Consider the following 72089-nt stretch of genomic DNA (forward strand, 5'->3'; position numbering starts at 1 on the left):
TCACACACTCTTTTACTATTTCTCCATCAGAGAACAGCTTCTTATGTTTGGCAAACACGAACGACACGCTGAGTTGACACTCCATTACAATTTGTTGTTGTTTCATAGATTTAACAATGACCCTGCTTGACTCTCAAACAACTGCTTCAACCTGTTAATTTCTTGCCTTCTCAATTCTGATATTGGAGGAAACTTATCTTCAAAAGAGCTCTTGAACATAGTGGCGTTTCAGATTTTCACTTTTTATCAGAGCAACTGTCTTGTCCCCTCTACCTATCCCGATAGCAGGTGACTGCGCCAGATCCGGCGTCAGCTCACCTGATCCACATAGCAATCACACCCACTGAATGTCAGTGCGCCAGATTCGACGAGGATCATCAATCTGACAGTCCAAACCAGAAATCAGGTGATTGTGCGCTGGATCCAGCCATAGCTCGCCAGGTTCACATAGCAAAGACGTCTGCAGAACGTCTCGGTGCGACATATCCGGCCAATATCATCAATCTGACAGTCCAAATGCTAAGTTACGCACTCGTCCGGGCCAGACCGTGCAGACCGGACGCGCTAAAAACCTGAAATTTTACGCGTGTGGCATTGTCTTTTTACGATTTGCGGGTATTCTTGTCGAATTCCTTTAGTTTACCTCCGGTCAATGACAGCAATGGCAACAAAGGTGGAACGTTTGTATTTGCAGCTACAGCTAATCAATATTGAACAAAAAAAATGTTGTTAATACAAATGTTGAAGCGTAGGAGACACAGAAAAAGTTTGCGAATGTTTGAAAACCGCGGTATTGTTGTGCTGGACTAGACTCCAAAAGCAAAAGATCCTGTTCACCACGAAGAATGGGCAAAACCAGTCCGACAACCGAGGGACCATTGGACCGACGAGGAAGTGAGTAAGCTAGGTGCTTTATATTATGTCAAATACTGGGATCATGGCATACTTGTCAATAAGGAGGTGGCTTGCATTTTGTGGGTGACAATGCTCCCTGTCCACCGAGAAAAAAGGAGTGCCCGCGGTCGCCGGCCGATGTAGGCGGTAGCGCCCGTGCTTGGGCAGCCGCGCGCTCTCATCCCAGGTTTTCGATTGTGTCGAGACTTCCACCCTCCTCGGCCCTCTTCACGTGCTAGCCTAGAGAGCCTAGAGGGCTTGGGCTCGGGCAGCCACGCACTTCGACGTCGGCCGGTTTGTCCACCAAGAATGCACCATTTTTGGCTTTCATTTCCCTGCTGCGTCCCCAGCAACAAGCACTGCCTGCCTGCCGGGGCCGCGGCAGGGGAACGACGAGCCGAAACTTGGTCGCCACCGGGGGCCGGCCGATCGGTGAAGGGAATCAACCCTGACGCAACATGAGTCGGGGTAGTTTTATGTGATTTTTCGTGTTCGAAGGCGAGGAAGAAACTTGAAGGACCTGCTCGGTTAGGGTTAGCATGTAGCCGAGGTCTTAGTCTCCGAGTCCCCGCAGGGAAATGAAAAGAGCCGGACTAACTGTGGTGACATAAAATACCATGCGGGAGGTTTAAGAAGTCGGCAGTTTTGACCGTTATGTAATTTAGCCCTGTCGTACTGAATAAATGCATTTTTAATATTTCATATTCCATTTAGCACAAGACTGATTTTGTCATGACCATGCAATTTATCTAGCAATTGGGGAAACATAATTGGATACAAAGAATATCCTGGAAAAATATTGGAGTAGAGAGACGAAAACAATGATGGCACTTTCACCTTTTTCTCGTTCTGAATCTTCCTCCTTCTCCAAATACGACTCAAACATATATGGCTGTATGTCACATACTTGCTCTGGATTGACAATATCGTTCGAAAAATCCACACTTTAACCAGAATTGCTGAAAAACGCTTCCTCCTCCATTGGGCTCAGTGCTAAATCCACTGAAATTGTTCATTCTCTGACGTCATCACCCAGATGGAGGCGCCAGAGAGCTATAAAAACAGGAGGAGCAAAACGGCAAGATTTAAAGACTCATTTCTCGCCATCTGCGCTTTGCCAAATTGTAGTATATCATCGAATTATCTCATAATATGATTTTAATTCCAATAATAATGCTATTTAAGATTTTTTTTTTTTAAATGTGTACGTAGACGTATCATGGTAATTTTATTTTTCATTTGTTATTATCATTTTTTGTTTTTAAAATACAAACATAGACTTAACGAATTTAGTCATTTTTAGATGCACTCTATAAATGCAGCATGAGAACGTTTGAGCATTAGAAAGATATGCAAACTTTTTCATGCCACTGAGCAACAATTTTGACATCTAATGTTTTAAAAATAATATCCTGTAAAAAAATAAAATAAAATAAATAAAAAATAAAGCTTTAGCTATACACTGTAAAAAAGCCGCAGCATAGAGTTTCATCTGTTATGTTGAGTAGCCTTTGAGCAAATGTGACATAAGAAAGTCCTGCTCCTTGCTGCACCTTGGCTCAGAGTGAGAGGAAATTCCCTACGGTGCGTAACGTAAACTTGGCTCCAATAAAAGCATCCGCTGGCACCTCATCGGACAACAGGAAATCTTTGTTTATTGAAAAACATCCCGTCGCTGGCCTCGGGGGTGTACGACCCATGTTGTTATGCAGAGGGAGAGCGTCATAAAGTAGTCACATGCAATCCCATATTTCAAGATCTTGGAATACTGAACCAAACTGCCATATCCTTAAGATAAACAACAAAGGCCCATACCTATGTGTGTGTGTGCATGTGTGTTTATGTAGTGGCGGCGTTGCTCCTGCGTCAGAACCCAGTCTGTTTGGTATGTATTGTTTAAAATAGCCACAGAATCACACACCCATGTTCAGCGAGCACAACACCTAAAGTTAGAAGCAGGCGACAGGGAATAGGACAATTGTTCCATAACAAAGTCTAAAATTGAACTTTGGTGAGCCAATGAAGAGCAGGATGATTTTCTTTAAAAGTGCGATGAAATGCTACAACAAGTGACTTTACAATGATAGCTAACCATATTTTGGACACCAATTTATCTAAGAAACTGTTAGCTTAAAAATGAAATTACATCCTAATTAGTATTCCTTTCTCAGCTGCGTTGGCCCCGCCCACCCAAAAAAAAATCTCCAAACAGATGATGATGTCACACCCAGAATGAGCAGCAGTCAGAAAAAAAGAAAGCAGCCAGAGAGGCTACGGCGGAGAGTCATAAATCGGGTCTTCCTTGACGGCGCAGGTCTGACGCGGAAGCATAACTCGGCCTGAAGACAGAAAAATGCATGCTTACACAAACACATAGATGGGATGCCAGTATGTTCGAGCATAGGCTAAGATACTATCCGAGCATATATCTTGTAAGTTAATTTTATTGCTGACAATGCATTTCGGGGTCATCAACATGTTTTGCCCCCCCTGCTACAGAAGCAAAACCCCGCCTATGAGGAGTAATTTTAGTAGTAGTAGTAGTAGTAGGGGATGGGGTTGCATTATGCATCCACTACATAGAACTGCGCTAAAGGGAATTTCATGCCATAATCAACCAATATTGATCCATATACAGTGAGGAAAATAAGTATTTGAAAGCATTTTGCAAGTTCTCCAACTTAGAAATGATGGGCAGGCTTGAAATTTTCATGGTAGGTGCTTGTTCACTGTGAGACACAATCTAAAAAAAAAAATCCTTTTTGAGGCGGTTAGCTCAACTATTGATATTATCCTAAATATAATACATACCTCATTAGTTACTGTCCACGTACCTCAGTCCTTTAAATATGCAGTTATTAAACCGCTCTTGAAAAAACCTACTCTTGATCCTGACATCTTGGCCAATTACAGATCTATCTCTAATCTACCCTTTCTCTCCAAAGTCCTTGAAAGAGTGGTACTTAAACAACTCTGTCAGCACCTGCAGGACAATAGTTTATTTGAACATTTCCAGTCTGGCTTTCGAGCTCATCATAGCACTGAAACTGCATTAGTCAAAGTAACTAACGACTTGTTACTAGCCGCTGACGATGGACTAGTCTCGATCCTGGTTCTGTTGGACCTGAGTGCAGCCTTTGACACAATCGACCATAATATCTTATTGCAGAGACGAGAATGGGACATAGGCATTAGAGGAGCAACCCTCTGCTGGTTTAAATCATATTTATCTAATAGGTACCAGTTTGTCAATGTAAACCAGCAATCATCACCGTACTCTAGAGTCAGTTATGGTGTGCCGCAAGGGTCGGTCCTTGGGCCCTACTTGTTTACGCTGTATATGCTTCCTTTCGGCAATATCATCAGAAAACATAGCATTAACTTTCATTGTTACGCTGACGGCACACAACTGTATTTATCAATTAAACCTGAGCAGATCAGGCAAGTGGATAAACTAAGCACCTGCGTCTGAGATATAAATACCTGGATGAGCACTAATTATCTTCTACTTAACCCTGAAAAGACAGAAGTCTTTATAATAGACCCAAAAAGTGTGAGAGACTCTTTAAATGCCCAGATAGACACTCTGGAGAGTATAAGTGTAGCCTCCAGCACCACAGTTAAAAACTTAGGAGTTCTATTTGACCCAGACTCATTATTTAAAGCTTATAATAAACAAACCTGCAGAACAGCCTTTTTTCACCTGCGCAACATAGCCAAACTTTGGAATATTTTATCTAAAAACGATGCAGAAAAATTAATTCACACGTTCGTTACATCTAGATTGGATTACTGTAACTCCCTACTTGCAGCTTTTCCTAAAAGTTCTCTAAAAGGTCTTCAGCTAGTCCAGAACGCAGCAGCAAGACTTTTAACAGGAACTAATAGAAGAGAGCACATCACCCCTGTGCTCCAGGCCCTTCACTGGCTTCCAGTCGAGTTTAGAATTAAATTTAAAATCCTCTTTCTTACATTTAAGACCATTAATGGGTTGGGGCCATCTTATCTCACCGATGCTCTGGTTCCATACCGCCCCAACAGAACACTCCGTTCTCAGAATGCAGGTCTACTGGTAGTTCCCAGGGTTTCTAAAAGTACAGTATGAGCTAGAGCCTTTAGCCACCAAGCTCCTGTTTTATGGAATCAGCTACCAGCTAGTATTAAAGAAGCCGAGACAGTCTGTACATTTAAGATTAGACTAGAAATGTTCCTATTCGACAAAGCTTATGGTCAGGCTAGTTGAAATCGGACTAGACTCACAGTTCAGTCTAAGCTGCACTAGTAGCTATAATGCTGGGGGAAGTACAGCCACTGAGTCCTTTCTCCTTTTTCTCACTCTACCTACCACTTGTCTTACTTTATTTCTATTTTCTAATTTTAATATCTAGTTGATTAGTCTCTTCATCACTAGTCACCCGGTGCATGGCCCCTCTGGGGAGGGACCATTTTTCAGCTGCAGCCTCCTGACTATCTGGACCCCTGGCTGGATGGAGTACCATCCCAAGAACACCATCCATACTGTGAAGCATGGGTGTGGTAGCATCATGCTTTGGGGGTGTTTTTCTGCACATGGGCCTGCACGACTGCACTGTATTAAGAAGAGGATGACCAGGGCCATGCATTGTAAAATTTCGGGAATAACCTCCTTCCCCCAGTTAGAGCATTGAAAATGGGTCGTGATAGGGTCTTCCATCATGACAATGGTCCGAAGCAGACAGCCAGAATAACCAATGAATGGCTTCGTAAAAAGCATATCAAGGTTCTGGAGGGCCCTAGCCAGTCTCCAGAACACAAACCCAGTAGAAAATCATTGGAGGAAGCTGTTTCTCAGTGACAGTCCAGAAACCTGATTGATCTGGAGAAGATCTGTGTGGAGCAGTGGTGCAAAATCCCTGCTGCAGTCTGTGCAAACCTGGTGAAAACTTACAGAAAATGTTTGACCTCTGTAATTCTAAGCAAAGGGTACTGTAACAAATATTGACATTGATTTTCTCAGGGGCTCGAATACTTATTTGTAGCAGTATAATACAAATAAATTGTTTAAAAGAAATCATAAACTGTAATTTCTGGATTATTTTTAGATTCTCTCACAGTGGACATGAAATTACCATTACAATTTTTAAAGCCTCCCATCATTTCTAACTCGGAGAACTTCTCAAATCACAGGGTGTTCAAATACTTATTCGTAGCAGTATAATACACATAAATTGTTAAAAAAAATCATTAACTGTAATTTCTGGATTTTTTTTAGATTCTCTCACAATGGACATGCACTTACCATGAAAATTTTAAACCCTCCCATCATTTCTAACTTAAGAACTTCGCAAATTGCAGGGTGTTCAAATACTTATTTTCCTTACTGTATAAAGCGCATTGGACTATAAGGCGCACTGTCGGCTTTTGAGAAAATTGAAGGCTTTTCAGTGCGCCTTATACAGCGGAAAGTAAGGTAACGAATTCAGTTTTGAGTAATATTATTATAAATGTATAATTAAAAACATCACTTTTCACATACAAAAAAAATTATGATTAAAGGGTGACTGTTATCGGGTCGGCCAGCTCTACCAATGAGGTGTCCCTTATTTTTTTTCAGGGAGTTGGCAACCCTAATGATGTCACACTCAGAATGAGCAGCAGATTTTTGCAGTGTGCTAGCATGCTATCCATAGGCTTTCTATTCTTTTGTTCCCATGACTGTTTGTCATTCTGTCAATATGTACTAGCTAGCGGAGCGCTACAAAGCAAGACATGATCATCAATTCTGGTTGGCTGAAAAAAAGTGGCAGTTCCCTGATGCACTGTTATGGATGGAATAACTATGAAATGGTAAACAAATCCAAGAATAAGATTACAATACGCGCAGTCGTTTTCATTTTTTGACATGGTCACACATGGACACACAAATTTTCTCAAACTACCCAATCAATGGGTCTTTATTAGGTTTCCAGCAATGGATCCTTACCATTCAGTGAGAGCTCAACACGTCACTATATATAATATATATCAAATCAAACAAAACTCGATACAGTATATATGGCCAGCTAAATAATGATAAACAAAGCGTCATCTTGAAATGGCATTTGCTAAAATGGAATGATCATTTCATACGGCTAAAGGTGGAAGATGTATTACTTCTGATGTGTCCAATAACTAGAGGTGGGTAGAGTAGCCAAGCATTTTACTCGAGTAATTTCAAAATAATATTACAAAAGTAAAAGTAGTCATCACACCCAAAAAAATACTCTAGTACAAATAAAAAAGTACAGTGCTACCTCTACTTACAAACGTATATATATACGGAATTTTCAGGTTACAGCACGCTTAACGTGAAAATGTTGCCTATTGTTACAAAACAAATTTCAGGATACAAAAGGCAAAAATACAGTAGGCTATGGGCTGCTACTCGCAGGTCCCAGAGATTACTGAATTTAACATCCTTATAGTTGCTCTAACTTTGGCGATTGTCTTGCACCTTCCTGGCATCCAGTTGGCTAAGAGTGACCTCTATTCTATGTGTATACAGTATGTGTATCACAGCATCCTCTTCAATCACCTTTACATGAGTTCAGCTTTACATGAGTGTTTAAACTTCTATGTTTTTGTTTTTTGCATTTTGCACAACTCTCATTTTATGTTTATTGTGCAATAATCTAATTGTAACATGTCTTTTTACATGTTTCGATACATTTTTATGCTTCATAAAAGATCTGTGTCTGAATTTTGAGGGGCTTTGAACGGGTTAGGGCATTTACATGGGAAAACGCACCGCTACTTACGGAATGTTCATGTTACGAAACTACTTTCAAACCAATTACCGCATTGGCCCGAATATAAGACGTTTTTTTCTGCATTGAAATAAGACTGAAAAAGTGGGGGTCGTCTTATATTTGCGGTCCAGACATTATACCCATTCACGACGCTAGATGGCGCCAGATATCATTGAAGGGAATGCTGAACCTAATGTTCTGTCATTACAGATCTCAGCTACTCTCAGGTTTAACCAGTTTGCATTATTTTATTTAGATTTGTTTCAAGTCTACAGTTACAGTTAGACCTCACTTTGATGGTTAATCTAGTTATTGCAATTTTGTTGTTTTATCATAATAGATTAGTTTTATTTACATTTCAAAAACCAGAAGCCATTCATTTACGAATGCGATTGCACTTTAGTTTACATATTTAAAAGTTCAGATATTAGATTTGAATGAGGCAAAATAACATGCTTTTTCTCTCAAATATATTGTTATAATCATTTGTGTCAGATGTGCTGTAATTATTTTCTCTATAATAATTACATTGGTGTTCAAAAAGTCTTTTTTCAAACTTGAGTCTTGAAAAAGAGTGGGTCGTCTTATAATCAGGGCCGAGGTATATTCGGGCCAATACGGTAATTTTGTAAGTAGAGGCACCACTGTATTTTCTGAAAAGAATACTCAAATAATGAGTAACTGCTTATAGTGTATGATTTTTTTTTTAAACAATGGTATACTTTGTTTCTCAAAACAACATCTTCTATATGAACTGGTGTTATTATACTATAACTTATTACATGACCATATTAGGCCATTAAAATACATAAAAACAATTGAATTCCGACTAGAAAAATCTACAAAAATGAAACATCACATGTCCAAAGAGTAGTGGAGGAAACATTTTTCCTGCCATGGAATTCAAACGATAATATATCCGGTTTTCCGTAGTCTATTAGTATGAAAAAAAGGGGGAAAAAACGGGAAGACATTGAAATCCATGCTTTTTACTGTAATTTAAAGATGCTGCGTGATTAAACAGGCCGGCGTGATCATATGACTTCCGACTGCAAGCTCGTGTGTGGTCATGTAACGTATGATTGGTATCATGGCTAATGTGATTATTGTTGCGATGTTTCATTGGTGAAACTGGTAGAGTCACTGTGCTGGCTAAAATAAAGTCAAATCTAATATGTAGAATAAAGAGGAAAAATGTGAAGATACTAGTGAAGCCCAGAGTAGCGAAGAAAAACTAATGTGTCTTCTTCACAACTCTACTCAAATAAAAACTATGGCATGATAAAACTACTCTTAGAAGTACATTTTTCGCAAAAAGTTACTCAAGTAAATGTAACAGAGTAAATGTAACTCATTACTACCCACCTCTGCCAATAACCGTCTAGATCAGAAAAAAATAACTAAAGGTCATGGTTGTTTCAGAGCAGTACCTCATGTCAAGTTTCTTTGCATGGCTGGTTTCTAAAAGCTGGCACTGTCAAACGTTTTTATCAAGGTGCATATACAGTACATCTCATCACAGTATGACTGCAACTGCTCTTCTTACTTTCACACCAAAAGCTATTCTTCCCTGTTATATTTATTCGTCTCTTCAATGTTCGGACTCTCAGCGGATTGAACTCTTGTGTTTCTGACGCTTTTCCTACGGGCTTGCCTCGGTCGGTGCTCAGAGAACCAGTTGGTGACGGCCATGGCAAGACGCTGGAATCCCAGGCTTATGCAGTGCACCTCCGAGGTCATGGGAATATCAGAAAAGACGACGTGATCCCGGCAGATTACAGCAGAGCTGCATTGAAAGTCTTTAACTATGTTGAGGATCTCTTGACGTTCCGTCTGACGCATCATGCCTCGTATGTTCAATAGGGTGGAGATGTGTTTCTGCCTGTTGAGTAGAACGACATGGACGTGATTAGTGGAAGGCATCAGCTTGAAAAGAGTACAGGACAAACCCCTAATGACATCACGCACAGTGTTAGCCAGCCTCCAAAATTAAAAAAAAAATACAATCATAGACTTCATAATGTTTTGACGGGTAAGATCCGTCGTGCAATGCGCCTCGCATTCAAGTAGGGGGCCGCCTTGATCAAGAGGAGCTACTCACAAACACACGCACACAGTGATCTAACGCCGGATTTCTGTTGAAAAAGTACGAAAGCTGTAGGCTACCGCATACAAACAGAAAGGGTTGTCTCAGGAGTGATTTGTTCGAGGATTCAAGGTAATTACTATATTTTTCGTACCATGCATGCATTTTGAAACGTTGTGAAAAAAAAAATGTTGGGGGAAATTAGCCGCTACTGCATTGGCATCATAGTTCGCATTATTTTCGTAAAATAAATGCTAACTGCACGCTTTTGTTGCTTTTAACCAAGAATTGAAACTGTTTTATGTCCATATCTTTACAATTAGAGAATAGAATTCGGGGATTTAAGCATTTATTCACAAGAATTTTCACCAGAAAAGCTCTGTTCCCATCAGGCGGCCGCTAGCTACATTTACTAACAGACTAGCACTGTAGTTCGACATACTGTATTTATGTAAAATACAGGGTGTTCCAAGATGTTTGACCCCATTTCGTAGGCCAGTAATTTAGACAATTTCCATTGGAATGACCTCAAATTTTCACAACTTGTGTAGAAATGTTTCAAGTTTTTGTGTGTAACGTTTGGCATGTCTATCTTTTCAGGTTAAGAAATGCCGTTCACTTCAAAAGTAAAGGCATTTTGATAAGTCATTTTGCAGGCGGCGCTCACATTGAACATTTATGAAAATCTGTCATAGAACCAACAAATATTTGTACTTTTCTTCGTATATTTAATATAAAACTTATGACCTTCAACACAAAGTGTTTTTAGTTTCATTAAGATCCATCAAGTAGTTTCCGAGATATGGGCATTTAGAATGGGGTCAGCCATTTTGGAACACTCAGTAAATGCCAGCTGCACATTTTAATTGCTTTTAACCAAGAATCGGGACTGTTTTACGTCCGTATCTATAAAGAATTTGGGGATTTAAGCATTTATTCACAAGAACTTTCACCGGAAAAGCTCTGTTTACATCAGGCGGCCGCTAGCTACATTCACGAACAGACTAGCATTGTACTTCGACATATTTACATAAAATAAATGTTAACTACACGTTTTAATTGCTTTTAACCAAGAATCGAGGCTGTTTTACATCCATATCTATAAAGAATTTGGAGATTTGAGCATTTGTTCACAAGAATTTTCACTGGAAAAGCTCTGTTTACATCAGGCGGCCTCTAGCTACATTCACGAACAGACTAGCATTGTACTTCTTATTTACGTAAAATAAATGCTAACTTATGCAAATATTTCTTCATTTATAAAAACTTGTTTTATAAATGGTTCCTTTACTGTTATTGTGATCAACAACCAGTGGTGGAATGTAACGAAGTAAAAGTACTTCGTGACTGTACTTAAAGCAACACAAGGTAACTTTTTTAGTTTTGGTCGATTTGAGTGACGCCGGTGGACAAAAGTGATAGTGTTTTGCCTTAAGGAACACAGCGTTTCCCATGAGGACCAGCACACACCCGCACAGTGTTGTACAATTATGATCTCCCGGTCGCCTGCAGATGGATTAAACGACTGTTTCCAGCGGCTGTGTGAAGGATTACTACTGTAGTAAGCTAAACAATAGCATATGACGGTTAGCAATGTCACATCAGTGAGTGAAAGCCAGGCCAATGTTTATTCCTGAGTATCTTTTTATCTAGGTAGCCCCTTTTTTCCCCTCCTCGGACAAAACCTTTTGTCTCCTTTGTTGCTCTGCCATCTTTGCAGAATTTAGGCAAAAGCGTTTCAGTCGACTTCCGTCTTTATAATGAATGGGAAAAGACGTATGTCGTAAAGCAGTCAGCACATTTGTAGTTTTTTTTTTACTGTCCCTGCCACCCTCCTCAAGGTGAATACGGTTAGTGTCAGTGAAAGCGATATAGACCCCCTCAAGATACAAAATAGGTGGCATTCAAGGAGTTGAAAGTCGACGTATCAACACAAATGTTATGAAAATATTTTATAAAGATTGTGATATGTGCTTTATGTACATTTCGTACTTTACTAGAGTACAAATATAAAGTGGTACTTTTTACTTTTACTTCACTACATTCTACAACACCTACCATATCTGTACTTTTTACTCCACTAGTTTCCAAATTGTTGCCTGCGTTAAACCTTCCTTTTTTTGTTTTTCTTTCTATCACTGTGAATTGATAGTTTTGTTTTTATCGATAGCAATCAATGCTCCCTGGGAAACTATGCGGTTGTTGAGCATGCGAGGGAGCAACACGAGTGCAAGCAAGATTAGGCAGGTGAACCAGATATTGGCCAGTAAAAAAAAAACAGTGAGAGCAGCGCGCCTTCAAATGGGTGCTGCACACTCTTAGGTGGGGGTATGCACCTGATAGTTGCTTGCCATCCACCATGAAGTTAGGTTTTTTGAGCTTCTTAGGCTTCTGTTTACACTGCAATCAATTTTATTACTTTTTCCCATTCTACATGGTTATATAATATATTTATATTTAAAATATAAAGTACATATATATCACATTTTTGCATCGGGAGAAAATACCGGAAAAAAAAACACCCCTGTATAATTGTCATGAACCATCAAGGTCTCTACAAGGCTTTAAACTGTTTGTTTTTTTTATGTTGAAATTGGGCAGATTAGAATGAAGATGTATTGCTCAATTTTGAATCAGCATCAAGTGGCACTCTTCAGTACTGCAGGTTTTTCCAAAACCCGACCGGGACCTCATTTTGTAAAACAGGAGGTGTGGTTGTAGTGGTAGGTGATGACTATCAATGGACATTAGGTCACTTGCATGTCACTAAAAGCTAATGACTTTGAATCACATCCGTTTGAGTCATCTCGTTCTGGGAAGGAGTAATGATATTTCAAGCACATTGTGTCTATGAAGGGTTTATAAATAGATGTACTGTGGACAAATGCTATTTATTCCTACTATTAGTTACTCATAAGGTGGTTGGAAATGTTAAAATGACTCACTATCACACGAAAAAAGTGACGTGCTTGCTATCGTTTGACCTCAAATTTTAAAATAATTTGGAATATTCTAGTTTACTTCTTGAAGTGGAAGAATTAAGACATAATGATTAACTTTGTGTCTGTCTGGTGATCTGCTGTTTATCTGATAGCAGCAACAACACATGAACAGGATAAACACATAAACCCATATGTTTGCATTGTAAAAATAGACGCTTTAAATCTCACTGTGACATGAAATCAAATGTAATTTCCTGTTTTACATTAATAAGGATTACATAATTTATTTTTATTTGCTAAATACCAGTGTTTACACTTCCAAAAAGAACTGACTCTTAACTGCTGAAGTCTAACTTTTCTCGTAGGCACCGTCTAATTCTGACACACCCATTATAAAATATATAGCAGCATAGTTTAAGGAAAACAAGCAGAATATAGGCCATGAAAGATAAATGACGCCTTCTTATCACGGAAGCCCAACGTGTGCGTCATGAGCAAGATTGACTCTCACAATCAGTTCTCATGGCGGGACGCTCTGTCCCAACACTAGGAGCACCGGAGAACGCCCAATATCCAACTGATAACACGACTGACAAGACTCCAAGAGCCCTTTTGACGTTGAGGTGGCAAAATCCACAACCCTCGTTGCCCGGATAACAGCAACTCCTGAATCCTCCTGTCCAATCCACAAACAGACAATAATCCCAAACACACCTTCGCGAGAGCTTTCAAAAGACTGAATGTTTAACTAAGCGGCGTCATTTTTTCTCGGGAACCTTTTGCTGACTTCTGATATGGTGACCTTGGAACACGTTTGCCTCCTCGCTTGAGTCTGTGCCTGTTTTGCTTTTCTGTTTGATCACTCTCGAGCCGAATAAATTGTCGACTTGTTCTCGGTGAGTCGTTTTTAAACCTTTCAAAATGGAGTCAGTACAAAGGGTTAGGTGAACTAAGGTGAACGCGTGGAGTTTGGCCTTCTGGCCGGATTGCCGGACACCCGCCGGCCCAGCTTGTTGGATCTGCACCTGCGCGGGTCCGGCGGTTCGGCTGGCGTGATTCCGGCGGTCTGGCTGGAAAGTCTGTTTCCTCCATTACGCTACCACTGTGTTCAGACTGTAGGCATATCTTATTCCAATCCGATTCCTCCTCAAATCTGATTTTTAGGGCTGACTATTCACACTATTTCTACCAACTGTCCAAATCGGATCTTGGCTTCTTCAAACTGGCCCGTCTAACAGGTTGTTGTCATGGACAGTCAAAACCCATCTGAGCTGTTTACACTAAGAAGACTCTTGTCCATAGCAGATATGAAAATACCTGCCATATGTAGTTTCAATCCGTCACACAACAATTGGATTTCTGTGCCTTGTGACTGTTCAGACCACAAAAGAGCCAAGGGCATAGGTTTGGTCAGGGTGTTATTGGTAGGGACGATATAACAGCGTAACCTGCATGTACACTTGTTGCTGGGGATGGGGCATTACAGGGCTACATTTCTCACCAATATGAACCTAATTAATTGATAGGCTGAATGATCAATGCAAAATAAATCTGTATGGACTTACTACGACTACTAACTTTCACATTGCAAATTTATAACGTCTTAATCTGATCATTTTTCTTAATGTAGTCAAATAATTTTCTCCATATTGTTTTGAGTGTTAAACACTAGTTAGCATATTAATGGATCAGATTATTCCATTTACTTTAAGTAAATATTACTATTATACACCGGTTTTGAAATCGGCTTCCAGTGAGTCAAAGGATAGACTATAAAATACTATTGCTCGTCTACAAAACACCTAATGGCCTTGGACCAAAATACATGCTTGATTTGTTAGATCCCTATGAAACATCTAGACCTCTATGGTTGTCTGGAACCAGTCTCCTGTATGTTCCAAGAACAAGAGCCAAGCAGGGCGAGACACCATTTAGTTAATATGCTCCTCACCTCTGGAACAAATTACCTGAATATCAATCTATTTGCTTTTCTATTCCTCTTGTGCTTTATCTCCATTGCTGATTTCAATTATTATTATTATTGTTATTATTAGTATTTTTTAATTTTCATTATTATTTATTTATTTATTTATTTTTATTCGTGATTAAATGCAATTTTTATGTATAATTTTATTTCCTGTTTCGAGCTTTGTTTTTACGTTCTATTGATTTAATGTGATTTTTATGATCTTAATGTGATAATTGTGCTATATAAATAAAATGCTGCCTTTGCCTTTATTAAGCCCATATGCCCATACATCAAGTTGGTAATTTCTTAACTAAATCAAGAAAAAAATGCTTTCAAATAATGTTCTGAACAATATCTATTCTTGAATTATGAACATTTCAGATTTTTTTTAGATTAAATATACATTAAAACATTTTGCTTAAAATAAGTCTGTTGAGATTATTTTCAGATAGCTATTTTTATCATTTCAAGAAATCTGAGTAAAATTTACTTGAAACACTGCCAGGTAATTTCACTTATTCCTAGTAGATTTACACTGAAAACAAGGGAATTTAAGTAGTTGTACGGAGGTGTGTTTTTGCAGTGCATATGTATTGGTTCAGGTGATACACCATTGGTTTCAAACCTTTGTTTTAAAAAACTACCGTGCTAAAGAAACATTTTGGAAACTTCCAGAATAAATGTCTGGATTTTATTAGCAAATTTAAATAGCAATATTTGAACATGAATTATTTTAACATACACAAGAGATACAAACCATGTTAATCATCTCTTAACATGTGCAGGAATGCAAAAAATTAACATTTGTCTCAAGACCACTCAAAATTGTCTGTCTAAATAAATTAGATAAAACAAAAAACTGGGTCAGGGAATAACAAAATCAAAATGAGCCTGCTTCAGGTAAAACTGTACTGCTTTAGTATAGCCGAACTAAACAAAAAATGAAAGCTCCTTTAAATCTCAAAGCAGCTTCCTATTCGAGTTCGAGTTTCACACAAATTAATGTTACGCAAACTCTGATGCAGGACGGGTTTTCAGTAGCAAAATTAGTGGTGTGCTCCCCACTACACAACGTTGAGAAAGTCTTTTTACATTATTTACTGTGGCTGTTGCTGGCGAAAAAAACCTTATAATATCCCTCGTCGTCAAAGGGGGCAGAGGAAGCGGCATATTGTATTTGGGTGGGTGGGTGAGGGGTCAAGTCATGTGCCAATCAAACGTGCGTGTAGGAGCCTAAAGTAACGTTTGATTAATTATGCATGTTAGTTGGGAATAATTTGTTTCGGTTCTATAGGACAGGCTTGTGATTCGTTCGGTTTTGTGGGACGGGCTTGTGACATCACGTCGTACGATATAAATGTGAAGCCAGAGCCTTGTGGGAGCAGTTGGCGCTAGGGCAGAAGTAGGAAGCATAGAGCCCAAACAGTTTTTGGCCTCTCTCTACCTCTCTCTCCATTTCTTTATATTTGTGGATTTAACTTTCAAGTGAATTATTTTTCGTTTCCTCATACTCTCATTTGCTGTTTTGTCTGCATTTGGATTATCTTGGTTGGATTAAACGAACGAACGCATAACGAGCGGCGTGAGAGTTTTTTTTGCCGCTGTCCAGCGGTGCTCGAGGAAGACGGAAGATGAGAGCGTCGGGCTGAGGGCTGGCACATTCAGCAAGTGATGAGGGGTCATTGTAAATCTGAATATATTGAAAATAATTCACTTAATAATGGTTGGGTCTATTCTATCCCCACAACATATGGGAAGACAATCTAAATGACCTACAGTGGAGAGAACAAGTATTTGATACAATGCCAATGGGAATCAAATACTTGTTCTCCCCACTGTATATACCGTATTTTTCGGACTAAAAGTCACACCTGAGTATAAGTCGCGGTAGGCATAAAATGCCCAGCGAAGTGGAAAAAAACCTATATAAGTCGCACCGGAGTATAAGTCGCATTTTTGGGGGAAATTTACTTGATAAAATCCAACACATCGAACCGATACGTCATCTTGAAAGGCAATTTATAATAAAAATACAATAGAGAACAACATGCTGAATAAGTGTACAATATGATAATGTTACATGATGCATGAACAACGAAATGCGAACGTGGCTGGTATATTAACGTAACATAGCTATTAAGAGTTATTCAGATAACTATAGCATAAAGAGCATGTTAACAAGTTTACCAAACCATCAGTGTCACTCCAAAACACCAAAATAACATGTGAAATGATATCATAATGTGTTAAAAATTTCACTCATAAGTTGCTCCAGAGACACACCCCCAGCCAAACTATGAAAAAAACTTTGACTTATAGTCTGAAAAATACGGTAACTGAAGTAATTTTATAATGCAAATTGGTTGCTTAAAAGTTGGTGGGGACAATTTGAGCATCCTGAAAAGTTGGTAGTTTTATGTCCCTACCGTCCCTACGCAAACCTACGCCCTTGAAAACAGCCACCCAGTTTCAATCTGTCTGGGCTAAAAATCAGATTGCTTTCCTCATGATATTATTTTTTTGTCAAGTGCACGAGTTGTAGCATGTCCGTTAATATGTTTTAAGCACCCAGAAAAAGGGTTCTCCTAAAACACCAATAGGGAATACCTCCGTTAACAAAACGGGTGAGTCAAGCATTGAGCTTGCATGTCTTTGTCAGGTCTATCCATCTCTCCCTTTATGGCACCAGTCTGTCTCCTGCAAGGTGGCAGGAACAGGAAGTACTCGGCAGCAGTTTCCTGTCTGGTCTGTAGAGAGTTCTGCGTCACAGGCGGTAAGGTTGCAAACTGTCATCTCAGTCTTAGTCTGTGAACAAACATCTTTGGCAGTTTAGCCCCCACCCCCCAACCCCGAGGCCTCTTAGCCTTATCAAATCTCAAAACAGCTCTTTGCTTCACTCCAAAAATAGCAAAGTTAATGCATGATATGTTTTCATGCTCCTTTCCTTGTTTTGATCCATTGTGACAAAAAAAAACACATTCAGAGTCATACATTTCCCTGTCTGGCTTGGTGCCCAAAAAAACAGTGTGAATGTGTGACAGTAAGCATGAGTAATATAAGACCACTGGTGATAAGTCAAGGGAATTTGTTGTTATTGCAGAACGTGACCGAAATACACCCAAACAATTAAAAAAAAAAAAAAAAAAAATTGTTAAACACTTACCGGATATCTGGAAACTCTTTCACCAGGACAGCAACCTCCATCTGGATGGAGGGTGTGTCTTCAAGGAGAATGATATCAGCTAGATGGAAGATGAGACTGTCCAACCAAGATGAACTTGATTCCTGTAAAGGGTATTGTATGATTATTATATTCAGAGGTTGGTAATAAAACTTTACATTTACTCCCTTACATTTACTTGAGTAACTTTTTTAGAAAAATGTACTTTGAAGAGTAGTTTTACTCAGCCATACTTACATTACATTTTTCCTATTTATTCCATATATTAGATTTTACTTTTTTTTTTTTTTTGCCAGAAATGCCAACAATGCCTTTACCAGTTTCCCCTATGAGACGTCATAACCAATGTTCCCTATAATTTTTCATGTGCCTGAGCAGACACACGAGCTCCCCAAGCACACAGGGGACCACTGTGAGCAACATCAGATGTGTACGCTGTGGTCACATACCAGTATCATGCCTGTTCAAAACCTTGGCTCATAGCAAATTACATGGCTTATTAAAAGGATGAAATTACATCAGCAATTTTCATTAGTTTAATTTTCAATATAATTGGTTTTGCCCACTTAAAATGAAAAAGACAAAAATCTCGCAATTCATTAGATGTGAACTATGTTATATTTAAGGTGGAAAACACAGACAATGGTGAAAAAGCAGTTTCTGCTCTTGCACCCTTCTTTAAAATAAATTGCTATATTTTAAGCCAAATGAACTGTTGTGTTTGATAGAACATTATGTCTACATTCTGCCATAGCAGATTCATGGCACAATAAGCCCCCAAACTATTTTCAATTTGTCCGTTTAACCCTGAAAACCCCTGTTTACAGATGTCGCACAACCGCTTTTGTTTCACCCTAGCTATAAAAAGAAGGTAAGTTATTGTATTTATTATTCGAAATGTCTGTCATTTTTAGCTTAGAATAATTAATTGATGTCCAATATTTAGTTTTTAAAAAATAACCAACTTTAAAAAAATTATTCACTCGCATATTGAAAACTTTTAAACAAATTACGTCACAATGAAAAAAATTGGCGTAATATAGTCTCGGATATCTACCTCATAACTATCGCTTAATTGTATTTTTTTCTTTACTGTCGTATTTTCCCCATAATTTTAGATAATAAATAATCGATCCAAACAAAGAACAATAGGGAAAAAAAAAAACGTTTAAAAGGGTAAACATATGAAAAAGAAAATCTCGACCACTTCTTGATGTCTGCGATTTCTGCATCGCGACCCTTGTTATATTAACATGTTTCACCCATAAAATCCCCCAAAAATCTAGCTATGGCCATTCACAGCTTTGTCTTGATACATGCCACATGGAGTTTTTGGATCGAAACAAGGTAAGTACGCGATAATATCTCATTAAAGTCATGGCGTCTGTATTTCAGCTCTTGCGTGCTCTCACCTCCAGATAGGGTTTTGCTGTTTAAATATATATATTTTTAAATGCCCTCGTGTTCAAAATTGTTCTTGCCCCAGAAAATTGAGATTTTAAGCTTTCCAATGATGTATCACACATGCATATCGGACAATTTTGAAATTTGGCCAAACTTGGGGTCTGAGAGTGGAACTTCAAGTCACCTGAGTGTTTTCCGCCCTAAGAGTCTTGCTTTAACCGTAGGAAAAGTCCTGCTTTGACCTGGGTAAATTTCAGTTGTGGCATGGGTGAGTTAATTTATAAAACATAATGAACAACCAATAGGAGTATATCGAACTCCCACATTAAAACTGTCGGACAAAAAGAACACTCTTTTCTATTTTTCGTGTCTAAGCAGCTATCCAGGACAGGTTCAAAAACAAAAACAAAAACAGAAAAAACTCAGTTTCACCGCTTGTACTTCTAGTTGCACATAGGCCGAAAGCAATTTCATCTTAAAAGAACCGCATTTCTCTTTTACTTTGGCTTGATGGGTGTAGTATCGCTGCCCGCTCCTTTCGCCATGATAAGGGGTTAGCATTTGTGCCTCTTAACTTTGCTGCACAGTTGTTAGCTAGGTAACCTGCTCAGCACGTTTGGCAGGGCACATATGTACAACATTGTCACAACTATGATTGGCTGCGTCATCTAAGTGAAGCGAACTGTATCATATTATTGGCGAGACAACTGTTGCTCATTGAGTTACATTGCAAAATGGTACCGAAAACAATTTTGTTGGTCTAATTAATTAGATTATACATGTTCTAATATTAGATATTAATACTGTAACGCTTGGAAAAATTTGCAAGAGCAGGACTTTTTTTCTTTTTTTTTTTGAATGAACAGGATCTTTGTCTTATTTGTGTACTGGGAAATTCTATTTATGTTTCATAACCAGAACCTTTAACTTTAGTCATCCATTTTGTCTTCATTGTTACTTACAACATGCCTAAAAAATTTTCAAGTTAAATTGTGAAAGTGATTGAAAAAGGTGACATTTATCCAATTACTCGATTAATCGTTTACTTAATTGTCCGATTAATCGATTATATAAATAGCCATTAGTTGCAGCCATAAGTAATATTATTTTGAAGTAACGCTACTCTTACTTGAGTAAAAATTTTTTATGCCTAATAGATTAATTCTTTTAGTCTAATGGTAATATACACAGTGGGGCAATTAAGTATTTAGTCAACCACCAATTGTGCACGTTCTCCTACTTGAAAAGATTAAAGAGGCCTGTAAATGTCAACATAGGTAAACCTCAACCATGAGAGACAGAATGTGGAAAAAAAACAGAAAATCACATTGTTTGATTTTTAAAGAATTTATTTCCAAATTAGAGTGGAAAATAAGTATTTGGTCACCTACAAATAAACAAGATTTCTGGCTGTCAAAGAGGTCTAACTTCTTCTAACGAGGTCTAACAAGGCTCGACTCGTTACCTGTATTAATAGCACCTGTTTTAACTCATTATCGGTATAAAAGACACCTGTCCACAATCTCACTCCAAACACCACTATGGCCAAGACCAAAGAGCTGTCGATGGACACCAGAGACAAAATTGTAGACCTACACCAGGCTGGGAAGACAATCTGCAATAGGTAAAACGCTTGGTGTAAAGAAATCAACTGTGGGAGCAATTATTAGGAAATGGAAGACTTACAAGACCACTGATAATCTCCCTCGATCTGGGGCTCCATGCAAGATCTCACCCCGTGGCGTCAACATGATACCAAGAACGGTGAGCAAAAATCCCAGAACCACACAGGGAGACCTAGTGAATGACCTACAGAGAGCTGGGACCACAGTAACAAAGGCTATTATCAGTAACACAATGCGGCGCCAGGGACTCAAATCCTGCACTGCCCGACGTGTCCCCTTGCTGAAGAAAGTACACGTCCAGGCCGGTCTGCGGTTCGCTAGAGAGCATTTTGCTGATCCAGAAGAGGACTGGGAGAATGTGTTATGGTCAGATGAAACCAAAATAGAACTTTTTGGTAGAAACACAGGTTCTTGTGTTTGGAGGAGAAAGAATACTGAATTGCATCCAAAGAACACCATACCCACTGTGAAGCATGGGGGTGGAAACATCATGCTTTGGGGCTTTTTTTCTGAAAAGGGACCAGGATGACCGATCTGTGTAAAGAAAAGAATGAATGGGGCCATGTATCGAGAGATTTTGAGTGAAAATCTCCTTCCATCAGCAAGGGCATTGAAGATGAGACGTGGCTGGGTCTTTCAGCATGACAATGATCCCAAACAGGGCAACAAAGGAGTGGCTTCGTAAGAAGCATTTCAAGGTCCTGGAGTGGCCTAGCCAGTCTTCAGATCTCAACCCCATAGAAAATCTGTGGAAGGAGTTGAAAGTCCGTGTTGCCCAATGACAGCCCCAAAACATCATTGCTCTAGAGAAGATCTGCATGGAGGAATGGGCCAAAATACCGGTAATAGTGTGTGAAAAGCTTGTGAAGAGTTACAGAAAAAGTTTGGCCTCCGTTATTGCCAACAAAGGGTTCATAACAAAGTATTGAGATGAACTTTTGGTATTGACCAAATACCTATTTCCCACCAGGATTTGCAAATAAATTCTTTAAAAATCAAACAATGTGATTTTCTGTTTTTTTTTCCACATTCTGTCTCTCATGGTTGAGGTTTACCCATGTTGACAATTACAGGCCTCTCTAATATTTTCAAGTGGGAGACCTTGCACAATTATTGGTTGACTAAATACTTATTTGCCCAACTGTACAACCATTATAAGCATTTCCCAACTCTTTACTAGTGGTTTGTTTTGTGGCCATTGTTTTCCTCCCAATACAGTGGAATTCTTTGGTTTGTCTAAAAATAACAATCTCTTTTTAAAAACGCCACCTCAGTTTCCATTTACCACAATCATTTCATTTTGCTCTTCAGTGAAAAAGGCCACCAAGGCCATCCTAGACACACTTCAAAGTCACCCAGCTGACAGGAACGGGAAGCTTCCTCCGAACACAGCATCTTCCTGTTGTCAACCGAGGTGACGGACACTCGTTTGAACTCGCGTACAAAAAGGGGGCAAATGCCACACTGTCAGGCATAGTTGTTTTATAGCCTCTTCCCCCCTTAGGTTAGTGCTAACGTAAGCCAGGATCATCTATCTCCATCTCACTGATAGCAGCCATTTTTCAGAACTCGCCCCTGTATCAACACTGTCTGGCTTATTTCTGACCTAGGAAGTTGGAGGGGCAGGCTCCATACACAGTTGCCAGCCTTAGCATTCCACTTGGTAGTACAGTATTGTATGTAGAGGGGATAGTCATAGATGACTACATTGGAAATCCTGGGCATCCTCCAATTGTTTTGGATGCTATATGCATAACATAGGGAATGACCCTCATGTGGAGAATTGACATTTTAAAAGTGGGTCGCCGCTCTGTACCATAAAAACCGTCATCATTGTCAAGGTCAGAAAATGTTTCTGTTTTTTTGAGGTTTGGTTGGTTTCAGGAGCGGAATTTAGGGGGGACTGGTGGTATGGGCAAACCTGGTTGTCTGGGGCGGCCTGGTTTTGCGGCATCAAGGGGGCAGGGGTGGGCATGGGTAGGTCCTCAAAATAAGGTATGATTACATCTAACTGACGATAGCACCAACATATTCATAGTTAGTGTAGGTGTTCAATGTATTTCTTGTTGTTGTTTGTGTTTCTTCTGTCTCTCTCGCCTTCTTTTCTTCTGTTCCCCATAACCCCTTTCTGTTCGCTACCTTGTCTTAATAAATGAGGTATGTTGAATCATACACTTCATAATATATTGACGTGACACATTCTTCATACACTGCGTCACGCCTACCCGAAGGGGCCGTCCCACACTCCGCTTCATTTATTAGCAGTTGGTCACGTGCAGCAATCTAACGCCGGATATAGGTTGAAAAAGTACGAAAGCTGTACTGCATGCAAACAGGAAGGATTGTCTCAGGAGTGATTTGTTCGATGATTCAAGGTAATTATTATATTTTTCGTACCAGTGTTGTTTTTGGCAGCCATGTTAATTTTCGCCTAAGTTTTCGTCGTTTGGACGATAATACTTATTAGTCTTAGTCATATTTTAGTCATTTCAAAACGTGTTGTCTTCGTGTAGTTTTTGTTGACAAAAACTCAAGACTAATTTCATCTAGTTTTAGTCTACGTTAACTCAATATTTTCGTCTGTAAAGTTCCAAAGTTTCACTCCAAAAATAAGGAAGATAAGCTTTGCAATGAAAAATGACAGACAAGCACATATTGTAGCATCTACAAATCTATTACGTGATAATACACACTCAGCAGGAAAACAGTAGGCTACATAATTTTCAATTAGTTATACCCACCTGGACGCCACGAACTGTATGTAAAAAAGTTGTACGAAAGTTTAGGAGGACGCCTGCCGTTAGCATAGCCTAATGCTAACGTGAACATGAATGCGATGCTATCGCTTCGAGTTACATTTAGCACTCACCACAGACCTTACTAGGCTAAAACAACATTGCATATTCTCTCATGCCGAGATAAGAAGACAAATCTTACCGTATGTGTCTTAAAATAAGCAATGGGGACACTGGAGAGGACACAAGACGAGTAGGTGAGTTGGGAGGTTGCAGCGCATGAGTGACACGACTAGGCAAGCTAACGACACATAAAATGTCACACATTGTGAACATGCGACGAAACTATGGCGCATTTTCGTCTCGTTCTCGTCTCGTCAGACAAAAACTGGCATTATTGTCGTTAAGTTTCGTTATAGCCATCGCTGACGAAAACAACACTGTTTCGTACCATGTATGCATTTTGAAATGTTGTGGAAAATGGGATCAATGGGAGAAATTAGCCACTACAGCATTGGCATTATACTTCGCAATATTTACATAAAATAACTACTAACTGCCCAGTTTTTACTTTCAACCAAGAATCGAGACGGTTTTATGTCCATAGCTATTAAGAATTCAGGGATTTAAGCATTTATTCACAAGATGTTTCAACGAAAAAAACTCTTTGTCTGTGATTCCATTCGGTCAACTTTGACGGCCACGCGAACAAGGCCGCCCCCCTACTAAGGTAGTAATAAGTCAAATACGTCGTAACCCAGGGACCAGTGTTCCCTCTAATTTTTCATGTGTCTTAGCAGACACTCAAGCTCCCTGAGCACACTGAGGACCACTGTGAGCAACATCAGATGTGTAAACTGTGGCCACACACAACAGTACCACGCCTTTTCAAAACATAAGTTAATAGCAAGTTAGTTGGCTTATTAAAAGAACGAAAATGCAGTAGCAATATTGCTTGGATAATATTAGTTTACTTTTAATATTATTGATTTGGCCCACTTAAAATGAAAAAGACAAAAGTCTCATTATTCATGAGATAGGAAAAGGTCCGATTGTGGCATAGGTGAGTTAATAAATAATACATAATGAACAACCACAATGGGAGTATATCAAACTCCCAAATTAAAACTGTTCGGACAATAAGGACACTCAAGATTCCTATACTCCTTGTCTAAAACGCTATACAGGACAGGTTAAAAAAAAACAACAACAAAAAAAACAAAGAAAAATTCTCACTCAATTTCACGGCTTGTTCTTCTATTTGCACACACTGTACTCTTGGAGTGGGAACCTCTTAGTACCTCACAATACGATACGATTTGCGATACAAAGTTCACGATAACGATGATCTTACGATACAGCGATACAACGATTTTCGATACATTGGTCAGGAAATCATTCTAGGATATTCTACAAAAAACTAATAAACAGAAAAACAAGCTTGTGCTGTGAATTGGAATGAGTTTATCACTAGTAGACGTCCAATCCATTTGAACTGGGAGGGTGGCAGCGAATGAAAGAATGTTCATTCGCTGCCATCCCTCCCACTTCAAACAGATTGAACGTCTATGGCCGTCAATGGCAGCCAATGCCAGGGAATGAGTAATTTTGGACCATTTAAGGTCATTTACCTTCTGATTTTCAGTTACTTCCTGTTGATTTTGGGGTCTTTTATAGGTCACTTCCTGTTTATTTTGCGTTAAAAAACAGGAAGGGACCTGGGAATCACCCAAATGAATAGGCAGTGACTCAAACTGAACAGGAAATGACCTGTAAATGCCCTAAAATGAAAAGCAAGTGACCTGTAAATGCCCCGAAAATCGGACCGAATGTGAATGCTCTGGTTTTGAATGAACGAACGTTCCCAGTCTAAATGGATTGCGCGTCGAGCACCGTCAATGGCAGCCTTTTTTAATTTTTTTTTTTTTTTTTAATCGACACCTTTTCAAAACGCTATCTCGATTCTTGACAGGAGCATATCGATAACCTTTTGGGATACAAAGTATCACGATATATCACCATTTCGATATTTTGTCACACACCTACTGTACTCTGACAGCCATTCCATCTTAAAAGAACCGCATTTCTTTTTTACTTCAGCTTGATGAGTGTAGCATCGCTGCCCATTCCTTTCGCCATGATAAGGGGTTAGCCTTTGCATCTTAACTGTACTGTTGTTGGCTAGCTAACCTGCAAGGCACTTATGGGCTACGCAGCGTAAGTGAAGTGAGCTGTGTCACGTTATTGGCTAGACACTTGTTGCTTATTGAGTTAAGTTGCAAAATGGTCCAGAAAACAATTTTGTTGTTCTAATTAACTAGATCATATTTAATTTTAGAACTGATATACCGGGTAAATTAATACTGTAGCGCTTGCAAAAATTGGCAGCGGAATGTTGCTTCTGTAAATCAGCACAAGAGCTCACTTTTCACTCTATATATTTCCCCGTACCCACCCAGGTCATGGACCTCACAACTGTATACAATCGTGGTGTAGTAACCCACCAATGGGAGAGCAATCGAACGCACCAATAAGAGCGTCGCGTTGGCGTATGGAGCACACCAACAAGAGTGTCGTGCCACGGCACCGACAGTAGTGCTAGTGACACTACAATACGTTTCTTTAGAATTTTATTTTGTGCACTGCATCGATTTGACCTTGAAATAATGACACGTCATTTAACACACTCACCAGATCCTTAAAGAGTCCTTTAAGCTGTTTAGCCTCATCTTGCAAGCGGAAAGCCATCCTTTTTCTCAACTTGGAGGAAGTGCAAACGAGGCGTGCCCGCATGATAGCTCGGACATACTCCACTATGACCCGACGATGCACCTCACCCACCAAAGTCTGTCATTTGAAAAAAACAAAACAAAAGAATTCTCTCTTGTGACCTTGAGTCAAACACTAAAGAAGAAAGGATTTTCCTGTTAAGACATACTTGATAAGGTGGTGGATCCATCCTTCTGAACTTTTTGAAGTGCTGTTTGATGCTGACTTCAATGCCCTCAAATGTCTCTGTGTTATTCAGCCATTTTCTCTTGATCATTTTGTCAAAAAACGGCTGTAAATGGCAATGGAGACACAATGGTTATAAACAATATGGGAAAGACCTATAAGTGTTATGAAATGGTGACCATGTCAAAAAATGATTCTACTAATGTAATATTACATGTAAAAAAGAGATTTGGGTAGTTTTTTGCCATTTCAATTAGAGATGTCCAGATCGCATATTTTAGCACCCGAGTCCAAGCCACCGAGTTGTGAGAATCTGCTGATACCAAGTCCTGATCCGATACCAAAAAGTTTTTTGTTTGTTTGTTTGTTTTTATTTGAACAAAAATTCCAAACATGTTACAGTACTGTAGTTTGTACACTACTACGTCTTCCGTTTTTTTCCAGGAGTGTTGCGGAGTATAAAACCTATATATAAATATATATTTTTTTTAATCTTTTGGCAATGCCATTGTATTTCTGGATTATTTTGTTACTTTTTATCCCTCCAAAACTAAAAATATTCATATATAAATTAGGCCTGAACGATATTGGAAAAAATTAGCATTGCAATATATATTGCCAAAGCTCTAAGGCTGTTCGATTAATCGATTTTGAATGAAAACTGACTTTTTGGGTTAAAACCACGTTAAAAACGTTAAAACCACAGCTCTTTTCCCCCTAAACCGCTGTAGTGTGTGTTTGACCTGCCATCTTTTGTAGAGATGAGGTGCTCATAAATATAATGGATCATTCGTTTTGTTAATTTTTTTTTTTTTTTTTTTTTTTTTTTTTTTTAAAAACCTGTCCTGTTCAGCTGTTTGACACAGAGAATGGAAGTCTAAGTGCCCGGATTCTGAACAGTTTTAATGTTTCACATTGAGAGTCTTACATACTCCCATTGTGATCATTCAAAATACCTTTTTATTATGACAAAGCAGCGAACAGGAAGGGATTATGGGGGGACAGAAGAAAAGAAATACAAGAGAAGAAAGAAAAGAAACACATACACAAACAGCAACAAGAAATACATTGAACATCTAAACTAGTTACTAATATGCTGGTGCTATCGTCAGTGAGATGTATTTCCGGTTTACACCATGTGGGGGCCTATTGGCCAGTGAAAGAGGAGAATGGGGGTGGGGGTGTCTATAAGACTATAAGCTAAGTGATTGAAAGGGGTAGAGTGTACACAAATCAGTTCTGTGATCTAGAACCCAGTAATCGTGTGAATCTCTTATGAGTGTAAGCCCGTTGGCGACCAACCCTACGCCGCCGCATCGCCAATCCCGGCACCGGAACCCCCAACCCGAGCATGCCCTACCACATCCAGCAGCACGCAAGCCCCACCGGGCGCGCGACAGCCACGCAGACGGGCGGAGAAACCGCGCGGGCGCCAACCCAGGGCCACGGCCCCCACCCAGCCAGCCCGGGGAGGGAGGGCGGGCAGGGGGGTGGGGGGGCCATGCGCAGCCCATCACTCCTTCCGCCGCCCAGCAAAGGAGCCATCGTCCCCCCCGGGACCCAGGGTGGTCCCCCGGGCCACCTGCGCGCCCATCAACCGGCCTTCAGGGATGGCAGGAGGGGACGCATCACCCGTTTTGTTATGTTCACTAGGGTGCACGTTTGTGTTTGTTTAGCTAAGGTGATTGACACCTTGCATATTGTTATTATTGAGTGACAGTTTTGCACTAATCATTAATTTATGTAAAGACCAGAGAGAAATGTGACAGCACATCTCTCTGAGCCTGGCTGCCTACCTACTTCACCTAATTGGCTGGCTTGATGGTTGGCGGACTGACTTGCTGACAAACCGTTTGGTGTACAGACTGACTGACTACCTTTTATCCTGTTTGTATCTGAATCTTTTCTGTATGTTTAATTATATATGAAAAAATGGAACAGTATTTTAGTTTTCTAATAAACGGAACTTGCAATTTGTTTTTTATTGTTCCTGGGTTTTTATTTTACTAGTATGGTTGCCAATTGAGTTCAGTACTTTGTTGCTGAAATAGAAACTTTATGTAAAATGTTTTTGGGCCCATTATATCAGATATTGAGATTGAATACTACAGTAAGTTTAAAATAAGTTGTCAAAAATGAAGAACATTTGCTCACCCTAATGTGCTCAAAAAGTCTTTCAGTCAGCACCCTAACAGACAGGTTGATGATCCTGTCCAAGGAGGAGTTGGCTCTCTTTGCTGAGTCCTCACTGGCCTGTGGGTCACACTGCCTGCAGCGCTCCACAAAGGATCTACAGTGTCCACAGATGACATGAATATACACATTTTAAATAATACTTCACATTAAAAAACGATTATATTCTTACCTCAGAGGAGGGCAGCAGTTGACAAGAGCTATGGTCCTGGAAACATATCCATCTCCTCGATCCCCAAACTCTGCTTGGGTCTCATGAAACATCTCCACTTTTCTCTGGAAACTGTATACATTCACTTTGAGAACTTGAACTACAAAATAGTTGTGCTTAAGTGCAAATGAAGACTTTAGTGGACCCGAAATTTCTCGTGAACACACAAAATTGTTCCCAGATCCGATCCCGAAAAAAAGATTATTTATTTATTTATTTTTTTTTTTTTGCTTTGACGGTCACGCTGCCAAGAACAGCCTCTCACTTACACAATGTATCAGTTGCCACAGCACACTTCAGACTGTGTACGAAGCTTAACAATGATTAATACATTTGTGCCTTTCATCGTAGAGCTACCGAGGTGTTTCTGGCCAGATCAAAGCTACGAACCTTTGAACCGTCGTTAACTTTAAGTATCAAAAGCCAGCTTCACTGGTGACCAAGAAAAACTGTTTGGTCAAACTGCAGGAGGGAGGGTGAGCGGCAGTACGACCATGAAGCTGAAAAGCATAAATAGATTTTTTAATTAAAAACCCGATCCTTTTCACCGGATTTCGATCCTCTGAAAAATGGCGCCATCGACCTGTTTTCCGATCATGTGATCGGATCGGGACATCTCTAATGAATACAATGTGGTCATAGTAAGTCAACCAAAGTCTTCCCAAATAAAGCTATTCAAGTCATCTGGTAAAAAAATCTTCTAGTTTTAATATCGCAATATATTGCAAACCCCCAAAAAGTCGCTATGTCAGTTTTTCCAATCATACGCTTCACTATCAGTTGACAAGACAGCTCCAACTAACAGTGCACCACGCCTCCCCGTGTGGGGCCGGCCGAGGTAGAGCTGAGTTGGCTTTGATAAACTCAAACACACGCTGCGTTCAAACTCCGGATTTAGGTGGAAACAGGACAAATTTTTTATCGCATACAAGCAGGAAGGCTTGTCGCAAGAGTGATTTGGTCAAGGATTGAAAGTAATTATTATATAAAAGAGCCCCATGCATACACTTTCAACTTAAAATTTCTGTGTCTTGTGATGGCCGCCACATTGGATTATACAATCACATAATTTCAGCTCGAAATATTTACATAAAATGAATGATAACTGCCTGCCAACGTCGGTCCTCGAGGGCCCCTATCCAGCTTGTTTTTCATGTCTCCCTCCTCCAACACACCTGACTCAAATAATCAGGATCGTTATCAGGCTCTTGCAGAGCCTACTGATGAGCTGATCATTTGGTTCAGGTGTTTTAAAGGAGGGAGACATGGAAAACAAGCTTGATAGGGGCCCTCGAGGACCGGAGTTGCCTACCCCTGATTTAGACATTTCTGTATCCAAACCCAAAAAAAAAAAAAAAAAGTGTTTTATTTTATGTAACATTTCAATCTAAAAACGACGAGAACCAGATAGCCGGCAAGACGTGCCTCCGTGCTCAGGCAATAGTAACATTGACATTCAACCTAAATAAGTTGTGATTGCCTATCGAAAAATGCAAATTCTGCTCTTGTTGTGTAAAATTAAGATGATTCTGCATGCTTTCCTCAAGTATTAAGTTTCTCGTGTAAAAAATGAGTGATTTATTAGCTGTTGAAAACTTGTACTAAATAGAAAAAAATTGAAGTTGCTATTTTGGACAAAAACTTTGCTATTTATCCTGGAAATATAGGTGATTATCTCTGCATTTGGTGAATTTTGTGCATTTAGCGTAAAATTTGAGAATTATGTAGCCATTTTAAGTTTTGCTATGCTTGTATAAAAAAATAATTAATCGGGATTTTATTAGGGAACGACTTTGAATTTTTTAATGTCGCTGCTCATATAGACTCATATATGCCTAAGGGAGGTGCCTGTTTTGGTTTTAGGTCGCTAGCGGCTTTGGTTTTGAAAATATTTTTCATTTTAAGTTTTTGAAAATAGGCACCCTACGGATCGGCCCCGAGCCCTGTGTCCCGTCAACTGATAGTGAAGTCTATGTTCCAATATCATTCAGCCCTAATATCTCAGCAATTTTATGGCTACTAATTGGAAAAAATAGGGGTCAAAAAGTACTAACTACCCAGTTCACTGTCTAATTACTAAATTTTTAAAAACGTACCTATAAAGAAAGTCAGCCAAACCGATGAGACTAAAGCGAGCCACTCTTGCACCTAAGAATTGATTTACAGATGTAGATTTGTCCAGGTCTACTTTCAGCCTCTGAAATGATGAAAGACATGTTTTTTAAAGTATCTGTGTCATAAGACTGTTTTCAAATGTCAAAAAATACCTGAATAACAGAACGTGCGAGTTGGGACTGATAGTCCTCTATGTGTAGAGTTTGGGCCCATCGCCTTTCTTCGTCATCCAGAACCTGAATTAACTCTTTTGTCACTTTCTCCTGCAAGTGAAAAAACAAAACATCAATAATAATTTTTTGAAAGGGCTGTAAAATTTAAAAAAATCTCCTTACTTTGACAATACTTAGACACTCCTTTTCCAACTGGTCCACTGTATCTTGAGGCAAAATAGGCTCCAGCGAGGCATAGTTGATGGGTGTTGCTGTGCCAATGGTTCCCAGAACATCACTTGTAGAGACAAAAAGGCACATATTGTTTAAATAGTATTATCGACATATATTCTAGACCTGATATAGTGCTACTCTACCGGTTGTAGATATTGTAGAACCAGTCCAACAATGAGTAGACGTCGGTAATCTGCAATGGGCCCCGCGTCAGATTTCTCAGCCGTTTTGCCACAGCTTGATGATAACTTTCCACATACACTTGGAATGCAGAAAACTCCTCAGGGTAAATGGAAACAGCGTTCCTCTTTGCTGCATCAAGGTCATCCACCATCCGACTTCTTAGGCGCTCCAGGTATGACGATAGCTGGCCTGCCTGAGTGTCTACCTGTTGTGGTAGACTCCAGTCAGCGGCCTCTGCCACTGCTTCCCTCCACTTCATCTTCATACGCCGAGGGCGGTGGCTTTGTTGGCTGTGAGGAGCCGCGTCCAGATCTTGCTCTTGCTTACTCTCCTCCCTGAGAGCCCAGGTCACATCCGCATGCTCTTCCTGTTGAATTACTAGAACCACAAGGCCAAGATTGGGACCGGCGCTGGGCTGACGGAGTGACTCGCGTACAACGTCCCACATCTCCCTCATCAAAGCCTCGTAGAGGAGCTCTACGTCCTTCTCTTTCCGGCGGCCTGAATCCAGAGTTGCGTTCGAGCTGAGCGAGTCGTCCATGGCTGAACACGATAAGGGAATAATACCAGGAGGACTGCAGAAACTAAAACTTGGACTGAGGACAGGACTAGCTGGAGTTGGCAGGAGAGACAACAGCTCACACTCTCGCTCCAGTTCCTGGATGTGTGTGTCGGCAAGAAGCAGGTCTCGATTGTTGACTAATTGTAGAATCTCCAGTACTGTTGAGGGTAAAACATAGACCAAATTGGTTCCAGTGATTTTAAAAAGAAACCGAAAAACAACTGAAAATATGAAGGTAAATGTTCCACTGTTCTTCCAGTCTTCATAGGGAAGCTACAGCCTACCAAAATCAAATTTTGGCAAAAGACAGACTGAACGCTTGATTTGTGTCCTGTTGATCGCAGGTCAAACACATAAAATGACAAACACCACTTTTCACATTGAAACCTACACGAAAATCCATTTGAATCATGAGACAATCAGCGACTTTGATAGATATTTGTGGTTTAACCTTAGGCATATACTTCATAATGATATTGACGGGACACATTCCCCAGACATTGCGCCTCGCTTTCACGTCCCATACTCCGCTTCAGTTGGTCACAGTTACACTCATACATGCAGAGATCCAATGCTAGATTTAGGGTGACAAAATATGAAAGCTGTACTGCATACAAGCAGAAAGCATTTTGCCTGTTACACCAGACTCACCGCTGTTCCAGCTATTGAGTCCGGCCACCATTCAGCGGATACAATTTCCAGGGCGGAGCAAGCCACAGCAAACAGACAGCAGAGTGGACCAATCAGTGACGGGCAGACGTGACGTTAGTAAAACGACGAGGGCAGGACGAGGGACTTGCGCGCGGAAGTAAACATACGAGAAGAGCAGAGTTTATTCAACATGGCTAGCGCGAGACAGACTGTTGTCAATGACTCGTGTCGATGTGTTTTTGGTAATTTAAAACTGATTTTACTGTGGATTGGAACATATTCTCGGCTCTCCTGTTCACCATCTGTGTTGTTGTGGAGACGACTTCCGACGCGCAAGAGTGACGTTGCTCATAAGGAACACGTCACGCAAATAAACGAATCTGATTTGTCGATTGATTTTGTACCTGCTCGAGAGGCCGTTAATGGGCTGGTTCCCAGACTTTTCTCTCAGTGTTTGAAAAATACAGGGAGAGCAGTCTAGCCGTGCCAGGCAAGTAAGCATTGTCTCAGGGGTGATTTGTCCGAGTATTAAAGGTAATTATTATATTGTTTGTACCATGCATGCATTTTGAAATGTTGTGAAAAAAATCAATGGGAGAAATTAACCGCTACGGCACTGGTGTCATAATTTGCAATATTTACGTAAATGCTAACTGCCCGTTTTTTTGCTTTTAACCAAGAATCAAGACTGTTTAACGTCCATATCTATAAAGAATTAAGGGATTTAAGCATTAATTCACAAGAATTTTAACGTAAACAGCTCTTTGTGGTGATCAGATGGCGCCACACTGGCTTAGAGAATAGTAGCACATTTGACATATTTACGTAAAACAAACACTAACTGCTGTTTTTTTTGCTTTTAACCAAGAATCGAGACTGTTTTACGTTCATATCTATAAGGAATTCACGGATTTAAGAATTTATTCACAATAATTTACAACGTAAAAAGCTCTTTGTGGTGATAAGGCGGCACCACAGTGGCTTAAAGACTAGCAGCACATTCGACATATTTAGTACATAAAACAAATGCTAACTGCCCGGTTCTCTGCTCTTTTAACGAAGAATCTGGACTGTTTTACATCCATATCTATATAGAATTAAGGGATTTAAGCATTTATTCACAAGAATTTTCGACGTAAAAAGCTCTTTGTGGTGAAAAGGCGGCACCGCAGTGGCTTAAAGACTAGCAGCACATTCAACATATTTACATGAAATAAATGCTTATTGCCCGTTTTTTTTTTTTTTTTTTTTTTGCTTTAAGAATTTTCAACGTAAAAAGCTCTTTGTCTGTGTTTCCACTCGGTCAGCTTTGACGGAGATAGGCCCCTTATTAATCGGGCCTGCGCCCTGTGTCCCGTCAATATATTATGAAGTCTATGCCTTAGGGTAAAATGAAGTGCAGACATTTTCAAATTGGACAGTGTGTTGATCGAACCCACTGACTCAGGATTATGGAAACCTCAAGCTTGTAGCCATTTTATGAGGTAAAGCACCATATTTGGTCACTTAGGGCACTTTCAACCAAGACGACCAGGGTCCGTTTGAAGAGCTACCTCGCAACAACACTTGCAAATGTTTTGGCGAAAAGGTTCAGTATTCACACTGTGCCATCCGAACTTTCCGAGTAGCATCACATGGACGAAGGGCATTCATTGATTGGAAAAATTTAGAAGAGGAAATACCTCCTACGAAGCGGAGGGGATGGAACGTGGTGTGACGTTGCATGTAATGTAGCATAAGCTCACCCTGGTCCGCATGCATTCACAAGCGAAGATGGGTGCGCTCAAGCAGACCGAGACCCACGATTTTTGAGTGGACCAGAGTTCATTTGTTTGGTTTGAACTATAGTTTGGATGCGCGTCCATGTTTACAAAATGAAGCGGACTATCTGAGAAAAAGAACTCTGGTCTGTACCAAACAGTGCTAGTGTGAAAGCACCCTTAAATTTAAGTGAAAAATGAAGACCATCGGACCCTGTGAGCTATCACAAGAATTTTCTGATTTAGTATTTCTAAAAACTGTTAAGTCACGATTGTTCTTTGAATAATGTAACGGGGGATTGGCCCTGTGTGTTTTCTGATTCATTCGTGCAACGTCAGAACTCTTCTTGACCCAGTCAATAGCACATTGATTGCATGGGTGTGACTATATATCGAAATCGTGATATATGGCGATACTTTGTATCCCCAAAAATTATCGATGTGCTCCCGTCAAAAATCAATATATTGGTTTAAAAATGTGTCACTGTTTAAAAAGAAAAACAAAAGGAACCAACGGCTTGCTAGCAGATGTTTAACTAGAATATTGTCTATGTTAACATTTTGACTGCCATTGGCAACGCAAGACATTAAAATTTATTTTGACCTAAGTGAGAACGGGAGTGAGAAGGCTGTTCACAGTAGTCGTGTTCCGTGCTTTCGGTTGCAATTAAACCATTGAAAACCTTAAATCTCCATCAACCTCTCAGCAGTGATGGCAGTGTTTTTATTATGAACAAAGTATTTTGACGTCAATTTCGACTTTAATGGTGAAATTCAGCTTGCGTAAAAGTCAGGTTACGTCGCCAGAATAGAGACGGAACTTATTCGTAACTCAAGAAATCCCTATATTTTTAATATGGTTAAAAATATACAGCGGTATGAAAAAGTATCTGAACCTTATGGAATTTCTTACATTTCTGCATAAAATCACCATCAAATCTGATCTGATCTTTTTCAAAATCACATAAATGAAAAAAAAACTGTCTACTTCAACTAAAACCACCCAAACATTTAAATGTTTTCATATTTTAACGAGGATGGCATGCAAACAATGACAGAAAGGGGAAAAATAAGTAAGTGCCCCTCTGCCTGTTAGGGCCTCCGCCCCTTCCTCCTGAGGCCTGATCCGCCTTGGACAGGTGTGCATGTTTTTAGCTGATTACAGGTCAGACGAGTGGAGCGGCCACAGCTGAGGGCAATGAACATCAGCCAGCTTTAAAAGCCCAGCAGACGCTCCACCTCGTCGCCCGATTAACCTGTCTGCTTCACACGTCAGTTGTATCTCGCCTTGTACAGTATATGATATGTTCTGATCTCCGGCTTACGACTACATTGCTTTCGTCCCAGGTCCTGCTTTCTGCGCGCACCTCATCGGATTACACGCCTGCCTCCCTTCTGAGCCTCCTCGTCATACGCCAGCTCCCCAACGCCGTGCCCAGCAAGCGACACCCGCGACAGCCTTGTGATCATCAATAAAAGACCGCTCATTTTATCACTGTGTGTCCACTCTGGGATCCCCTCTTGGTCTCGCACCCTTAACACTGCCTAAGGAGATTTAAAGAGTCTGGATGTTCATCCATCGAAAGTCAGAGAAGTTGTCTACAAATGGAGAGAGTTTGGCACTGTTGCTTCTCTCCCAAAGTGTGGCCGTCCACCAAAGATGACGCCAAGCGTTCAGTGCAGAATACTAAGAGAGGTAAAAAAGAGCCCTACTATGTCTACTAAAAAGTTACAGTAATACTAGTAGTACTATATGTAAAACAATGGCCAAGAATGGTGTTCATGGGAGGACTGCACTGAGGAAACCACTGCTTTCTAAAAAAAAAAAAAAAAACATCGTTGCTCCTTGAATGTTCACAAAAAGGCACTTGGACATTCCACAAAAGTTTTGGCAAAATATTTTGTGGACTGATGAAACCAAAGTTGCATTGCTTGGGAATAACACACAACGTCATGTGTGGAGGAAAAATGGAACAGCTCACCAACATCAACAGCTCATATCCACCGTGAAGCATAGTGGAGGGAGCATCAAGATTTGGGGCTGTTTTGCTACTCCAACAACTTGCAATCATTAATGGAAGAATAAATTCAAAAGTTCATCAGGAATTTTGCAGGAAAACCTGAGGCCATCTGTCAGACAGTTGAAGCTAAAAATAGTATAGATGCTGCAACAAGACAATGATCCAAAACACAGAAGTAAATCAAAACTTCAGAAGGGTTTCAGAAGAACAAAATACACGTTCGGCGTGCCCAAGTCAAAGTCCATACTTGAACCCCATTGAGATGCTGTGGTATGACCAAAAATGAGCGATTCATGCCAGACATCCCAGGAATCTGACTGAACTACAGCAGTTTTGTGGAGAAGGCCAAGAGTAGTCCTGCTCGATGTGCCAGACTGCAGCTACAAGAAGCGTCTGGTTGAAGTTATTGCCGCCAAAGGGGGGACCACAAAATAATAAACGTGATGGTTCACTTACTTATTTTCCCCCTTCTGTCATTGTTTGGATACTATCCTCATTAAAATATGAAAACCTATGAATGTTTGGGTGGTTTTAGTTAAAGCAAACACATTTTGACCAAGATCAGATCACATATGAAGGTGATTTTATGCAGAAATGTGTGAAATTCCAAAAAGTTTAGATACTTTTTCATACCACTTTATATTTCAAATAAATGAATGTGAACTTTTATTATACGCATTTGTGACTGTCTGATGTCATAAAGTACTACATAGAAGCGGGTTTAATTTACCGTTTGATGAAGTTGGATTTGTTTTGTTTCGTGTTTTTGCTAAGACCAACGTTTTGAATCTATTCGAACGTCAGAATCAATACCAAATTGGGATTCAATGTACAAATTTAAATTTCTATGGTCAGAAGCAACTCATTTCTTCCTCATGTACTACCTGAGAGGGGCTCTCTGGTTTTGACCACTGGCTCATCCTCCTCTGTTTCCTCCTCCGTCTCCTGTGAGGCCTTGTCGGACATGGACTCCCTCTTCAGTTTGCCAAGGCTGACCATCCTGAGGAAGGACGGCCGCCTAAAAGCCTCCGCCTCGCTGTCTGCTCTGAGGTCTCCACAGGGCAGGCTTTCTCTGCGGTCCTCCTTACGACGGCCGTTAATACTGCACAGCATCAACAGCGCAAGACAACATTGACGACATCGATGAATAGTGCTATGAAGGTGATGATGCTTGATGTTCTTTTGGTGATAATTATCAATAGAATAAATGGTATTTGAAAAGTTATAGGTAATAGAATGTATGGGATTTGCCCAAATTACACTCATTTCAAAGTATGATTCTTTGCCAGTGGTGGAATATAACGAAGTAAAAGTACTTTGTTACTGTACCTAAGTACGTAGTGTGTCTGTACCAAGGGCGTAGATTTGTATAAGGACGGTAGGGACATAATACTACCAACTTTTCAGGATGCGCAAATTATCCCCACCAACTTTTAAGCAACCTTATTTGCATTAAATAATGACTTCAGTTATATAGGTCATTTACATTGTCTTCCTATATGGTGTAAGCATAAAATTGATCCTACCATTATTAAGTGAATTACAGAACTTTCATTATGTTCAGACTTACACTGACCCCTTTTCACTCGCTGAATGTGCCAGTGCATGTTTTCCCTTCAAACGCACATTTGATTGGCTGATGACTTGACCCCTCCCCCCCTACACACACACACCCATTCACAGCCCGACAGAAATACAACATGGCGCCTCCCCCGTCCCCTTCAAAGTTGAGGGATATTAGAAGTTTTTTTCCGCCAGCAGCAGCCACTGTAAGTAATGTAAAAAGACATCACTGTTGTGGAGGTAGGGAACACTCCACTAATTTTGCTACTGCTACAGTGCTTCAAGTCAATTTTACTCAGTGAGAGTTCTTGAAATAAGAAAAACAGCTAGCTGAAAATAACCTTAAGACTTATTTTAAGCAAAAAGTTTGTATATTTAATCTTAAAAGAAAAACGTGTTTGTCAGAAATATTCTTGATACAAGAATATTGTTCAAAACATTATTTGAAAAAAAAAAATATTGATGTAGGTGAAAAATTACCAGCTTTTAGATGTATGGGCTCAATACAAACACATTTTAATATTCACTTTAAGTGGAAGAATCTGACGACTTAATCTGTTAAGTAGCCTTTAACACTCAAAAAAAGATGGAGAAAATTATTTGGCAAGATTTACCAAAAACTATCAGATTAAGAAGTTATAAATTTGCAGTGTGAAAGTTAGTATAGCGCAATACAGATTTATTTTGCACTAGTCATTTAGCCTATCAATTAAATAGGTTCATATTGGTGAGAAATGTAGCCCTGACCCCCCATTCACCAAATATGTTTGGTCTTATTAATGCCCCGTCCCCAGCAAAAAGAGTACATGCGGGTTATGCTGTTATATCGTCCCTACCAATATTAAAACCTATGCCCTTGGTCTGTACTGTACTTTGCTTGAGTCCAAATATGAAGTGTTTCTTTTTACTTTTACTTCACAACATTTTACGGCAGGTATCTGTACTTTTTACTCCCCTACGTTTCAAAGTGTCGCCTGCGTTACACGTTACTTTTGTTTGTGTGTTTGATTGTCTCATTGCGAAGTGATAGTTTCGTTTTCATGCCTCCGGCGCAATCGAGAAGCTTCCTGCAACTATACTGTAATTGAGCACTAGAGGCAGCAATGTTAGTGCAAGTAGGATTATGCAGGTGAACAAGATACTGACCAATAAAAACCAAAAGTGCGAGGAGCGCGCCTTCAGATCGGTGCCGCATACTCCTGTACAGTAGGTGGTGGTATGCACCTGATAGTTGCTTGCAAGTTTTGGAGTTTTTTAATTTGCTAAGCTTCTGTTTACAGTGCGGTCAATTTTATTGGTTCTTATTTCCATTCTTCACAGTTTTAAATGAATCTGATCAATCAATATATTTTCTGGTTCTTTCACTGAATATCTATTCAGATCTCAGTATGTATGTATATAAATTAGGGCTGTCAAACGATTAAAATTTTTAATCGAGTTACTTACAGCTTAAAAATTAATTAATCGTAATTAATCGCAATTAATCGCAATTCAAACCATCTATAAAATATGCCATATTTTTCTGTAAATTATATATATATTCTGTAAAATAAATTGTTGGAATGGAAAGATAAAACACAAGATGGATATATACATTCAACATACGGTACATAAGGACTGTAGTGGGCATTTCACTCTACTGTCATTTAAATCTGTCTATGCTGTCCTCACTCCGAAGCGTCTACTTTTTCCAAAGCTAGACAGCTAGTGAATGACGCCTTAATAATTAGACTTCTTCCTTTTTCATCTGATTTATTAATAAAATGGCCTCAAACCATTGTCCTCTTTAGACCGTCGTAAAACTACAAAAAAAAAAAGTACCATTGCATTAGCAACAACGTTAGCTTAGCACGCTATACAGGTTCACTAAACATAAACAAAAAGCGTCTCATACAAAAAATATAACATTTCGCTTACTAACATAATATGTACATTCTTTACAACAACCATACTTACGGACAAATCTTGTCCAAGGATCATATAAGCACAACATTATCAGCCCGAGACGTCGTGCAGCCATATTGAACTGGACTGAAAACAATAAACCATGTCGCAAAGCGACCACAAGAGTTCGCTGTTGGACAGCACAAAAAGCCTTGCTGTAAAACTTACCAAAAGGCAGAATACTTTCTGAGCGGGACATGTGCGTTAATTGCGTCAAATATTTTAACGTGATTAATTAAAAAAATTAATTACCGTGCGTTAACACGATCATTTTGACAGCCCTAATATAAATATATACAGTATACACTTATATTACATTTTTTCATTGGCAGAAAATACTTCGTGGCGGTATGCACCTGATAGTTGCTTGCAATCTGCCATTAAGCTAAGTTCTGGGGTTTTTGAGCTTGTTAAGCTTTTGCCTACAATGTAGTCAATTTTATGGCTTGATTTTTCCATTTTGCACAGTTTTGAAGCAGTCAATGAATTTTCTTTGACTCAGATCTCTGTGTGTGTTGTTTATATACATACATATATATATATATATATATATAAATATATCACATTTTTCCATCGAGAGAAAATTCTTTTACTTTTTACTTGTAAAAAAATTTTTTTTAAAGCAAGTTCTTTTGTACTTTTACTTGAGTATTTTTTTTCTTAGACACATGTACTTTTACTTAAGTAATTTTGTTTGCAGATACAGGTACTTACATCCACCACTGTTCTTTGCTCATGTCAGAATAAAGAACTGCCTCACTTAAAACACAGTAATAATTTCATTCAGTAAGCGCATTAAGCATACAACATCATGGCATATGACAAGCTCGAAGGATATAAGAACAGTTGTTGATCAATATTAATTAAATGATTTAAAAAAAAAAAAAAAAAAAACATTCAAAAAAAAAATGTAATTGTAATTTTCTCATTTTTGTTAATGGTAATAGTGTATAGTTCTAGTACACAGGTGTCAAACTCAAGGCCTGGGGGCCAGATCTGGCTCACCAAATCATTTTGTGTGGCTAGAGAAAGTAAATTATGTGCATTGACTTCGTTTCAGTCACTAAAATAAGATCTTTGCAATTCTCAATGAAAAATCGGAAACTAGACAGTTTTTTTTTTTTTTGTTGATAATTTAAAATAGAACAATAGATTTTTTTTATATTTAGGGTCCTGCCTTATTTTATCATAAAACAAAAACTATCAATTAATAAAAAGACAATATCAACTGTTTTCTGTTTGTTCATATAAAATATCTAAATAAACAATAAATGAATAAAATTGAACAACAATATTTACTGGGGGTTTCCCCCCTTTTTTTTAATGTATATAAATATATGTATTTTTTTTTTATTTGTAATTGAAAAAAACTGAGGCCGTGAAGTTTGAAGCGCGATATAGCAAGGGATAACTGTATACGAAAAAAGACACTTGTTTTTTCAATGTGCAAACATCCTCACCGGAAGAGAGTCATAATTCCTTCTGAGCTTCTGCGTAGTCCTTTCCTTCTTTCCCTCTCTGTTGGTAGCGTATTTGAGTCCCTGGGGCAATAGTGAGGAGAGTTGTGCCCCCACACGTTGCGTCCAGATTTGCGGAGGCCCTTGCCTAATTTCCCAAGGGTCTTCAATGGCGACACGCCACAAATCCGCTCTAGGGTGCCCCTCAGAGGCTTCCCTTTCGGGTTTCCCACCCCGTGTCTCTCTGCGTTCAACTCATTTTCCTCCTCTTCTCCATCGCGAGACGATTTGAGCTGGATATTACCCCTGACCTCCCCCATGATGAGCCCCGTGTCACCGTCATTCCTCTCATCTTCATCTAGGTCAACATTCTCGAAAGGGTTGAGGTTCTTGCTTAGATCCTTCAGGTCGTGCAAGTCCTTAAGATCGTTAAGGTCATTCAAGTCCTTGAGGTCCAAATCGAGCCTCGGTAGAATGAGCTCACCGTTCACCCTGGGGAACTCGTGGCAGCTCTTTGACCTACCTGGAAGCTTCTTTAGAATGGGCATGGTTGCACTTGAGATTTTAACTGTTGAACAAGAACACAACTTTAGTGTAGCATTGCAACTAAGTACTTTGTAACAAAAGTTTAAAAGATAATAGACACAGAAAAGCAGTTGCTTTGAGGCACGTTATTTACAATTTGATCGTCTTGAACAATACAGTTTATAACCTATTAAACATTTTTGTTTTTTCAAGAATAGAATATCTACGCATGTTGAGAAATGGTCAATCAAACTCTACTCACAATGAATAGAGAAAATTAACACTGACGCAAAAGTGAAAATCAAACCACATATTGTATGTGTTCATTAACATTTTATATATTTATTTTAATCAAAGTACAGTACAATTTTATTCTGTTTTATCTTCATCTAAATATGATGTTTTTTCATCTGTGCTTCATTATAGCCTGGTTTTGTCATTCTTAACATGCCAGAAACAAAACTTATTTTTGCCTAAAATTCTTTGGTATTTTAACATTTTTTAATGTATGTTTTTATATATATATAAGTATTCGTATTTAACTTTATTTTTTTTACATTTTCTAGAGCACTTTCTAAATCACAGTATTGCATGTTATAGCATAATAATATAGCATAATAGCATATGTAAATAATCTACCCTTTACATATACTTTGCCTTACGACTTTTACTCTGTTGGTTATTGTTTAAACCTCTGATGCATTAATTATGAAATCCTTGGTCAATATTTTTTCTGAAGTGGTTTTAGTCTTCTCAAGACATGAGAAAAAAAACTTTTTTAATAGCTAACCACCAGAGGGTAAAGAGAAAAATCTTATTCCCTTGATATTGACAAAAAGTTTTTTTTTTCAGTGTTCATTTTGTATGACAATATTGTATAGACTCAAATACAGCACATGTATCACTGAATGTATGGAATTGTCTTGTTTGTGGCCATTTACAGTGTTGTAATGTGATAAACATTGTTCAAATGTGTTACCTGTTTCACACCTGTATGATGGAAGACAACAGATCAGAAAACAAACAAAAAAAAAAGCCAGATTGGCTTCTGCAAGATATCAATAAAATGAATTCAAATTCAAATCTTACCTGAGAAGATATCCGTACAGTGTTTCAGTGGCGTGTCATTCTGGGGTGCGCCGGCTTTGCGTGTGTTTGTCACTGATGAGTGTGAGAGTGTGTCTGAAAGTACTCGTGGACTCAAGAGAGCAATGCGGCTGCCCGTTGTTTCCTGGCCAGTTCTATTGTGGTGGAAGGTGATATGTTTTCCTGAGGAAAGGCCTGTCCTGTCGCTTCTACCCCTCCTACACCAGCAAACCTTTCGCCCCCACTACTATACCCCACCCAGCATGCACCCAAGGGAACCTTCTACTTGAATTAATTACACTGAGTGCACAAGGACTGGCCAGAGCATCTCCTCTGGTGTATTATGATTTTATCATCTGTGCACTCTTTGTTTTTGTGACTCAACCATGGGCGTCGCCAGACATATTTCACTGGGGCATGTGCCCCAGTATTGATCTACAGTGCCCCAGTCATAGACTTCATAATGATGTTGACGGGGCGTGGTGCCAATTAATAGGGGGCCTATCTCTGTCTAAGCTGACCGAGTGGAAACACAGACAAAGAGCTTTTTCCGTTGAAAATTCTTGTGAATAAATGCTTAAATCCCTGAATTCTTTATAGGTATGGACGTAAAACTATCAAATCTTGGTTAAAAGTAAAAAAAAGTTAGCATATATTTTACGTAAATATGTTCAAGGCGCTGCTAGTCTTTAAGTCACTGTGCTGCCGCCTTAACACAACAAGCACTTTTTACATTGAAATTCTTGTGAATAAATGCTTAAATCCTTGATTTGTTTATAGATATGGACGTAAAACCATCTCGATTCTTGATTAAAAGCAAAAAAAAAAAAAGAACAAAAACAACAACAAAAAAAGGGCAGTTAGCATTTATTTTACGTAAATATGTACGTAAATATGTCAAATGTGCTGCTAGTCTTTAAGTCACTGTGGCACCGCCTTTCCACAACAAAGAGCCTTTTACGTTGAAATTCTTGTGAATAAATGGTTAAATCCCTGAATTCTTTATAGATCTGAACATAAAACATTCTCAATCCTTGGTTTAAAGCAAAAAAAAAAAAAAAAAAAAAGGCAGTTAGCATTTATTTTACGTAAATATGTCGAATGTGATGCTAGTCTGTTAGCCAATATGGTTGCCCTATTAGTACAACAAAGTGATTTTTGCATTGAAAATTCTTGTGAATAAATGCTTAAATACCTGAATTCTTTATAGATATGGACGTAAAACAGTCCCGGTTCTTGGGTGAAAGCATAAAAAAAAAAAAAAAACAACCAACCAAAAAAAAAAACAAAAAAACGGTCAATTAGCATTTATTTTGCGTAAATTTGTCGAATGTGCTGCAGTCTTTAAGTCATTGTGGCGCCGCCTTAACACAACAAAGAACTTTTTCCGTTGAAATTCTTGTGAATAAATGCTTAAATCCCTGAATTCTTTATAGATATGGACGTAAAAAAGTCTCAATTCTTGGTTAAAAGCAAAAAACAAAAAAAAAAACAAAAAAAAAAACAGGCAGTTAGCATTTATTTTACAGAAATATGTCGAATGAGATGCTAGTCTGTTAGCCAATAGGGTTGCCCTAGTAGTACAACAAAGAGCTTTTTGAGCTGAACATTCTCGTGAATAAATGTTTAAATCCCTGAATTCTTTATAGACATGGACATTAAACAGTCTCGATTCCTGGTTAAAAGCAAAAAAAAAAACAAAAAAAAGTGCAATTAACATTTATTATACGTGAATATTGCGAACTATGATGCCAATGCTGTAGCGGCTAATTTCTTCCATTGATTTTTTTCACAACGTTTCAAAATGCATGCATGGTACGAAAAATATAATAATTTCCTTGAATCCTCGAACAAATCACTCTTGAGACAATCCTTCTAGTTTGTATGCGGTACAGCTTTCGTACTTTTTCAACCTAAATTCGGCGTTAGATCGCTGCGTGTGTTTGAGAATAACTCCTCTTGATGTAGGCAGGCCCCCTACTTGAAGGCGTGGCGCAGTGTATGACAGAAGTGACCTGCCAATATCATTATGATGTCTATGCCCCAGTATAAATTTCACCGGTTAAAAATAAAAAACTTTGGCGTTTTAAGTCCACATAGCATAATCTACAGAATGTGCCTATTAAATGTGGTCATATTACTCTATTCATTAGAGGTGTGCAAAATTTCTGATTCTTAGATTATTCGCGATTCGGCCATGGAAGATTCGAGAACGATTCACAAACATCCAAATTCCGATTATTGAAATATGCCAAGTAAAGCGGAAGTACACAACACTCAGCGCGCCGTGCGGTCTTAGGGACGGAACGGAGCGAGAGTAGCTAAACATCATGCTTCCCATTACCCGGCCCCTCGGGTAATGCCAATGCTCAACTCACGGCTCTAGCTCAACTCATGCAACGAGATAAAAAAACACAACAACATACCTGACTGCTGCCGAAAAGCTGCAACAAAGTACATCCATATAATGTTACGGTGGATATCATTTATATAGGACTAGATGCATTATAGATTTGGTAATGTTAGCAGCACATCTACAAAAAGCTAGATGTGGGCGTTATAAACGGCCGCCATCTTAAAGCAGTACACTTCCCTGCAAGGCTGTTGTAGCGAACCTTCCAAGCAAACCTAATTAACTTTTTATCTAAAATACTCCTAAATCGGTAAAATATTGACTTGAATCTATCTTTAAAATAGTTTTAAAACTTTCACATGTCGAAAGTTGACAAAAGGGAAATTATGGAATAACGGGAGCAATTTTAACAAATTTAACGGTTGATTCACAACATTAAATTAATTAAATGTAGTTTAAAGCTGCTGATACAGAATGGGGACTGGAGTTTTTTATTTAATGTTATTTTTGTATATTTGTTTACTGCTATATGTTAACTTGATACTGAAATAGTAGTGTGGTTTAGCCTGAGAGTATTTTTGAACAATTTTGGAATTAATGTACAAAACATTAAAAAAAAGAGAGAGAAAAAAAAAGGAGGGGGGTGCATCAATAATCGTTTTATAATCGAATCGGAGCCTCTGAATCGTAATCGTAATCGAATCGTTAGGTGCCCAAAGATTCCCAGCTCTATTATTCACTCAATATTCTATACGAAATCTGCACATGGCTCCTTAATATGGTAATTTATGCACCTAACTTTAGCTGTGATAGGCATATAGGTTGAAACTTCCGCGAAGCATCTCGGGGAGATATGAAGCATTCAACTGTGTCGGGAGATCTGAGTTCACAGGTTGGAAAATCGTTCTGATGTGTTGTAGAGTTGTATTGTGGGATAAAAACGTGGTTGCTACATAGAAAGACAGTCTATTTTAATGCTCCAACAATACATCACCCATCCTTGTTGTTTGTTTATACCTCTGCATTGTTTTTGGTCGCTTATTCCCACAAATTGTAAATTTAAATGATTCAACTTCTCTCTTTACGTATCCGGTACTTAACTGAGGTAAACTACTCTGGTCGCAAATTGAACAAACAGATTACCTTTTTAGCTAACTGGCTATGAATACAATTACAATTAAATGCAAGAGCTTTTTCCAATATTGTGCTGATATTAAATGTGGTATTTCAACTGTACCAATACTGATGCTATTTGTGCTCATCATAGGTGTTGTTAATCTTACTTTTAAAAAAGTAATTAATAATACTAGTAGTTACCTTGGTCTTTCCAAGGGAAAGAACAAGGTTATGTTGTTGTGCAACTTTATCGTACTTATTTTTATTTTTATTATTATTATTCATCTTATTCTCCGCGTTTTTTCGGCGCGCCGCACAGCCCGAACCGCTGCACCGATCGGCACCGTTCAAATATCGAAACGTCCGGAATTTTTGCGCGACGATGGCTTTTTTAAAAACGGCCCCGAAAAATTTTCCGTTTTCCCGCAAACGGCAATTTTCCAGAATTTTTTTTTTTTTTCAAAATGTATCTAGTCCTACAATTTTTGACCAAATCACATAATTTGGGTATCAAAAATTCCGGGACGGTGAGGGGCATAAAAGTTATATACAGAATTTGGGAAAAAATTACGGTTCCCCGGAAATTTGCCAAAAACTGTCCCATTCATTTCTAATGGGAGAATTTCCCATTCATTTCAATGGGATTTCCAATGGAATTTACATTGCATTGATGCCATTGACGGCCATGCATGTCGAATCTATTGATGCCAATGTACTTGGATTCAATTGACTATATGGATGTCGATGCCATTGACGGCCATGGACGTCCAAAATTTTTCCCATTCATTTTCAATGGGGAAAAAACAAAATTTCCCCAAATAAACAGAAAATGACCAGATATCAATAGGACGTGTCCCACAAACGTCCCCAACTCCATTGACGTCCATGGACGTCCAAATTTTTTCCCATTCATTTTCAATGGGTATTTTTTTTCTTCTCCCCAAATCAACAAAAAATGACCAGAAATCAATAGGACGTCTCTCCCAAATGTCCCCAACTCCATTGACGCTTATAGGAGGTGCTGCCATGGACGTCCATGGACGTCCAAAATTTTTCCCATTCATTTTCAATGGGAATTTTTTTTTTTCCCCAAATCAACAGAAAATGACTAGATATCATTAGGACGTGTCCCCCAAACTTCCCCGATTCCATTAACAATTATGAAAGGTGCCGCCATTGACGTCCATGGACGTCCAATTCTCCCATTCATTTCTAATGGCTTTTACTTTGTTTTGTGCCAATGACTGGCATTATGATCCATTCTATTGATAGACCTGAGTGGGGCTAAGATCTGTATCTCCACAGAGGAAAGACCAAGGTGTGTAATTTCTCCCGAAATTGCAGTTTCTAGTTACAAATTGCTTCTCCCAAAAAGTAATTGCATTAGTAACTAAGTTACCTGAATGTAAGAGTAATTAGTTACTTGGCAAAGTAATTGGTGATCATTTTCATGTTTTTTTTTTTTCCCTATTTAAAAAAAAAAAAAAAAAAAAAAAAAAAAAAAACATAGGTCACATTATGTAAAGTTTAAAAGGTTTTTGGGACAATTGGCCCGAGCCCAATTCTTTACCCTAATTTACCCTTTACCCTGAATCAACCGTTAAAAGTTGTTAAAATTGCTCCTATTATTGCATTAGTTCCCTTCTGTTTACTTTTGACATGTGGAAGTTTTAAAACTGTTTCATCATTTAAAGATAGATTCAAGTCAAGATTTTGCCGATTTAGGAGTATTTTATGTAGATAAAAAGTTACTTAGGTTCGCGAGGAAGGTTCTCTACAACAACCTTTCCTAAGAAGTTTACTGCTTTAAGATGGCGGCTGTTTACTAACGCATCCAGTTCCTATACTGTACATGTTGCTAACGCTGCTGTGTCTGTCATTTCGCATCTAGTTCTATATACTGGACTGTCTCAGGAAATTAGAATACACAATATTCTAATTTTTTGAGACAGTCCTGTGTATATATACAGGACTGTCTCAGGAAATTAGAATACACAATATTCTAATTTCCTGAGACAGTCAGGAAATTAGAATATTGTGTATTCTAATTTCCTGAGACAGTCCTGTATATATACACAGGACTGTCTCAAAAAATTAGAATATTGTGTATTCTAATTTCCTGAGACAGTCCTGTATATATACACAGGACTGTCTCAAAAAATTAGAATATTGTGTATTCTAATTTCCTGAGACAGTCCAGTATATGTGATATCTACCATGTCTACCACATCTACCATATCATGTGGGCTTAGTTTGTAGGCTATGGGCTACAGTCAGGTGTTATCGGAGCCACCTAGCATCGCGTTTGCTCGACGTCACAACTTTTTTACCTGTTCCCCACTCCTGCTCTGCTCTGTCATCTTGGTGAGTCCGTCTCCCTCAGAGTTTTCTCACGTCATTCAACCAATATAGTAACGCATAGTAATGCACGCCTTTCCATCCTCAGTAATGGTGACGGCGTTGCCAAGATGAGAAAAGTAATTTATTACATTACTCACTACTGAAAAAAATAACACCATTTGTAACACCGTTATATTCTAACGCCGTTATTAACAACACTGCTCATCATCATCATTTCAAGCTTCTTTACAAGCATTATTTTTTATTTCTTTTCGACTCGAACAGCATCGCTCTTGCAAATGGATATTAGAAAGTTATTTGCTCACAGCAAGGATAAATCAGCAAGTAGGAATGAGAGCATTAAGCTCGGTAACCCAACCAGGCAACATGAACCACTTTTAGGTCACAACCCACCAGTTGGGAAACACTGATTAATTGCATAACAGTTACAGTGATATATCCCCATTTCTGTCCATAAATGTAGAGTAGCAGAGTTTAGGAAGAGATGAAGGAGAGATGGAGGTTGAAGAGCATGAGCAGAGGTGAACTGACTATCAAAAAGGGATAAATTTTGATTTTGAATACTGATGGCCAAAAAAGAAAAAAACACAACCCTTTTTTTTTTTTTTACAGAAACTTAGGTCAAGAGACTTTGGTCAAAAGGAACGGTGAGAATAAATTAAATTATATATACAGTAGTTTGAAGTGCTATTTCTGACTTTTTGTGCTCTAAAAATTTTTGCTCGCTTGCCAGTGCCCTGCTGTGCCTCAGTATTGAAGGCTGAATCAATACCTGTGGCCATTACAGAGGCAGGTGAAACAGGTGCAATTGCCCAGGAATCCTTCCTATAAACCAGGGGTCCCCAACCTTTTTTGCACCACGGACCGGTGTGATTTGGGTTTTTTTCTCACGGACCGCTGTGCTGTCAAATTTTGCACCCTTATAAAATTTTTCTCCCAAAGCTTTTGTGGCTGTGAAAAAGCCCTCTTTTATATTCAATTGGACTCTTTTCTACATGTCCGTCCATGTCCAAACGTTAATATTCCTTTCTTTCAAGAAATTTTGTACTGTTTACTTTTGAATCGCTGCATTTGTGGCCATTTTTAACGTTACGCGCTTGCAAAATTGGTCAGAACACCGGCAATGTGCGGCAGAAAAATACAGCAAATATAAAGTAACATTTGTTTTTAGCCCTGTCATGTTAAGTGCTGGGAAAATATAACTCACCCGCTGAATCAGTGGGAGGCCTGAGCTTGTTTTGTTGAGACGAGATGGTCCCATCTAGGTGTGATGGGAGAGTGAGAGACGCCAGGTTCACAAAGATACAATGTTGGAAATTGTAGCACCGTTTTCAGTGCTCTCGTAGCGATGTCAGGATATTCCGGAATGACTTTAATCCAGAACTTCGGGAGAGTTGTTGTCTCAAATGTACTGTACGTTTAAGGTCGCCGTCATTTGCGATCTCTACAAGCTGATCCTCCTGTTGCACAGACATGCTCGACTCACTCTGTATATTCACAAACGGGTCAGGAATTCACTCCTTCGCAGTTCGTGGGTCTTTAGTGATTGGGAAGTAGCAGAGATTTTGTTTTCTTTGAGGTCGTAAGCTCATCTTCTGGCTCGTTGAGAGCCCTTTTCCCCGTACAAAAATCTGTCCAAAGACGTCTCTTTTTCAGTCATTCTAGTGTTGAGGCTCATTATTTCCGGGAATAAAGGTGATGTGCCCACCCTACGTCATACGTTATTATCGAGGACAAGCGCACATACACATACAAAACAAGATGTACTGCTAGCAATCTAATCAATGGCTTTCTATGACGACATTCTATCCTGTTGCATTATATCTAGAGTAGCATGGGATATTGGTGTGTTAATGGGCACAGGCCAAAGTTAATTCGGCCAGAATGCAGTCGTTAATAAATTAGTATTTCTTTGCGGCCCGGTAGCAAATGTGCCACGGACCGGTACTGGTCCACGGCCTGGCGGTTGGGGACCCCTGCTTTAAACCCCCAAAGTAAAGTTAAAATTCATGTTTTTGAGTAATGTTGACAGCAGTGCTCTATGTGAAATTTGTTTCTTTACTGGCGCTTCAAAGACGAAACGAGATTGAACAGGCTGGCGTGATCATAGGATTTACAACTACAAGATTGTATGTGGTCATGCCACTGTATCATCACATCTGATTGGTATAATGGAGTCGTGATTATTTTTTAACCGTCTCATTTGTGAAACCGATTGACCAACTGTGGGCATATCTGGTAAAAATAAAGTAAATCTGATATGTAGAATAAATAAGAAAATGTATCGACACTAGTGAAGGCCTCAAAAAGTTACTCAAATAAATGTAATTGAGTAAATGCAACATGGTTCTACCCAACTCTGCATTTAATACAAGAGACCCCCTATGTTTCTTCATATCACTTTTTGATCATGAGGCGCTTAAAAAAAAAAAAAAAAAAGCTAAAGTTCTGTTACCCACACCCCCCTTATTGTTAGTACTGCCAATGTGCTTGAACGAGAAAGACTTGATGTTAAGGAGACAATCAGTTACGAATAAGTATATCAACTTTAAATCCTGTGATAAATTTAATAATTTGCTTCAAACTGCCCAACAGTTGCATTTGTGGCCATGATTATACTTGCCACTTTGAACCAAATCAAATATTTTGCTGGGCCAGACAGTAATTGGCACGCAACAAAAATGTTGTTTCTCACCCATGTCCTTTTATTTATCATCCTAGCTATGAAATGACACCCATTATTGAAAGAATAAATCTGATAAATTTGGCATGTCGAGGTCTGGGTTTTTGGGGGTATTTCGGTGTGTGTGTGTGTGGGGGGGGGGGGGGGGGGGGGGGATTGTCTTACGCACTGGTTATGCTTCCTAGCCCAGAATTGCATAGGAGTGGCCCTGTCTGTGGCCTTGAGTCCAAATTCCATTCATGCATCAGTAGCAGCTTTTTCTTCCTCAGCGGAAGAGTTTAGGACGACAGATCCAAGCGAAAATGAATTAACACTTAAGTTATTGCCATATTGTTTATAACAAATACCCCAAAGTAGGCTGTAGCTTGGCTCTAATCTCACTTAAAGGAAATGTTAGAGTGTGGCGAGTTGTTTATTTTTGTGTTTATGGCAGCACGTAAAGTGGAATTGTTGTACTGTGCATTTTTTTTAAATGAAGCAATTACATAAACTACAGGTTTAGACACCCCTGGCATATACGTCGTTTCTGCCACCTAGTGTACATTACGTAACTTGACAGTACTGTCCTCTATTGACCACAGTACTAACTGTGAACATCTTGTTCTTCCTGTATACACACTAACTACCAAACATGTTTGTATGAAACAAATTTTTTTTTTTCCTACTAAGGTGGACGCCTTTCACATTTCCCAAGCATATTTTCAAGTGTCATTAATTTAGCAAATGCCATCGCATGTGAACATAGGTGGGTACTTGAGTAGATTTGTGATGAAGAAACATTATTCTTCACCAGGGGTGAAAGTGGTTAGAATTTCTTGCCGCAACTCCCCGACGTGAAGCTCTCCACGGAGCCAGAAATTTTATTTATTTTATTTTTTTTGGGGGGGGGGGGGGGGGTCAAAACTACTGAAATGCAAAGAAAACTGTTGGTCAGTTATTTCTATATCGCATACAAAAACGGATTTTGTTTCAAACACAAACAGCTATAACCCAAACCTCCATCTTCTAATTTTTATTTTCCCTCATTTCCTCACATACAGTGCCTTGCAAAAGTATTCGGCCCCCTTGAATCTTGCAACCTTTCGCCACATTTCAGGCTTCAAACATAAAGATATGAAATTTAATTTTTTTGTCAAGAATCAACAACAAGTGGGACACAATCGTGAAGTGGAACAACATTTATTGGATAATTTAAAGTTTTTTAACAAATAAAAAACTGAAAAGTGGGGCGTGCAATATTATTCGGCCCCTTTACTTTCAGTGCAGCAAACTCACTCCAGACGTTCAGTGAGGATCTCTGAATGATCCAATGTTGTCCTAAATGACCGATGATGATAAATAGAATCCACCTGTGTGTAATCAAGTCTCCGTATAAATGCACCTGCTCTGTGATAGTCTCAGGGTTCTGTTTAAAGTGCAGAGAGCATTATGAAAACCAAGGACCACACCAGGCAGGTCCGAGATACTGTTGTGGAGAAGTTTAAAACCGGATTTGGATACAAAAAGATTTCCCAAGCTTTAAACATCTCAAGGAGCACTGTGCAAGCCATCATATTGAAATGGAAGGAGCGTCAGACCACTGCAAATCTACCAAGACCCGGCCGTCCTTCCAAACTTTCTTCTCAAACAAGGAGAAAACTGATCAGAGATGCAGCCAAGAGGCCCATGATCACTCTGGATGAACTGCAGAGATCTACAGCTGAGGTGGGAGAGTCTGTCCATAGGACAACAATCAGTCGTACACTGCACAAATCTGGCCTTTATGGAAGAGTGGCAAGAAGAAAGCCATTTCTCAAAGATATCCATAAAATGTCTCCTTTAAAGTTTGCCACAAGCCACCTGGGAGACACACCAAACATGTGGAAGAAGGTGCTCTGGTCAGATGAAACCAAAATTGAACTTTTTGGCCACAATGCAAAACGATATGTTTGGCGTAAAAGCAACACAGCTCATCACCCTGAACACACCATCCCCACTGTGAAACATGCTGGTGGCAGCATCATGGTTTGGGCCTGCTTTTCTTCAGCAGGGACAGAGAAGATGGTTAAAATTGACGGGAAAATGGATGCAGCCAAATACAGGAACATTCTGGAAGAAAACCTGTTGGTATCTGCACAAGACCTGAGATTGGGACGGAGATTTATCTTCCAACAGGATAATGATCCAAAACATAAAGCCAAATCTACAATGGAATGGTTCAAAAATAAACGTATCCAGGTGTTAGAATGGCCAAGTCAAAGTCCAGACCTGAATCCAATCGAGAATCTGTGGAAAGAGCTGAAGACTGCTGTTCACAAACACTCTCCATCCAACCTCACTGAGCTCGAGCTGTTTTGCAAGGAAGAATGGGCAAGAATGTCAGTCTCTCGATGTGCAAAACTGATAGAAACATACCCCAAGCGACTTGCAGCTGTAATTGGAGCAAAAGGTGGCGCTACAAAGTATTAACGCAAGGGGGCCAAATAATATTGCACGCCCCACTTTGCAGTTTATTTGTTAAAAAAGTTTAAATTATCCAATAAATTTTGTTCCACTTCACGATTGTGTCCCACTTGTTGTTGATTCTTGACAAAAAATTAAAATTTTATATCTTTATGTTTGAAGCCTGAAATGTGGCGAAAGGTTGCAAGGTTCAAGGGGGCCGAATACTTTTGCAAGGCACTGTACTAACTGCCAAATCTCAATTTGAACTACTTATGAACATAGGATGTATATCAAAATCAAAGATAATGTAAACATTTACTTTTTGTTGTGTTTTTAATAATAAAGATATAAGTAACATAAAATAAGCACAAATGACTTATTTTATGCAGAGTGAAATGTAATATATTTTGAAGACTGCGCAAACATTGACTTTTTTGTAAATCATAAGGAAATGAATTAGTAGACTAACATAAATGAACAAATATAAGTCCAAAGTGCACATTGACAGCTAAGATGTTCTAAACCTCCCCATCAGAGCAAATAAAACTAAATATGATAAATAAGCCACCTTAGCTCTGTCCTTGCTCTTAAAGTTTTGATCCATTTTCTGTTGCATTGCCCTTTTTTGTGTTTTTTTTTTTGCTGTTTCAGAAAACATGCACATTCGAACCAATCAGAGTTAACTATCTCTGGAGAACACATGTCAGTATGTCGAACGGATAAATGAGTCCAGACGTTTTGCTTTGCTGCGTGCATTCGCACATTGACGTGACTTGTCATCGTCACGCTCAGATAACTGCAGCAGCTGGGGAAACCTCCAGGCCATCCGTGGGATGAAATAAATAATGGTTTCATCTGATTTAGTATGCAGCCCATTGAGGGGGAATTATTCCTAACGATGAAAATGCGACAAAGAGAACCGCAAAATGTCATTATTTCAGTCTCTCCAATATTTTTAAAGGATATTATTTTTATCGAAGTATTTTTCCCAATTGCTAAATAAATGGTATGGTCACGACAAATCACAATCTTGTGCTAAATGGAATATGAAATAATAAAAATGCAATTATTCAGTATGACATGGCAAAATTACTCCGTAATGGTCAAAACTGTTGACTTCACCTTTACCGTCGCACCTCCTGAACGATATTTTACGCCACGTCGGGCTTTTGTCATTTCCCATCCCCAGCTGACAGCTAGCGGACATACTAACCCAAACCGAGTGATGTTTCAAAGTCTTCGAAGCAGAAAATCACACATAACAAGCCCAGATTATTTCACACGGCGGTGGGGTCGTCAAATTTCTTCACCGATCGGCAACCCGACCGGTGGCGAGCAAGTTACAGCTCGTTCCCCTGCTATTACGGAAAGGAGAGCTCGCCGTGGAAGCAGCTGGAGAATACCGCTGGACAAACCGGCCGACGTCGGAGGAACGCGTAGCTGCCACATGGTCAACACGAATATAATAAAAAAATAATGCTTTACTACACGGCGACGACGTAAACAAAGAGCAGCTTGGAGCTGTTGTGCAGCCAACATGACAGACAGAATGTGTCTTAGGAGATCTTTTCTACATGCCCATCCATGGTGAAACGTAAGTAAATAGTCCTTTATTTAAAGAAAGTTTGTGGTATTTACTTTGTAATCGCTGTGTTCGCTGCCATTTTTAACACAAAGTTGCACTTTCTGATGGGGTTGAAAATTTGACAAAACACCAGGCACGTGAAGAGGGCAATAAACCGAGTATAGTGCTCTCCCGGCGGGGGGATGGGTGACTCGGTTGCCAGCCGAGTGGAAAAAGAGCATGTCAGCCACAAAATGCAAGCCACCTACGTATTAAAATGATCCCAGTACTTGACATAATACAAAACACGATGTTTACTGACTTCCTTATAAGTCCAATGATCCCACAGTAGTAGGGCTTGTTTTGGCCAATATCCTGTGAATGAGAACCTTTTGAAACCCTAAAAAGGCTCACATGCCTCTCCCTGGTGCAGCAAAATTTTTCTGCAGCCGTTTGGCTGGCGTAATGTGAAAAATAAATAAATTAATCCGCAAAATCAGCTCATTCCTTAGTCCTTCTCATACAACAGTACGGCTGAATAGTGAAGAGGACTTCTTCTACCGTACACGTCACAGCGCCCTTTTTCTCAAGTCGAGACTGGAGCCGGAAGTCACTCATTTTCGTGGCGCGGGATTAAAAAAACTAAATAAATATAGCAATCGCTTTGACACACGTAAAGCGGTCCATTTCATTCAGGAGCAAAAAATACCACGGAAAATATGAAATAAACATGCTCTTAGCTGTCATAGGCACTTTAAGGCTGGTTTATGCTTCTGCGGCGGACCTAAACCGTCAAGGCGGACCCAATTTACGACCCTCAGCTGTAGCCTGACGTGCACCTCCACAAAATCCTGACTACGCGTCACGTCAACGTGTGGTGACGTGACGCAAATGGACTGTGATTGGTCTGCTCAGACTGTTGTTTCTAGTTCAGTGCGAAATCACCGACATATATAAACATTCTTGCGCTACACTCAAAAATGGAGCGAGCCCATGAGAGGTTGATCGAAGATGTCCGCAAGTACGACCACCTGTACAATGTTTCGTCAAGGCATTATAAACATTGGCATGGCAAGCAATTCGTGAATTGACATTGCTGAAAATACAGAGCTGGAGGTCAGCGAATGCATAAAAGAAATGGAAGAACCTTAGTATGAGACAAGTATGTGTGTTCGGAAGCGAATGGCAACACGAAGCGGTGACCCCGAAAAAAAACTGCCAGCTTTTTATCACTTTATGTTGTCTTTTTGGTTGGTGCACATTATCATTTATTTTGAACAAATGCTTGCTGTGAGTCTGTGACTTATTTACATTTTACATTTCAAGTACAGTATATGAAGAATAAAGCACAGGTTTGGTGTCAAAAGAGTTGTTTTGATGTTTAATTTTCAACAACAGTTTACACACTTGATACATCATCACTGATTGGGAGTGCCTCGGTGCTTTAATGATAACGTGTTTACCATCAAGACTTCCGACTCAGTTTGGGAAGTTTCATAGCCAGAAATCTATGGCTTTCCACTAGCTGGTTGTAGGACACGGCAAAGAAATCGGACAAAACGCTGGACAACGCAGCTCGCTGGCTTCCACCCGATGGTAGAATTCGTAATGTGACTGCCAGTCCCTGCGGCATCTACAGTCGGACAGACCACCTCCTCAACCGTCTTCTGCGTCGCCTGCACCTCAACATTTGTATGATCAACATTTGTTGTTCAATGTTGATGAGCTGAAGGTCCACATTCAAGCGTTCCATCTCCGTTGCCATTGTTGTCTAACCGGAAGAAAACTTTTTTGACAAGATTCCCCCAAAACCTCTCGTGGTTTGTCGGTGAATTACAGAGCAAAGCGTTCCCTTGACGGAAAACTTCGAATGCTCGTTCACGACGTAGGGTCTATGCTATCGTTACTCCGTCACTGCAGCGCAGAAGCATAAATTAGACTTTAAGCTTGCTGTTTAATGATCACGCTGGCCTGTTCAATCACGTGGCATTTTTAAAGCACCGGGAAAAATGAAGTATTCGACATTGAGCGCTGCCCTCAACATGACTCGAAACTTTTAAGAGAGAGATTTTAATCCCTCTCAATTTCCATTTGGCACCGATTGACCACAGTAAACCGGAGATATGATCCTTTTAATTTCATAACAGGAACAATGAAGGAACTATTCACTATTCAACTATTCAAACTAGGAACAATTTTCTCTAATAGAGGGCGCTCATGCTCTTTGGACGGATCTGCATTGTTTTCTCTCGTTGGAATTTATTGACTTTTTTTTTTTTTTTTTTTTCTTTGGCTTAATGTAGTTATGTAATCGGTACTGTATAATATATTTCATATAAAAAACTTTGTGCTGAGAAAAAAAATACTATTAAAAAAACATCTTAAGCAATTGCTCACGCATTACTTGAGCATAGATTTCATAATGGTATTGACAGGTCAGATCGGTCATGCACTGCGCCAGCGCCTCGCCTTCAAGTAGGGGGCCGGCCACATCAAGAGGAGCTATTCACAAACACACGCACACAGCGATCTAATGCCGGATTTCTGTTGAAAAAGTACGAAAGCTGTACCGCATACAAACAGGAAGGACTGTCTAAGGAGTGATTTGTTCAAGGATTCAAGGTAATTATTATATTTTTCGTACCATGCATGCATGCATTTTTGAATGTTGCGAAAAAAAAATCAATGGGAGAAATTGGCCGCTACTGCATTGGCATCATAGTTCGCAATATTTACGTAAAACAAATGCTAACTGCCAACTAATTATTTTTGCTTTTAGCCAAGAATCAAGACTGTTTTACGTCCATATCTATAAAGAATTCGGGGGTTTAAGCATTTCTTCACAAGAATTTTCACTGGAAAGCTATGTTTACATAAGGTTGTCGCTAGCTACAATCACTGACAGACTAGAATTGTACTTCGACATATTTACGTAAAACAAATGCTAAGTGCACTTTTTTTGTTTTGTTTTGCTTTTAACCAACAATCAAGACTGTTTTACGTCCATATCGATAAAGAATTCGGGGATTTAAGCATATATGCTCAAGAATTTTTACTGGAAAAGTCCTGGTTACATAAGGAGGCCGCTAGCTACATTTACTAACAGACTAGCATTGTACTTTGACATATTTACATAAAATAAATGCCAACTGCACTTTTTTTTTTTTTTTTATCGCCCCCGCACCCCCTGTCCCGACAATACATTGTGAAGTCTATGACTTGAGTATTCTTTTCACCAAATACTTTTTTTTTTACTTGTACTTGAGTACATTTTTTGGACGACTACTTTTTCTCTTACTTGAGTAATATAATTTTGAAGTAACACTACTATTACTTGGGTAAAATTGTTAGCTACTTTACCCACCTCTGCATGAGAATAATATATTATGTGGAGAAAAAAACGGTGCAAAACAAAAGGCTTGTTGACAATCAATGCCTGACTTGAATATAAAGATGCGGCTCTTATACTTGAAAATATTTCGTAATAGGACACCAAAACATTGCAATATGTTACTTTATTAGCAATAATGTGTAAAAGCATAAAATAATTATCAGTCTGGATTATTTTTATGTGTGTAACATCATACTGATATTATAGGATAGGATGATAATGGTCCAATACTGTACTCAATGAATAACACTAAAATAATAGCATGCATTTCAATTTCATATACTTGAAAATCCACCATTAGATTATCAATCTGATATCCAGAATGTGTGTCATGTTAATTTATTTTTTGTTCACTGCAAATTTATAGCGTCTAAATCAGATTATTTTTCTTAAATGTAGTCAAATAATTTTCTTCACCTTGTTTTGAGTGTTAATGACTAATTAACAGATTAATGTGTTAGATTATTCCACTTACTTTATGTAAATATTACCATTTGTTCAAATTAAGCCCATACATCTAAAAATTGGTCATTTTTCACCTAAATCTTGAAAATTTGGCTTTCAAATAATGTTTTGAAAAATATTTTTTCTTGAACTAAGAGCAGTTTTGACTAACAAGCTTTTTAAAGATTAAGTATACTAATTTATTGCTTAAAAACTGTTAAACATGTTTTCAACTAGCTATTTTTCTTAGTTCAAGATATCTAAGTGAATAAAATGTACTTGAAGCACTGGATAGATTGTTAAATTTAAAAAAAAAAAGTTTTAAAGTGGATGGTTACAGGCTTCAAGCTTGAGTTTCCCCTGTGTTCTATGGGGAAATTAACGCAAAGTAAATGTACAGTACATATTGTACAGTAAATAAATTATTTACTGTATATTCAAAAACTGTTGGAAATAATTCATTACAAACATGTTTTGTATATATATATAATTGAATAATTATGGCTAGTCTTCAGTCTTTAAAATTCATTAGTATGGCAAGCAAGACCCTTTGGAAAGGACCCTTTGTCTTTCAGGTTTGCTCTTCATCTTTCACTGTGCCACAATCACACGTTTACAGAATGGTATCAAATTCTCAAACCAAATATGGTTTACATATCCATTTGCATGGATTTGGCAAGCAAACTATCCAAATCGTTAAATACATGAGTGTTATTCGCATACTGTGTATTTATGTGGGTACAGTATAAAGGAGAGGTTCTCAAAGTGTCTGGTTCTGGCTTCGGGTGTGGTGGACATGGTGCGGGTTGTTGAAGTGGTAAGGTTCATGGCGATGGTGGCTGTGACCGATGACCGGATGCTCGATGCCTTCACTCTGCAGCTCCTCCTCCTTATGAACTCCCTGTAGCTTCTCTACGAGCTCTCTGATGAAGGTCTGAGAAAGAACATGGTACACGATGTAACATCAAGTATTGTCTATAGTTTCATAGATATTGTGCATGAAAATAGTTGTTTTATGTGTCCTTTAAAAAGAAATTGAAAAAACATTACCTCTGTGGTGTTATTGCAGGTTTGAAAAAGCTCCTGTAAAAAACCAGGGATATAACAATAACTACATTAGCTCCCGGCTCATTATATTTTGCCCAAGCGGCTTCGTGTTAAGAAAGAATTCCCCAACTTTTCAACACAAGTCACATACAGGAAAAACTGGCCAGAATGCTAGGGCGTAGGTTTGGTCTGAACATTGGTAGGGACAATATAACAGCACATCCTACACGGGGACGGGACATTAATAAGACCAAACAGATTGGGGGAACGGGGGTCAGGGTTATGTTTCTCACAAATACAAACCTAATTATTTGATAGGCTAAATGATCAATGCAAAATATATCTGTATTGACTTATACTAACTTTTACAGTACGTGTACTGGTTCAGGTGACACACTGTCCGATTCAAACCTTTGTTTTCAAAAACTACTTAAGAACCATTTTGAACAGTTTCAGAATAAATTTATGGATTTTTTTTTTTTTTTTAGCAAATTTAAATAGCAATATTTGAACATAAATTATATTAACATACACTGGTTAATAATCTCTAAACTATCTAGGAATGCAAAAAATTATTTGTCTTAAGACCACTCAACATGTCGAACTAAAGAAATTGAATATAACTAAAAAAACAGTCAGGGAATAACAAAAATAAAAGTTTAATAAGTCTAATTAACATTAACAGTAGAAAACACATACAGGAGGACACGTCTCTCTAAGCAGCCTCCTACTCGAGTTTTGCAGGTTAGAAAATTCACGGTCGGGTTGGCGCACCGCGCGGGTGCCGGTCCGGGGCCGCGGCCCTTCACCGGCCGACCGGGATGGGGTGGGGGCTGGGTGGTGTATGCGGCGGCCATAGTTCCCTCCCAGGTCGGCCCGGCCGGAGCCGCGTCTCCTTGTACCGGCTGCCGGGGAGGTGCACCCTGATGTCATAACACGTGCCCCTCCTGGCCCGGGGGTGGGTTGGAGGGGGGTGCGCTTCCGTCCCCTTGGTCTGTCTCCGGCCCCGTCCGCCTCTCTGCCGCTGCCCTCCTGCCGGCGGGGTTGTCGATGGGGCCTCTTGAGGCCCGCGAGGCCTTGGGTGGGGCTTGCTGTCCCTTGCCAGTGGGGTGGACGTCCCCTGGTCTCCGGTGCTTGGCGTAGCGACTGCTCGGAGTGCGGAGTGGGGTTGGTGGTGCGTCCCCTCTTGCATCCCTGTAGGCCGGTTGATGGGTTCGCGGGTGGCCCGAGGAACCACCCTGGATCCGGAGGGTGGGCGGCGGGGGGGGCTCCTTTGCTGGCCTGCGGGAGGAGGTGCAATGTGCTATTCCCCCGCCCCTCCCACCAACCGCCCTCCCTCCCCGGGCTGGCTGGGGGGCGTGGCCCTGGGTTGGCGCCCGCGTGGCGTCTCAGCTTGTCTGCATGGCTGTCGCACGCATGGTGGGGCTCGCATGCGGCTGGATGGGGCGCGCTCGGGTGGGGGGTCCCGGTGCCGGGATTGCCGATTGGGTGGCGTAGGGTCGGTCGCCAACGGGCTTACACTCACAAGGGATTCACAAGATTACTGGGTTCTAGATCACAGAGCTGATTTGTGTACACTCTACCCCTTTCAATGACTTAGCTTATAGACTACACCACCCCCACCCCCCCTCTTTCCCTGGTCAAAAGGCCCCTCACATGGTGTAAACTGGAAATACATCTAGTTGACAATAGCACCAACATATTAGTAGTTAGTGTAGACGTTCAGTGTATTTCTTGTTGTAGTTTGTGTTTCTTTTCTTTCTTCTCTTGTGTTTCCTTTCTTCTGTTCCATAACCCCTTCCTTTTCGCTGCTTTGTCATAATAAACGAGGTATGTTAAATGATCACAATGGGAGTATGTCAGACTCTCAATGTAAAACATTAAAACTGTTCAGACCATCCGGGCACTTAGACTTCCGTGTCAAACAGCTGAACAGGACAGGTTTAAAAAAATAAAGAAAAAAAATAAAGAAAATTTACGCAGTTTAATGTTGTGCTAACTCTGCGGTCAGACTTTCAGAGGGAAAATATTGGTTTGTTTCCCACCTCCACAACATTGATGTCTTTTTACATTACTTACAGGGCTGCTTTTCTGCTGATGGTCGAAAAAAAAAACTTCGAAGGGGACGGAGGAGGCGGCATGTTGTATTTCTGTCAGGGCTGTGAGTGCATGTGTGTGTGTGTGTGCCTGGGGGGGGTCGAGTCATCAGCCAATCAAACATGCGTTTGAAATAAAAAAATGGACTGGCACATTCAGCAAGTAGGGGTGCAACGGTTCAGTTAGCCCACGGTTCGGTTTGAACCTCGGTTTTGGGATCACGGTTTCGGTTCGAGTTCGTTTTTTTTTTTTTTTTTTAACTGCCTTTATTTTGCTTTTTAAAAAAATGAAATAAACACTTAAAATGTAAACATTTTCGACTGTTAAAATGCCTCTTAGCTCTTTGGCTAGTGTAGTGACTGACTACTGAAATACACACACAGTAGTAAAAAAGTTACTTGGCAAAGTAACTGGTGATACCTTTCATGTTTTTTTTTTTCATTAAAAAAAAAAAAAAACCCGAAAACATAGTAACCTTTGCTATGTTTGGAGGTCATTTAATGTTGTGAATCAACTGTTAAAGTTGATCAAATTGCTCCCGTTTTTGCATTAGTTCCCTTCTGTCTACTTTCGACGTGTGAAATTTTTAAAACTGTTTCATCCTTTAAAGATAGACTCAAGTCAAGATTTTGCTGATTTAGGAGTATTTTGGATAAAAAGTTGCTTAGGTTCGCTCGTAAGGTTTACTACAACAGAGCCTCTCTGAAAAGTTTACTGCTCTAAAATGGCGGCTGTTTACTAACGCTACCGAGTCTGTCATTTCGCATGTAGTTCTATGCGCATGAGATATCTAGGCGTAGATTGTATGTTGTCGGCTAAGTCAGGTAATATTGGAGCCACCTAGCCTAGCATCACGTTTGCTACAGCGTCTCAACAAACACTCTTCCCTCTCCGAGTCTCTGACTTTTCTCACGTCATTCAACCAACGCATTGTCTTGTTGAAGAAACGGTAACCAAATCCGAACAGATGGAAAAAAAAAAAAAAACGTAATGTACGAAAAACGAGCAGATTTTGAACGTAATGTACGGCATACACATTTAAAAATGAGTGCTCACTTGTACAAATTACGACGAGACCGTACAATTTGACAGGTATGAATTATAGTGGACCGTCACAGTTAGGTAGTAGCACTCTGTAGCACAGGACGTCCAACTTCCAACTATTAGAGGTCAGGGCGAAACTATGTGCTTTAGCAAAATCATCTTCGATGGCTTTGGGTGCCATTTCATAAATGTCGGGGATTAGGTTGTTGGAGAAATATGTCCGCAAGGGAACAATGTAACGAGGGTCAAGCGTTGCAAATAAATTAACGAAGCCCACCGTGTGTTTTCACTGGTGTCATCTTCGGGGTTGTCCTACCCTGAGAAAGTGATATCTGTGGGTGATGCTGGCTGAGATGCCGGTGTCACGTTATAAAAGTGTTGCCATTAGCACGGGGAACAAGTGCTGAGCAATGCTTGCAATTTTTTTTTCTTCAGTATTTTCTCTCCCTCCGCATTGTAATCCACGGGGAAACCAAAATGTTGCCACACCGCAGATTTGAAAGAAGCCGGTGCTTCCTCAGAATTTGGTCTCTCCACTCCTCCGCTCGCCATAGCTATTTGTTCTTTTTCTTGTTTCACTTTCACTTCGCTCGTAAGCAAGAGAGGGCGTTACTCGGCTTCTATTACACAGGTGCTTGACAACGATCCGACATTTACTTGCGGGGCGGGAATTTCAGCACAGCGGTGCTTCACGTCACACACAGGCACACAGAGCTCGATCAATTCATTCCACAAGCGTTCGGAATACATTAATTGCAAAACCGAAAAGGCGCGATTCATAAAGGCGTATTGAACCGTACAGGGCGAACCGAACGGTTCGGCTTTGAACCGCAAACCGTTGCACCGCTATCAGCAAGTCAAAAGATGTGAAGTCTGAACATAATAGAAAGAATTCACTTCATTATGGTAGAGTCAGTACTGTCCTTACAACATATGGGAAGACATTCTAAATTACCTATATAACTGAAGCCATTATATAATGCAAATAAGGTTGCCTAAAAGTTGGTGGGGCCAATTTGAGCATTATGAAGAGTTGGTCGTGTTATGTCCCTACCGTCCCTATGCAAACCTACACCCTTGCCTGAATGATACACTGTATGTTTTTTCCCACCAATTCAACCACTAATGTAGTGACAATACATCCTAATAAATCACACATTCAAGTGAAATAAATTGTTATTCTTAAATAAAACAAAGTATAGAAAAAAAAAAAAAAAAAATCAATGTTTTAAGAAAAAAACACATACACACACAATGCATAATGACTCATTTGAAGGCTAGCTAAGTGCAGAATATGAAATGGGTGAGAAACCCAAGGCCATTTTTGTTCTCTGCCAATTAGAGCCCATCAAATGTTGTCAAAAATTAAATGAATGTTAGCAAATTTGAAGCCAAATTATTCATAGCCAATCAGATTTTTCATAATGGGTGTTATTTCAAACCTATTCTTAGTGTAGAATGAGTTTCCATTGACGCCGCTGCCAAAATAGGGCTGTACTGAAAGAAGTATGTGAGATTAACAACAAAAATCTTTATTTACATGCTGAACATGATATGCTTTAATTGAAATGTTCAGCGGAAGCACATTCGCTAAGCCGCTAACTGTAAGTGTGCGCAGCATGCGCAAACACATGCATGCACAAATGTATGCACGCACGCACGCACCTGGCGATAAATCACAGCCAGGAAAATTACGGACCACATTTTAATTTACCGTGCAATAAATTGACTTATTGTATATGCGACAGGCTTATGTATGAGAAATGATAATAATAATACCGTATTATTCAGTCTATAAGTCGCACCTGAGTGTAAGTCGCAACAGTCAAAGAATGGAGAATGAACAAGGAAAACAAAAACAGAGGTCGCACTGGAGTATAAATTGCAATTTTGGGAGTTCATTTTTTAATTGATGAGAAAACAAGAAGAAACTACAGTATACGTTAAAGTAATAATAGTACAATAGAGAACAACAGGCTAAACAGGCCCTAAAAAAATGTGTCATCATTCAGAGAGAAAAAAAAACATAAATCAGTCATACTTTTGTATAGGTCGTGGACGCAGGCAAAATATGAAAAATGTGCGACTTATAGTACAGAAAATATGGTAATTAAACAAAAGGGTAAAATACAGCCAGATACATCTGCCCAAATTCTATTGGTAAGAGAGGGAAAAAAACCTTATACCGTAAAATACACGTGAAAATGGCATAGTACTTCAGTAACTGTAAATATTAAAGCAGATTTTTGTAGATTTGTTTTTACTGAAAATCATGTTAGAAAAAAAATCATATAGACCAAGAAAGGGAGCGCAGTAACATTGCCACAACCATTTGGCTGGTTAAACATACAGTACATAATTTTTACAGTCATTTATTTTAAAATAATGGTTAAACTATAGTTCTTTTCAAAGTATTTTTTGTCAAGTTGACAGTAAATGTTTGACGATTTTCCCATTTTTTAACAGTACAATCTGTAATCATAGCTGTCAGTATTTTAAATGTAAGCTCTTTTTAACAAATTTTTTAGAGCATACAGGATCCACTTCTTCCTCCATACTGAACACAATAAAACCAATCCAATGTACTGTATATCAAAATATCATACAGTAAGTAGTGAAAAAAAAATGTTTGATTTTGTGTTATTCAACTTTTCTGGCTTTTCTTAGTAATACTCTTTTTTTTTTTTTTCATTACAAGCAAGAATCCCTATAATTTTCTCATGGTAAATCGTGCTACAATATGCCAATTTGACATAACTCGTCTAGGCTGAATCCAGCTGCTCCCTGTTCAGGCCAACATAAGGTAAGTTTTTCTTTGAGTTAATGTTTATTTATATATTCGTAATTTAGTTTCGAGGCATTTTTAGACTTAGTTGTGGTAATACGTGCTTGAACAATTTGTTATGAGAATTGTAAAAAAAAAAAAAAAAGTTAGCATTTTACAGCATTTAACTTGCAGACTTTTTGCTATGCAAATTTATTACAATCTTTTAAAATTACACATAAATTTGACTAGTTAGACATTTAAACTCCAATTTTTTTGTTCTTCGTTTTACCAAGATCCTCATTTTTTTTATACTATTTGATGCTAAGCTCAGTTATTTTAATTTATTCATTTATTGCTCATGTGAAATGAAACTGCAATTCTGTATACTGTATTTTTCAGACTATAAGCCACTACTTCTTTCTCGCCGTTTCTATCCGCAATGACAAAGCTCTTAGCCGCTACACTAGTACCAATAAAGCTTGCCAGAAGCTCGTCAGACTTACTCAGAAACCAACGATTTTATAGATATGGCTTCATCTGATATAAGATGCTGTTACAAATGAACAACTTTAAATGGATGGGCATCCACTATTTGCTTAGACAGTACAAATGAACAACTTTAAATGGATCGGCATCCACTATTTGCTAAGACAAGAGAACACGATGCTATTGTTGATTAACCATTTTCAAATGGCATTCGGAGGACATTTTATTGCACAGTATGTTACAACAAAGCTGCTATGTAAGGGCTAACGCTAGATGTTAACTGTTTTCAAGAGAATTTCATCCACTACAAGTTTAGAAGGCAAGTTAAAGTGGATTATGTATCTTTGCAAGTGACGTGTTATTTTAAAGTTAGTTTGGTTTTCAGCATTCAAAAACATGAGTAGGTGATGTTGATGCGTGTTTATCTGGTTACTAAATATATTTTTGACCACTCAAATATTTCTCTGTAACATCTATGTAAATATCCAATGTTAAGATATGGACACCTGCGGCTTATAGTCAAGTACGGCATATATGTGGCTTTATTTCAAAAATTTTGTGAAATTTGGCCAGTGCTGCTTATAATACGGTGCGCTTTATAGTCCAGTAATTACTGTAATTTGAAGAAACACTCAGGGATTCTTACTTTGTATTCATATTTAATGCTCTTTTGAAAGTGCAATCTTGGCTCCAATGAATGTGCAGGTCAAAATAAATGTTAATGCAAGCATACACAATTGTTTCCTTGTTATACATCTCCTAGAATATTCTGCAAGGCATTAATGTTCGTTACCAATTACTTGATTAATCGAACGAATTCTTCCATAGATTAACCGATTACTTAAAAAATTGATAGTTGCAGCCCAAACGAACAGTATTTAAAATTAAAGACAAGTTTAATATACTTTACCTGTAGTTTTTTAACTCTTTCCACATCATCAGGCAGGTCAATTAATTCGTCAATATTCACCTCTTCTGGCATGTCTTCCTCCTGATATCATAGAAAAAAATAAACAAAAGGTCACATTCAGGTCAAAAAGTTTCAACTCTTAATTTGTATGTTTGTGTTCAAGATAACTCAAGAAAAAACAAAGGGATTCTGATGGAAATTGCAGGATATGTTTGTAGTATGAAAATGTTGAGCTGATTACATTTAGGGGTCAAAGGTCAAAGTCAGAGAGGTCAGAAATTTGTTTGTGTTCACGATAACTCCAAAATGAATACAGGGAGTCCTGGAATTACAAATGAGTTCCATTCCTACTAGTGTTGTTTTCGTCAACGATAACGAAAATATGTTGTCAACGAAGAATTTTATGACAATGACAAGCTAAAAACGTGTCTTGGGAGACTCAAACATAACGAGACGGATGCCAATTTTCGTCCGACGAGACGAGAACGGGATGAAAATTGGTCATAGGTTCTGTCATAATGTGCTACTTTCTCATTGTATGTGTTAGCACGCATCATAGCAGTGTTTGGACGTGTCACTTATACACCGTGCTGCTCCCCCACATACACGCATATTCACCAAACGGTGAATAAGCGTGTGTCCTCTCAACACTCCAGACTTTTCATGTTAGGTGCTGCTTGGTAAGTTTTGTTTTCTTATCATGGCTCCATAAGCCATGTTGCTTTAGCCTTTAAAGGTCTGTGCTGAGTGATCATTACATGCTAAATGTAACTTGTAGCATTAGCATAGCATTCGCATTATCATTAGTATTTAGCGTGGTGGTTGTTGTCTTAAACTCTTGATATGGGAGGAATCAGGGAAGTTTACTACTAATATTCACCAACCTTGGCCAGAATTTATTCAAAATTGTGGATTTACAGTACCACATAAATGAGAACTGGAACCTGATTATAGTTCACATGCAGGAATTTAATTATTTTATCCTAATATTGGAAGAGTAAAAATGCAAAGTTTTGAGTATGGGAGTAGTCAGAGAGGTGTACTACTGATGTTCGCCAACCTTAGCCAGTACCTATTTCGATTTCGAGATTTACAGTGCCACAAAAATGAGAACTTTCACCTACCGTCTACTAAAATGACCCAATGCTCAGGGCAATCGCATAATATTGTACTCATGTGACAGCACGCGTAACATACATGTAGATGGAACAGTTTTAAGATCAGGCGACTTTATTTCATTTTAAATGATAACAATGGTGGTATTACAGTATATATTTTAGTGGTGGCATTATATATTTTACAGTGATGATAGTGTTTTTAAGAACAACGCGAGCACGTGGAAGTCAACTGCCCTTCCCGCTCGCTGCATTTACAGTAATGCTTGGATTACACGTGTGCGTGTGTTTTATGCTCCGCTCATTTCACCACGGGCCCACCGGGGAAATATCCGGTATCCCCATATGTCTGTCCGCGCTTGACTCCCCGTAAAGTTTTTTTTTTTTTTTTTTTCAAATTAGAAAAATATGTTTGTAATATGAAAGGAATGCAGTGATTATATTTGGGGGTATTAACCTAATTTTAGCACTATAATGTGCAACTGACTATAAGCCGCCACCCACCAAATTTGACACAAAAACTGCATTTGTTCATAGATAAACCGCAATGGACTATAAATCGCAGCCATCCTCACTGTATTATAAGTGTCTGTCATAAAACCAAATTAAACACCATGAAGCTTTGAACCAATTGGCTGCAAAGCATCATTGCTTCAAGAAGCTCCATTTGGTTATCACTCCTCCCTTGGGGCACACAGTCAACCACTGCTGCCACCTGCTGTCAACACTGTTGATGCTCAACATGCCTCCTAACATGCAATGCAGCACTACAGGTGTAAATAAAAATCAAAATTCATGTTTTGTGCTAATTATTTCTTCAGGTACTGTTCCAATTGTTTCATTAATTGCTAGTTATGGTATTTGGTAAAACTTTATTTGACAGTGGTGCCATAAGACTATCATTAGACAATCATAATTATGACATGACACTGTCATGACCATTCATGAATGCTTATTGCAGATGTCATTTATTATCTTACTTTTGAATGGATGTAAAAGATCCAAGCTGGACATAAATGAAGTTTGTGACATAATTTGCCTGGATGACACTTAATGACATCTGTCATAAGCATTCAGTCAAGCCTATGATAGTGTCATGTCATAATTATGATGATCATATGATGCCACTGTCAAATAAAGTGTTACATATTAACCCATATAAATCCACAAATAAGCCGCAGAATTCAAAATGAAAGCAAAAAGTAGCAGCTTATAGTCCGAAAATTACGGTAGGTCAAATGTCACATAGGTCAGAAAAGGAATTTTAATAAATCTTGATAAGCAATTAGCCTATTTAGCTCAAATTTGCAGGATAGATGATATAATAAGAAGAGAAAGAGTGATGACATTTTAGGGCATGAAGAAAGGGAGTGTCAACTCTACCAAATACCAAAGTCTGCTCTGTCAGAGTGTTCCTCTAGTTTGTGAATAAGTATCAACATAGACCACAGTGAAACTATTTTATGAGAGCATCTCATAATGCCGTCCATAAATAATACTTTTTCTACGACGAAAACATTCCTCACATTCATTGAATCAGTGTTTTTTCTTTGTCAGGAGTATGTGAAAACTTGGAAAATTGCACTTCAGTCATTTGTACAAGCTGTGGGCTTGAATACTAAAATTGTTTGTAGCCACAAAGGCCTGCTGAACAAATTCCCTTTGTTGCTTGTGGATGAGCTCTTTGTTTGTCAGAGAAAGGAGGGGTCAGATTCATCCTCTCTACTGCACTGTTACGTGTCATACTGTCCCTCTTAAAAGGTCTGTTCTTTTCCATTATAGCTGGATACATGCCACAAGACCAATTTTAAGATGTTAAAAGAAATCACACCTCTGCAACCGGTGTCCCCTCTGCTACAGTATAGCCACGGCCTGCGTGTTTAGCTCCCTCCTGTCGTCCCTCCTCTTGCTTATTTTCCTCATCATTTCCAGGCATCCCATTTAAGGAAACAACTCCGAGACAGATAGCGAACTAGGAAAATTGGACGGCAACTATACAGGATGTTTGGCCTTGTAAGGAGAAGCGGACCTGCACAGTGCCCACCTCTAGTGACTTTTTAGAATTTGATTGATGGTCAGATAGGACCGTCAAAGTGAGTTTAGTGATGCCTTGGTCTGACAGTCATGTTTCAGCTAAAAGAAATAATCATTTAAAACTGCATTAGTTTAAGTCCTTAGCTGTACTGGACAATCATGCTGTCCTCATTTTTTATTTTAATTCACGAAAAATGTGTTTATGACTTCATTTCTGAGTCTTGTTGAAGGTTTAACTACTCGGGGAGGCTTGCAACAGTGATTGATAACTACCAACCCTGCCAGTCAAAGTGAATTGGACATCTAGCTTTGTCAATGAAAATCGAAAAAAAGCTTTCACAGACAGTCCTTTGAATGAAGTGAACTAAAAAAAATTTTTTTTTAAATAGAGAGTGTTATTGGGGGCCATAATCAGAGAATATTTCTGTTTTTTATCCATTTTAATAGCATTCATTTTGATTCCTTTTAATTTTCGTCTTAGTGGCCATACGTCTTCGTCTTAGTCATATTTTAGTCATCTCAAAATGTTTTTGTCTTTGTCTAGTTTTGCTTATGAAAACTCAAGACCAATTCCGTCTAGTTTTAGTCTACGTTTGCTAAAAATGTTTTCATCTGTAAAATAAAAAAATACTATTTCAAAAATAAATAAATAAAGGTTTCCAACCATTTTGAATGAACATTGACAGATGAGCACACATGGTTGCGTCCACAAGGGCAATGCCAACCCACTCAGCAGGAATTCCGTACATTATTTTCAATTAATTATACCATTAGCTTAACGCTAACGCGAAAGTGAATGCTATGCTAACGCTATGAGTTACATTTAGTGTGTGATAATCACTATGCAGAGTCAGCACAGACCTTTAAAGGCTAAAGCAACATTGCATATTAAGAAAATTAATCTTACCGTGTGTGCAAACCTGCATGGAGACTGGAGACGACACACTGGTGAGTCGGGAAAATGGGGTGGCGCAGCACGTCACAAATGACACAACCAGATACTGCTATGATTCAGGCTAACTACGCATAGAATGTCAC

General features: G+C 39.1%; 2 protein-coding genes across 2 annotated transcripts in view; both read right to left on the minus strand.

Annotated features, from left to right (window-relative positions):
- Positions 1–6828: 6828 nt before the first annotated feature.
- Positions 6829–43420, minus strand: LOC130906245 (tumor necrosis factor alpha-induced protein 2-like). The gene is made up of 13 exons (XM_057820351.1): positions 43219–43420; positions 41608–42172; positions 37525–37742; positions 31607–32366; positions 31413–31527; positions 31230–31340; positions 31059–31159; positions 28924–29034; positions 28713–28848; positions 26542–26664; positions 26295–26450; positions 17822–17943; positions 6829–9543 (listed from the first exon to the last, which is right to left on the minus strand). The coding sequence occupies exons 2-13, from the start codon at positions 42150–42152 to the stop codon at positions 9222–9224; spliced, it is 2820 nt and encodes a 939-aa protein (XP_057676334.1). The 5' UTR covers positions 42153–42172; positions 43219–43420; the 3' UTR covers positions 6829–9221.
- Positions 43421–55854: 12434 nt separating this feature from the next.
- Positions 55855–72089, minus strand: part of LOC130906255 (protein phosphatase 1 regulatory subunit 14A-like) — a 19078-nt gene continuing 2843 nt past the window's right edge. Inside the window, exons 2-4 of the mRNA XM_057820367.1 lie at positions 67903–67983; positions 60602–60634; positions 55855–60485 (exon numbers count right to left, since the gene is read on the minus strand). Coding sequence (XP_057676350.1) covers positions 60312–60485; positions 60602–60634; positions 67903–67983 — 288 coding nt within the window. The 3' untranslated portion in view covers positions 55855–60311. The remainder of the gene's footprint in view (positions 60486–60601; positions 60635–67902; positions 67984–72089) is intronic.

The sequence above is a fragment of the Corythoichthys intestinalis genome, chromosome 18 (genome assembly GCF_030265065.1).
Source record: "Corythoichthys intestinalis isolate RoL2023-P3 chromosome 18, ASM3026506v1, whole genome shotgun sequence".
Taxonomy (NCBI): Eukaryota; Metazoa; Chordata; class Actinopteri; order Syngnathiformes; family Syngnathidae; genus Corythoichthys; species Corythoichthys intestinalis.

Excerpts from the sequence above, each read along its gene's own strand:
- LOC130906245 (XM_057820351.1), bottom strand. The coding sequence starts at position 42,152 with ATGCCCATTCTAAAGAAGCTTCCAGGTAGGTCAAAGAGCTGCCACGAG. Across the intron at positions 31,528-31,606 it reads TTCTACAATATCTACAACCG|TGATGTTCTGGGAACCATTG; the intron begins GTAGAGTAGCAC and ends TGTCTCTACAAG. Across the intron at positions 17,944-26,294 it reads AAGGACTCTTTAAGGATCTG|GAATCAAGTTCATCTTGGTT; the intron begins GTGAGTGTGTTA and ends TACCCTTTACAG.